The sequence below is a fragment of the Cryptomeria japonica genome, chromosome 3 (genome assembly GCF_030272615.1).
Source record: "Cryptomeria japonica chromosome 3, Sugi_1.0, whole genome shotgun sequence".
NCBI lineage: Eukaryota > Viridiplantae > Streptophyta > Pinopsida > Cupressales > Cupressaceae > Cryptomeria > Cryptomeria japonica.
Genome location: NC_081407.1, coordinates 606,427,447 through 606,492,446, shown reverse-complemented (window position 1 = coordinate 606,492,446; position 65,000 = coordinate 606,427,447). Strand labels below are relative to the sequence as shown.

Sequence of the window (65,000 nt, the reverse complement as noted above, 5' to 3'; positions counted from 1 at the left end):
ACCTTTGCAATCAAGTAACTATTGACTTTAGAGTTTAAACGAAACAAGTTACCTTTGGCTTGTTTGCCAGTTGCAATCAATTCACCTTTGCTTCCATAAATCTTGCACACTCCATTCTTGAATTCCAGTGGGTAACCTTTGTCATTGAGTTGAGCAACACTCAAAAGATTGTGTTTCAGTCCTTCAACCCAGTAGACATCCTCTGCACTATTTTTACTGTAGTCACACAAATCTGTCCAGCTTAATTAAATAAATATTCGCTATTTATTTGATTAAAAATCCACTGGCTATCAGTTAATTAAATTAATATTTAATTAATTCATCTCCAAACATTCTCCTATTAATTAAATAAATTATTCAATTTATTTTAATTAATTCATTAAATCAAATTCCAATCAATTAAATGAATAAAATCTATTTATTTAATTAAATCCCACTATTCCTCTTTTAAATAAATTAAATAAAAATATTTATTTAAATCATTATCCCCCCCCCAGTTGCATTTTCCTACAAATGCAACTTGCACACATTTATTGAAATAAATGAATTTTTATTTTAATAAAATCCTATTTTCCCTCACCCACCAAATCCACTTGCAAAATCTAATCCCTTTCTAGATTCTTCTAACCCCTTCCTAATTAGCCTAATCCATCCACTAATTATTGTCACATTCCTAAGCAAAATGGAGTCACTTCTCAAAGACTCCGAAGTCTTTGAAAAACATTTAATGCTTTGTGTGTTCAACAAATTAACCCCCAAAGTCTTCCAAGACCACTAATGGCTCTTACATGACCATTTATGGCTCTTACATAACCATTTATGGTTATTTCAAACTTGTCTCCCCAAACATTTATTGTTTTGACCATATTCATCCATTTCACATTTGCACAAGAGTTTATCCATTGGATAAAAGCTTTGTTCTTGGAATAAAGAGTTTATTCATTCAACCAACCTTGACTTTAACTCCCAAGGTCATGTCAAGCATTAAATGCTTATTCCCTCTCCTCTCAACCTATCTCACATTGACACTTGTCATCCTGGGATTGGGTTGAAAGCCCTCACATGGATCATGAACCATTCAATCCTAACCCTTGTTGAGATTACTCAATCTCAACCATCCATTGCTCCATTTTTCCTATAAATAGAGCCCATTTCTTCATAATCCAAATCTTGAAAACTTGTATGCATTTAACCTATAGGCATTTTTAAGAGAGCATTTTAGCATAATCAACTAATATCTTGTCATTTTGGATAAAATAAATCATTTTTAGTATCAATAGCATAGTATTAGCTTATTATTTTACATTTAGAGCACAATACTACAATCTCAATCCTCCATAAGCATCCATAGTGCAAAAAGCTACTGAGAGCTACACTATTTTGGAACTTGGAGAGGAGAGGAACAAGGGAGAAGGAGCTAAAAGCATGTTAGGAGGTATTTGGAGATGCCTCATCATATTTGCTTCTTTAGTTAAATATACTTTCATGTTTTTAGTGTCTCTCTTGATATGCCTGTTTAGATTTGTTTTTGATTGACTAACACTAACGATTTTCTTGTGTCTTTTGTGTTATTTATCTTAGACTAACCTTGTCCATTTTGTAGGGCATCATTTGGTGAACCCGACGTGAATCGAAACACCAAAAATATCATTTTTTTTTAGCAAACTAACATGTCTGAATGTTGAAAGTGTCACACAGGTTGCGCTTTGGTGCTATTGAACATGTTCTAGCGCTACCGATACTTATGTTTTTTAGCGCTATTGTTCTTAAAATAGTGCTATTGTCCAAATTTCAGTACTTTTGGAACTGTTTTGGCACGTTTGTCGTTGTTTTGGCGCTATCAACCATCTTTTAGCGCTTTTGCCTCTCTGTCTTTCCCATTCTTTGAGCGCTTTTATGTTAAATAGCACCTCTGTTCAAACACAGACTAATGCTATTGTAACAGAATGTCGTAAAAATCACCTTGTAACCAAAAAAGTGAAAATTTTAGGCTTGTGGAAGCCCCCCCCTTAGACATAGATTTTACTAACAATTCGTTGTTTGTGCAGGTTAAAAATCACCATTAAAAATCACAAATTTTCCTTTGGTGCCTTAAAACTTGAACAAACAAAATTTCATTGCTTTGTTGTTAGGATCACTTGTGTTTTTGTGCTTAAAATCAACAAACAAATTTGATTTCCTTGCATCAAACTAAACAATTTACAAATCCACACTTCAAATTTTGGTGCACATAAAAATACATAATCCACTTGTTTTGATTTTTGCAAGCGATTTTACTTCAAGCATAGACGTGTTTTTTATTAAGTTGACCAGGATTTCCAAATTCTAGATTACAAAACACATTGCCTTTGAAGTTAAAAAGAACACCATGGCTGTTGGAGCAACATCTCCAAGTAGTTAGATCACATTGCGATGATGGGTTAAAAAGAACAAGTGTTTTTTGTGCTTGGCACACTCGTGCAAAAGGTCAGTCGAGTGGTCCTACCTCTAACACACACTATCCTCTCCCTTGGCTTTCATGGTCCTAGGTGCAAGAGAAAAGTGTTAGTAACACTCAAAATTTTTATCTTTTTAAGAGAGGCCTGCCAAGAGACACATCACTCTTGGGAACGACCTCGCGTGGTAAATCCTTCGAGCCACTATAGAAATCAGGTGAGAGTGAAAGCTGTAGCCTTGGGTATAGCTGTTCCTACAGTGTAACTGGCCAAAAGGACAAATGGGCCCCACCACCAGTTACAAGGCTCTTAAGTGAGTCACTGCAGAATAAACTTATGTCCAAAAACATCAAACATGACTAAACACCTTTAAGTAGTAGCCCACCCGTTCTATTGATTGAGGATATTTGAGATATAATTTAGTGCAAGAGCATAGATGGTTTTGCTCCCAAGATACTCACCATACATATTTCCTTGAGTAGAAACATAGCTTTTTGAAAAGTCACTTGTGGCTTGATAAAAGTGGTGACTCCCCCATCATAGGGATCATCTATTTGTTATGCTCATGCAAGACTTAGTATATCACATCCTTACTTGCCACGGCGGGATTCATAAGGTATGTAGTACCAAAGTTGAAGAAATATCAAGATGTGGGCTAAATTTATCACATCTGGCCATTTGACCTTAGGGATAAAAAGTGTTTGAAGTGTGTTCGTTTTAGTCAAGACCAAGTACAAATTGAGCCGACTTCAGGCTTTGGAAATACACCTTAAAATACATCTAAAGGAAGGGTCATCTACAAGTCCAAGGATTGGGTTGATCTAGACCCATACTCATTTGTGCCTTTTAGGCAACATTCTTGTGTTTGTGTACTTGCTTTGTTTTCTTGTCAAAGAAAAATCAGAAAATCACTCCCAAAAACAAAAGTATTCATCCAACCAAACAATACCAAAAACAAAGTGCAAACAACAAAGTATCAAAAATTTTATGACCATTCTTCACATCTTGCAAAAGAAGAAGCGTCATCAGAATATCAACTTGAAAAGAAGACCATTAAGCTCAAAGGCTTTGATCAAAAGGAGGAAATTCTTCTATATAAGTAGACAAATCTTTGTCTCACATAGAGTGTTTTTGCGTCACATGCGTCTCTACCTTCAAGGCAAAACAAACAAATTTGATTCAGAATCATTGAATCGCAGAGCTTTTATGCAATATAGAGCTCTGAGTTATCACAAAAATCAAGGTGGTAAGATTAATCCCAACTTTTTCCCAAACGTCTGTATCACATACAACACAACTCGAGAAGTACCACCAACACTTGAAAGGGAAGAGGTAGAGTTTGTCCCATTTGTAACACAAAGTTTTTATTGAAGTTGAAAACATTTTTCATCCATCATCTTATTCATCCATCATCACTTCATCATCAATTCATCCAACTCTCAAAACATTAAGAGGTTCTTGTCCCCAAAGTTCTCTTTTAGATATTGCTTGAATCAAACACATCACATCACTTTTTAGATTGTTTCTACATCTAGGATAAGCTCATCCTAAGAAACACATCTACGCAAGTTAAAACTAGTTCATGAGTGAATCCTCTCATTACTAGGTAGTTCAATCTGTAACACATCTCAGATTGCTCTACACCTTATCACATCAAAACTTATCAAACAAGCAAGCAATTCAAAGAAGGAATTTTGGTTACATCTACCTTAAAAGTGCTAGAGATCTACATGCAACACAATTCACCAACCATCAATATCTCATTTCATCAAAAACTCATCATCATTTTCACACAACTTCAACAAAAGCTTATAAACAAAATGGCCCAAACCCGATCACAATCAAGGCAATGAGAAATAGAAATGGAAGAAGAAGAGGAAAATCTCAATGAATTTCAAGAAGCACTTGGAGGAAATGCGAATGATGAAAACCCAAGTACTCCTACTCCTGCAACAATAGAACGGGCTTTAGCATAACCCTCTCTTTAACAGACTGTTTGACGAAATAATCAGGAGCAATGCGGATGCTCACTTCTTAAAACTCGCTCAAGAAGGAGCAAAACTCCCCTTTGACTTTGATCTTGCCCAATTAAGACAAGCATCAGAAAGACAAAGTCGCCATGAAGAGGAAAGAGGTAGAGATCCCATCAGATATAACATTCCTCGAGGTAACCCACCACCTCCTCCTCCAAATGAAATAGAGGTGTTGCGGCAACAAGTCAAGAATCTCGCCCAACAGCTTCATAGTGGTGTTAAAACTAACCAATTCTCACTCAATGACATCTGTCCCTATCCTTTTGATAGGAATCTTTACATGCCACCATTTCCACATGGATTCGAAACACCCAAATTTGAAAAATATAGAGGAAGGGGGGATCCCCGTGATCATGTCAGAGAATTTCATTCCACTTGTCTTGAAGTGGCATATGAAGACACCTACCTAATGCACCTTTTTTCCCAAAGCTTGGGAGGAACAACCACATCATGGTTTTCCCGCTTACCAGGTGGCATTAGAACATTTGAGGAACTCATCCAGAAGTTCCTAGCTCATTACTCTCATAAAATTGAACACGACATCACCATGGCTAATCTGTGCAACACCAAACAAAAACCAGGTGAACTATTCTTAGTATTCCTGCAACGATGGTGTCAAATGTCTAGCAGATGTTCTCTTCAGTTACCTGAATGAGAGCTAGTGGAAATATTCATTTCCAACTTAAACAAAGAAATGGAATTTCACCTGGATGTCAAAGACACAGACTCTTTTAATGATGTGATCACCAAGGGTTTGAAATGTGAAAGGGTACTTATCAAGAAAGGACTCATCAAAATCTTTAATGAACCAAAAGATGGTCCTCGCCTACGCTTCAATAGTGATAAACCAAGCTTCTAGAATAAAAACAAGAATATCATCAATGATGGGGTTGTGGATGCCCGGACTATCCAAAATGCACAACCTGTGGTTCGGTTTGTAGGACAAAATCCTCCACCTCAGAACAACACAAATGTTCCTTCCAATCAAGGTCGCATCACATCTCATGATGAACCAAGACCTCGTCAGCAAAAACAAAAATGAACATACACTCCCTTAGGGGAACCCATTGAAACAATATTGTGACAACTCATCTCTCAAAATTTGGTCACTCTACCTAAACTATCAAACTATGAGCCTTAGGTCAAACCGGCATGGTGGCGAGATACTAAACACTGTGAATTCCACCAAGGAAGAGGACACAAGACAAGTAATTGTCACCGATTGAAAGATCTCATTCAAGATCTTATTGATCGAGGAGAAATTGAAATTGAAGGACATGACCCAAAAACAACCAATAATGATCATTTGATGTTCAAAAATCCACTTCCATCACAAGATCAAAGGGGTTCTTCCACTTCTAGGTGAGGCACTGATACCATTGATTATACACAGGCTGCGTATAATTACACTGTAAATCATCAGTATGATGCCAATGAACAAGTTGCAACAATAACCTTCAAAAATCCCAACTCAAATTGCAATGTTGTTACGCGTCGCGACAAAGTTACCATAAAGGCAGCTCCACAAGGCACCACCTCCATCCCAAAGTAGTACAATCTTGTGGAACAATTAGACAAAACCCCTGCACTTATATCCATTTTAGAGCTATTGCACCTATCGCCATCTCATAAAACTATCTTGGATCAAGCACTCCAAGAGGCGTTAGTCCCTGCAAACTTGAATATAGACCAATTTCAAGCCATGGTTGGAAGTCTAAAGTCATCACCTTGTCTCACTTTTTTTGAAAGTGACAACTCTTCCTTCCAGCAACCTCATAACGCTTCACTACATATTGAAGGCTTTATCAACCAGCATAGGATCAAGCGAGTCTTGATCGATAATGGAGCAGGCTTGAACATTTGTACACTACAGTTGGTCACCACATTAGGATACGTGGTAGAATCAGTGGATCCTCACAAGAAGATCACAATCAAAGCCTATGACGATGCAGAGCGTTCATCCAAAGGAGCTATGGTACTACCAATCCGAGTGGGCCCTATGGTAAAGCACATCATCTACCAGGTTCTGGACCTTCCTCTGCCATACAATCTATTATTAGGAAGACCTTGGATACATGCCATGCAAGCCGTTCCATCTACCTACCATCAATGTATCAAGTTCCCACATAATGGTGTAGAGATCACAATCCTAGGCAATGCAAATCCCTTTGCATTTTGCCATAATATCAGCCATCAACCAGAGATTACTGTTCCTAATAATAGAGAAGCCATTTCCTCCACATCATATATAAGTCCCACCTCTCTTGCCAGTTCGAACACCACTATACCAAAGCAAGAAAAGCTTAAGATGAAAGTAGTAGAGGAAGGTCCTGGAGAATACAACTTGAGTCAACTCTTTTGTGTGGAACAAATGCCCACTTCTCCTAGAACACACGGTAAACCACAATAGTTACTTCAGCAACCACTGATCACACCAACATGTGCTTTGACACCTTTCATCCTTGGAAAGAGTCAAGAGGAAGAAACCCAAGATGAGGACCTAGTGGAATGGATCTACAAAGATCCCATCACCACTGATATACCGCAAGTTAAACTTCCTACGGATCAGTATGGCAAAGGTCTCCTCATTATGCAACAAATGGGATATGATGATTAGTGTGCTTTGGGATATTACAAACAAGGATGAGATGAACCTCTGCTGCCATAATTAAAGCCCAAAGGTAATACAAGCCTAGGCTTTGAGAAAGAAATCTTTCCTAAACTCAGATTCAAAGGAAAACCCAGCAAACCATTATGTGAACCTATTGCAAAAAGGACACCTTTCATCATCAAAGCAGCATCAACCACCATCCCAACTGCCCCATCGAGGCTCACAACCCCAATGCAACCATCACCAATGCCATTCATTCCACCAAATGAACCCGTAATCCCATCAACAACACCCTTAGCAGCAACAACTGTATCAAAACCTGCAGCAGTATCTATGGCACTAACAGTTCTAGCAGAAGCCACTGAGTCAACACTACCAATCCTCCCTGTACTAGATTCCTTAATCCCCATCAACCTTCCTGCAACACCAATCACTACAAGGGTACATCAACCAATCACACCTGCAGTGTTTAACTCAAAAGACATCCCAGTATGGTATAGCAATCAGATGCTGGAAAGTGATTCAGAGACCGACTCACATGAATGGGAATTTGATTCGGTACAACTTAATACTTCAGATGAAGAAGACACATCACCACTTCTGCCACACAAAGACATCCCTGTTTATGGAGAAGCACAGATAAAGACCACTTGGGTTCCTGAACTGGAAACATCTTCCACAAACCCTATGTCTCATCCTATGCTTGATTCTGGCAGGGAGAGTACCATTACTGACCTTCACCATAATGTCTTAACCCTCACTGATACATCTAATGCACTTAACCTAATCGATGAAGTAATGCCCATTATTCACCCTGAGCTCATTGAATGGAACCAACCAAATCCTCCATGTCTTGACTTCTTCCAAAATGATGAGGCCATCATTGACTTTTTGGAATTAAGGGATAACCTACCAAGCGGGGATCACAAAGCTGGATTTGCCATTGAACTTAATAGCATAGCATACTTCGGGGCGGATGCCAAACCTTTCAGCTACAAAAATATAACAATGAAACGTGGATCTTCCAGTGAAAACCACACCGTGGAAATATTTGATCCGACAAAAGTAAAAAGAAAGAGCATATCCAATGGTGAAAACCTCTCTGAGGCACCTGAGGATGAAGGGTTTGACATTCTCCCTGCTAGTACACAACAGGAACGATTAATGATTCTCATCGAGGAAACCAAAGAATACAATGTGGGTACTCCTGACAATCCTCATCTCATACATCTGGCATCTCTTCTCACTCCAGAGGAACAACCTAAATTTATAGAGTTCTTCCAAAAGCGTCAGATCAACTTTTCATGGTCATATACAGACATGCCTAGGCTTGATCCTGATTTAGTCATGCACCACCTCACCGTCGCAGAAGGAGCCAAACCTGTCAAACAAAAGCTTCGTAAGATGCATCCTCAAATTGCAGTACTAGTCAAAACAGAACTCAAGAAACTCCTAGATGTTGGTTTCATTAGACCAATTGATTATGCAGAATGGATCTCCAACATTGTGCCTGTCGGCAAACCAAAAGGGGGCATCCACATTTGTATTGACTTCAGAGATCTAAATAAGGCCTATCCCAAGGATGAATTCTCCCTTCCAAATATTGACATCATAGTAGATCTGACAGCAGGACATGCCATGCTTTCACTCATGGATGGCTTTTCAGGATACAATCTGTTTATGGTGAAAATGGATAGCAATAAACAACAATATTGAAAGACTAAAATGGATTCAACCACCAAACCCTAGCCTAACAATGAACAAAGATCCACCATAACATATGAAGATAACCTAAGACAATGCAAATATAACTCAAAAAATCACAAAGATTATACCATCACATGTCCACTAGGGTTTTGATCTCCATTCTTCCTATCTCCATTGATCTTGTTTGATATGCTTGCTCTCAGATTTTTGTATGCACAAGAGCTCAACAAAGAACGGAATGTGGTTGCAAGTAGGATCGTAGTGTAGCCAAGTACTCCAAAATTAGTCATTAGGGTTTGTCAATGAAGAAAGCATCTCCTTAAATAGAAGACACAATAAGAAATGGAGGGTTAAGATTGAGAGGTGTAAAAAGAGAGGTCGGCTAGGATTAGAGGGTAGGTATAAGAAATACCAAAATAATGAAAGAGGTAGGTAGTGTAGGAAATAAGAGATGAATGACATGTGTCATGTGTAGAAAAGGTTAATGAATTAATTAAATAAATAAAGATTTATTTAATTAATAGAAGAAGTAGGACAATTAAATAAATAAAATATTTATTTAATTTAGGAAAGGGATAATTTAAATAAATAAATGTATTTATTTAAATGAGAAATAAGGCTAGAAGAGGATAAATGAATTAATTAAATAAATAAAGATTTATTTAATTAATAGAAGAATTAGGCTTAGATAATTAAATAAATAAAATATTTATTTAATTAGACATGACAATTTTGGGTGTCTACATTTTGCCCCTCTTTGAGACAATGCGGCTTGTCGCGTTGTTTCAAAGAAGATAAGATGAACTGATACAGAGTTGCCCCAGGATGGGAATGATATGCCCCCTCGAGAGATTGGATGAAAAAGTCTGGAAAGATTGCAGAAAATCTCTCGATAAGAAAGATGGGATAGAATGGACTGATTGGATAAAGTGACAAAGTCACGGGATGAGGAAGACTGACTCGGGAAATGAGGGCGAGGGCTAGGGTAGGCTATAAGATAGACCACGGGCAAAAGACATCCTCATTGTCATCTACACCTTCACGAGATCAAAGTGCAGAGCAAGAAAAGAGCAGTAGCAGTCAGCAGCGATGGCTTCCGTGCACAGATTCGACCGCGTTCGACGATTCCAGCGACCAGCCGATGCAGGAGAGCCGGTAAGTACCCGAAAACCTCCTCGTACTTTCACGCATTTCGAGTTTTGTCATAAATGCATGTTTTAGGAGCAATAAATGCGCTAGGAATAGGATAGTTTAAAAGTGCAAAAACGCGCAACCGCGTCTGTGTCAGCGCCAGGCGCGTCTGTGTCCAACAGGCGCGTCTGTGTCGGGTCCAGGCGCGTCTGTGCCTGGAACCGCGTTTGTGTTGATTGCGGACGCGTTTGTGAAATGTAGTAGCGTCTGTGATTTTTAGTAGCGTTTATGTCATGCAGGGACGTCTGTGTTCCCCGGTCGCGTTTGTGTCTGGCATAGGCACGTTTGTGTTTAGAAAGCGCGTCTGTGTTGCAGAGGCGCGTTTATGCAGTCTATAAGCGCGTTTATGAGTTAAAAGCGCGTGTGTGTTGAAAAAGTGCGTTTGTGTGTTTAAATGCATGGTTTTAGTCCTTTAGGTCAAATCGGCAGTTCTGTGATGAACATACGCTGTCGATTGGATAAGCTGCTGAGAGGATACACTCAAGCAGGTCCTCTAGGAAGATTAGGATAGATCAAGGCACTTTGTGATGAACAGGGAGCACCAGGATAGACAGCACTTTGTGATGAACAGGGAGTGCGAATGTGAGTGACACTTTGTGATGAACAGGGAATGTCACACACGTAGTACTTTGTGATGAACAGGGAGCACTACTAGGATAAATAGCAACACTTTGTGATGAACAGTGAGTGTCACTAGGGTAGATAGCCATATGCATTTGGGTAGCGAGTAGCATTTTGTGATAAACAGTGAATGCCACGATAACTGACAAGATTGATTTGCTTGACTGCAGGAGTATTTGCCGATGTTGGAGTCACGGGAGAGATTCCCGTCGACACAGAGACTGCGACCAGAGTTGTCGATCCAGGACATGATTTCCATTGAGGAGATGGGTCTCACATATATGCTCTATGTGCCCGAGTTTCGGGCAAACATGGGGTTGCTGACCGCGTTGGCCGAGAGATGGCACTCAGAGACATGCACGTTTCACCTGCCGATGGGTGAGATGACCGTGACACTGGAGGATGTATACAGGATATTACATGTTCCCATTGATGGAGAGTTGATCCCCTACGACCGTGACGGTGACAGGGAGGCCTTGAGACGGGTCTTTCAGGATCTTGAGTTGGAGATGCGAGCAGGCCATGTAGCCTGGGACACCATGACTGCCACAGGATTGGCATTGCCGGCAGTTGTTGGGGGAGTTATCAGTGGATACTTGTGTCCAGACAGGGCCACACGAGGATTGGCAGTGGGCTGGGGAGGGGCCTTGGAGACGCTGATGGCAGAGCACACTAGGTATGCATGGGGGCCATGTGTCCTAGCACATTTGTATTATGAGCTGCATCAGTTTGTATACCATGGATCAGTGGGTTTGGGCTGCGGTGTGACTCTCTTGCAGGTGTGGGCCTATGAGCATCTTCCCATCACACGGCCTATTCATTTCAGAGGCAGAGGACAGGGACAGAGTTTTGTGCACCTATATGCGATGATTACATCCCAGCCTCGGATTGGGAGATTGGAGCACTGGAGGAGAGTCATTGATGATATTGACGTGGTGATCTGGAGGCCGTACCTGGGGTGCGAGGAGTGGGGGGACGATGCACTGGAGCTGCCCTACACCTTCCGGAGCAGGTACCTGATTGGGCGGACGCCCTATATATTAGAGAGACAGCTGGTGGACAGGGTATGCAGGCAGTATGGCAGGATTCAGAGGATGCCGCGAGGCTCGGGCATGTATGCCCGTACAGTCAGAGATCAGGTGCAGTTTGGCCCACTGCTATCATATGATCAGGCAGTGATGCAGCTAGCGGAGATGATGCCGATGCCCTGGGACATGTGGCCAGAGGTAGATGATGCAGGGATGGACGCAGAGTACTCTGCGTACTGGGCAGAGCATCCATTTCCTAGGTTGACAGATCCGGCAGAGCCAGTGGATGGAGAGGGTGGAGGAGATGATGATGATGGAGGAGGGGATGGAGGAGATGATGATGAGGGAGGAGGGGATGCAGGCAGGGACGGAGAGTGGAGACTCCGAGGAGGATGAGGTGCTTAGGCTGCGGGAGATCTTCCAGGGCCAGGCAGATGAGATTGAGGATTTGGTTCGAGAGAGGAACCACCTCAGGATCAGGGTCCGAGATACAGAGCGGGAGAGGGATCAGGCCATCCAGAGATATACCGAGGCCGAGATAGCTCTGAGGGCAGGTAGGCGGGTAGCAGAGGATGCAGGGGCAGGCTACGCCTATGTTTTGCGAGCTGGAGAGGAGATCGCCTACTGGAGGGATCTATATTATGCAGCCGTGCCAGCAGAGCAGCGGGCTAGGAGCTTCCAGAGGTCGTCGCGCACAGCGACGGCTACGAGAGGGAGCCGCAGGAGACAGGCATCCAGCGGTGGGGTTATGGGGCCTCCACCACCACCAGAGGGATAGGGGGATCCTGGGGCGGGTCCATCTATAGCTCAGACTCCGTCGAGGCGAGGCGGCTCCGAGGGAGGGAGTTCCTCATAGCTATAGTGGGCTCCCATTGTATCAGTAGATGTATCATTGTTGTATTGTAGACACCTGCGGGTGATTCTTTTGTAGCCATATGATTCTTTTGACATCATTGTATTATGACACATTTGATTATATATATATGAGATGATTCATCTTTTGCGGCAGCTATATGCATGTGTACCTTATGTGATGAGATGTTCTTATGTGATGCATGTTTTATGATATGGATGCTTATATGATGCAATGCCATATATTTTTGTTCTTTTATGTTGTATATGTGATGCCTGATGCAAATGAAAATGTATGTGATGCAAATGAATATGATAATGCAAATGATTATTTACATAATGAAAATGTGAGATGTGCTAACATGTGTTGTATGCAGGATGTGATGCAATTATAATATCTATATGTATGAAATGCTTATATGTGGTGATGCAGGTGCAACTATATGAAATGCAAATGTTTTTGGTGTGTCATTATACTCAGTCATGTGATAGCGGACTACGCGGACTCGAGAAGGACAATGGAAGTCAATCAAGAAAGGGGGATGGAAGACAGAAGATATGAACGTGAAAGAGCTTCTTGTGCGTTATCATCATTGAGCTTTATTATGGCAGAATAGGTTATGACAATCGAGGCATATGTTCGGCCCAGAAAGTCATTGTACCTGTTTGCATGGAGATAAGACAGTCACAAACAAGGAATGCCCCAGTTCATACTAGACTCACAGTGTCCTCATATCCTTGGACAAGTCATAGCATTACTAAAAGACAATCCACAGACAGCAAATGCAAATAGGTGACGATACCCCATCCTCGCCTTTCTAGTCAAAGACATCCTGGAGATAGAATCTCTAGTCAAAGACATCCTGGAAAAGCTAAAAGACATGTCACCAAAAAGATAAAACCAAAAGAAAACCAAGACTCGACACCAACATCCACTGTAGTCCTCAAGTTTGTGTCTCTTGTCACTTGTTTAAGTCTTATTCGATTGTGGTCACAATGTTCACTTTCACAAAAAGGATAGATAGCACTGAACCATATGTTGTCTGAGTCTGTTGAAAGATTTGATTTTGTTGAAGCCCATTGTTGCTGCTGCGTCTCATCTGAAACTGACTGAATCCATGAAACTGATACTTTATTGCGGAGAAGATGGAACTTTATTGCGGATCTGTGATGCAAAATGTTGCTTTATTGCGAATTGTGCGCGGATAGACTGAAGAGAGCTAAAAGAAACTGTACTCCTCGAAACATGTGATGTTCTCAGTTCCACACCCATCACTAGACGTAGGAATTGGCCGTAGTCACAGATAGGAGCCGATTTATTATGGATGGAAAGGGAATGAAAAGGGAGGGTTATGGATGGCTAACCAATCTTAGGTAGATCAATAACAAGCCATGATGGGAATGGGTAAGTTTATTGTGAGTGAATTGGTCGTGAGTGTGTGCGAAGTGAAAGAATGAAAGGGAATCCTGAAGGAGGGAGGAGCAAAGTCCCTACGCATGGCGCTGGTGACCCAGTTTTCACCATGGTACTTGCCCAGGGCGCCACCGAAGTGGTTTTCACCGTTGGACGAAATTATTTCTCTTTACTTTTTTGGATTTTGCAATTTTTTTGTTGTCGCAAGGCGCCTGTTTGCCAGGTTTTCACCAAGTAACGGTTTTTTTGTTTTATAATTTTTTTTGTATTTTTGAATTAGGATGTTCCAAAGAGCTTATGTGTAGAACCTGCGAAGGTGCATGCTATTGATAGGATCCTCCAAAGATTCCCCTTCTGTAGTTGAGAGTTGATATGCCCCAGATCCATATACTGCTGTAATGATGTAAGGACCAAGCCAGTTGGGTTCAAATTTGCCCTTCTTTTCTCTATCTTGCTGATTCTTGGGGTTCTCTCTGAGGACTAAGTCACCTACCTCAAATGTGCGAGGCTTGACCTTGTGATTGTAACTGCGACTCATTCGTTGTTGGTAAGCCTTGAGATGATTAAAAGCAGTGTGTCGTCGTTCCTCCAGCAGTTCTAGTTCTTGTAGGCGAGAGACCCTGTAGTCTTCATCATTGATTATGTTTCTCAAGGAGACCCGTAAAGAAGGTAACTCGACCTCAATAGGCAAGATGGCTTCAGCACCGTAGACAAGTGAGTAAGGTGTAGCTCCTGTAGGTGTGCGGACACTGGTACGATAGGCCCAAAGTGCGGGATTGAGTTGGACATGCCAGTTACGGCCAGCGTCGTCGACTGTCTTTTTAAGTATTTTGAGAATTGTTTTGTTAGACGCCTCAGCTTGGCCATTACCTTGGGGGTAATATGGTGTGGAGAAACGATGAGAGATATGGAATCGCTCACAGAGTTCACGAACATCCTGGTTCTTGAAAGGACGCCCGTTGTCGGTAATAATGGAAGTAGGAATCCCGTATCGGCAAATGATGTAGTTCAGGATGAAAGTAGCGATTTGTTTCCCAGTAACTTGCGTGAGAGGCACGGCTTCAATCCACTTTGTGAAATACTCTGTGGCTGTGATAATGAATTTATGTCCATTGGAAGAAGGAGGGTGAATCTTGCCTATGAGATCGAGTCCCCACTGACAAAAGGGCCAAGGAGATGCAAGTGGCTGTAGTTCTTGTGCTGGTGCGTGTATGAGGTCTCCATGAATTTGACACTGCTTACACTTCTTGACAAACTGATATGCATCTTTTTCCATAGTAGGCCAGTAGTATCCAGTCCTGATGAGTTTCTTGGCCAAGGTAGGACCACTAGTATGCAGACCACATATCCCTTCGTGCACTTCTCGTAACGCAATCTGAGCTTCGTCACTCTCTAAACATCTAAGGAGGGTGCCATCTAGACCTCGTCGGTATAGGATATCAGCTAGGATAACGTATCGGGAGGATTGGCGGATGAAAGTGCGGCGTTGGTTGTTCGATAAATCGGGAGGTAAGATGTTGTCGCGAAGGTATGTGAATATGGAACCATATAACTGGGATTCAGGACCAACAACACATATCATTTCCATGAGAGTGATCTCATATGACGGAATCAGCAGGTTGTCAACCAGGAACTCATAACAGGTCTCATTTTGCGGTAGGTCAATGAGTGAAGCAATTGTAGCCATGGCATCAGCAGCACGATTCTGTTCTCTTGGTATCTGCTCAAACTCTATCTTTGCAAAGTGTTGTTTCAGATCATCTACCAGTTGTTTGTAAGGCATTAGCTTTTCATCTTTTGTTTGATAATCATCAGTTGCTTGACGGATGACAAGTTGAGAATCGCCAAAAACACGAAGTTCCTGGATCTTCCACTGAACTGCAATTCTTAACCCAGTTGTTAATGCCTCGTATTCCGCTATATTGTTGGTGCAAGGAAATGATAAGCGGTATGACTTTGGTATAGAATCGCCTTGGGGATTTATAAAGAGTATACCCGCTCCTGCCCCGTGCTGTGTGTATGAGCCGTCAAAATATAATTGCCATGGCTTTGCAGGTGATACTGTTAGAATGGACTCATCTGGAAATTCTGACTGTAGAGGAGCATCATCTATCATGGGAGCATTTGCCAGTTGATCTGCAATTGCTTGTCCTTTTATAGCTTTTCTGTCCACGTATTCAATGTCGAATTCACTCAAAATCATTACCCACTTGGCCAGTCGCCCAGTAAGTGTAGCTTTGTTGAGCAGATATTTTAGTGGATCAATTCTGGCAATCAACTTGGTCTTGTGAGTAAGCATATAATGTCGTAATTTTTGTGAAGCGAAGACCACAGCGAGACATGCACGCTCAATTGGTGTGTAGTTCAGCTCATATCCCACCAATGTGCGACTGATATAGTAGACTGCTTTTTCCTTGCCGTCAGGTATTTGCTGTGCTAGTAGTGCCCCCAGTGCTGTTGGAGTAGCTGATATGTAAAGTAGCAATGGTTGATTCGGAATTGGTGGCATCAAAACTGGCGGGTTCAAAAGATAGTCTTTAAGTGCCTGAAAATCCTGTTGACAGTTCTCATCCCATTTGAACTTAATGTTTTTGTGTAGCAGGTGCTGGAAAGGATTACACTTATCTGCAAGTTGTGCTATGAATCTTCGTATGGACTGGAGTCTCCCTTGTAAAGACCGAAGTTGACTGATATTCTTGGGTGGCGGCATGTCCAAGATAGCCTTGACTTTTGCTGGATCCGCTTCTATTCCTCTTTTAGACACAATGAATCCTAGGAGCTTCCCGGAGGTTACTCCAAAGACACATTTCTTTGGGTTTAATCTTACCTTGTATTTTTCCAGCCTATCAAAAGCAACTGAAAGTATGTCCAAGTGTGTATTTCTGTCTATTGATTTAACCAAAAGGTCGTCGACATAATCTTCCACCTTTACATGCATGAGATCATGGAAGATAGTAGTCATGGCTCGTTGATACGTGGCACCTGCATTTTTCAGCCCAAAGGGCATGACATTCCAGCAGAAGGTTCCCCATGGACAAGTGAATGATGTTTTATGTTGATCTTCAGGTGCAATCCTGATCTGATTATATCCAGAGAATCCGTCCATTAAAGATAACATCTCATGGCCTGCTGTGAGATCAACAATTAAATCAATGTTTGGTAATGGGAAATCGTCCTTCGGGCAAGCCTTGTTGATATCCCTGAAGTCTGTACATATTCGGATGCTGCGATCTGGTTTGCTAACAGGTACTAAGTTGGAAATCCATTCAGGATAATCAATTGGGCGTATGAATCCGACATCTAGTAATTTCTCCAGCTCTGCCTTGACTAGCAATGCCACCTGTGGATGCATTTTTCTCAATTTCTGTTTTACTGGTTTTGCCCCCGGTTTGACTGTTAAATGATGCATTACTAAGTCGGGGTCTAGTCCAGGCATATCAGCATAAGACCATGCGAAGTTGACTTGTCGTTCCTTAAAGAAGCTTATGAATTTTGCTCTCTCGGCCTCTGTCAATGATTGAGCTAAAAATATGTTGTGTGGAACCTCTGCTGTACCAATGTTTGTCTTTATAGTCTCCTCTACCAACATGGATGATTTTTCCTCATATGATGCTGGGAGAATGTCAAGCCTTCCATCTTCGGGCGCCTCAGAGAGGTTTTCACCCTCAGATACATCCTTTCTTTTTACTTTTTTAGAGTCAGAGAGCGCCACAGTGTGGTTTTCGCCATAAGACCCTTGTTTTGTCTTTATTTTCACATTTTTGCGACTAGAAGGCCCGACACCCTCACCAAAGTATGCCATGTTATTTAGCTCTATGGCGTATCCTGCTTTATGGTCTCCAAGAGGAAGATCATCGCGAATGCCAAGATAATCAACAATAGCTTCGTCATTTTGAAATGTATCAATCTGTGGTGGTCCATCCTGATCCCAGTCAATGAGTTGGGGGTGAACGAGGGGAAGGTCTTTAGTGTTTTTAGAGTCCGCAAGGCTAATAGTGAAGATGTGGTTATATTCAGGTATGTCAAGGTAGTCATCAAGGTCGTCAATGGCACTCTCCTCATCAGTGTCGATCGTGAGTGAGTCCAAATTATCATCACTAGTAGCACCCTCAGGGACAGGTGTCCTCATCCTATGTAATCCTGACCTAGGGCCCTGAAACGAAGCTTGTGCGGGATCCTTATGGGTCGGTTCTTGACCAACTCTGAATTTCTTGTAAAACTCCTCCTCCTCTGTAGGTTCATCTGGCTCTCTAAATGTCTCATTAAGTTCATAGTCGCTGGAGGATTTGTCTGAACCCCATTCCCACTCATTGGAGTCTGTGGAATAATTATCCTCCTGTTGAACTTCAGCCACTTTGACTCGCCATATCTGTTTTGTTCTCTTGTTTTGAATCTTGGGATTTAGAAAACCAAGCCCCTTAGAGCATTCCCTTCTTGTAGTTAGCTCAGGTTGTAGAGGCTCCATGACACCTTCTTTGCGTAGTCCGAGAGGACTTTTTCCATCATACCCGAATCTCTGCAGAATTTTGAAACCTTTACCATAGTTTTCACAGGGTATTATAATTTGATCATGTGTATCATCTTCAGCGTCCTTATATAGCATTTTATATAAACTTTCTTCCTCTAGTTCGCCCCATTTTTGAAAGACGGTAGGATCCCATTTGAGGAGCATGATGGAGATTTGCTTATTAGGATGTGGTCTCCCATATTCCTTGGGGGAGTTCATGACTTGTCGTAAGAACATTGTTTGATTCAGAGTGTATTCTCCCATGCCTTTGTCTTGAAACTTGGCTCTAAGTTCACCTTGTTTGGATGTCGAGGGCTTTAATGACTCAGGATCAGTATATGCTGAAGAAGGAGTAGCCTCACGATTGCTGGGAATGATAATCTCAGTATGTGATCTCAAGTTATTGCAATATATGAATGGATTTGGATCACCATTGACCGTTACCTCGACTCCATTATGAGGAAATTTTATGCACTGATGGTATGTTGATGGGACCGCTCTCATTTCATGAATCCATGGACGTCCTAGCAATATGTTATACGTGAGGTCTAGATCCAGGACTTGACAAATCACGTCCTTTGTGACTGGCCCTATTCTTAGTGGTAAGATGACTGTGCCCTTGGACGAACGCTCTTCATCATCATAAGCCTTAATAGTGATTTGGTTTGTAGCATTCACAGCTTTGTCAGAATATCCCAATTGTCTGATGGTGCTTAATGTACAAATATTAAGACCTGCTCCTCCATCTATCAGGACTCGTTTTATTCGGTGTTTATGTATGAAGGCTTCAATATGTAGAGGTGCATTGTGAGGCTGACTTATGGAGGTGTCATCGGCTTCTGTGAATGTGAGGGAGTGTGGAACTGATAGGTATCCCACCATGGCTTGAAACTGGTCCACGTTTAGATCAGTAGGGACAGCAGTATCTCTCAAGGTTTTGTCAAGGACAGCTTTATGTGCAGGAGATATACGTAAGAGCTCAAGAATAGAGATGAGTGCGGGTGTTTTCCCTAATTGCTCTACAAGATCGTACTCAGGCTTAGTTGATGGAAGATTGGTATTCTTAGAAGAGGTTCCTGGCAATGTGATCTTACCTCGACGGGTTGTAACATGACATTCAGAGGTAGCTTCGGATGAAGATCCCACACCTTTTAGGACAATTTTAGGTCGCTGAGGAGGATTCTCAGGATTTTTATTTTTGATAGTAATGGTAGAAATATGATTGTCCATTGAGATGTGATTAATAGTGGAATCATAATTGTAAGATGTTCTGGTGTAATTAGCTTGATCATCTGTGACTTTTCCTTTTCCCTTGTCATGTTTCGGGAATGGTTCCTTAAACACCTCATGCTCTTGGTTAGATGAATGTCCCTCAATCTCAATATCTCCTCTGTCAATGAGATCTTGTACAATGTTTTTCAATCGATGGCAATTACTTGTCTTGTGACCCTTGCTTTTATGAAATTCACAATATTCATCATCATTCCACCAATTCGGTTTTACCTTTGGTTCATATGGAGGAAAATCTGGGACCGTGATCACTTTGTTTGCTACAAGCTTTTTGAATACTGATTCAAGTGGTTCTCCCAATGGAGTGTACTTCCTTCGTGGTTTAGCAGCCGTTTGATTGTTCACTTGATTGTTGGTAGAATTTGATCCAGAAAAGATGAACTTTGGTCTCACTGTGTTAGCATCAACAACACCATCATTAACGGTGTTCTTGTTCTTGTTCCAAAACTTTGGTTTGTCCTTTCCCTTAAAGTCCTCTTTGTTTTCTTTGAATAGTTTGATAACTCCTTGTTCAATCAAGACCTTTTCTGTTGCTAGGCCCTTTTCAATGACATCCTTAAATGTAGACAAACAAGCTTTTCTGAGATCATAACCAATAGCCTTGTTAACATTTTGTGTGAACATTTCCACCATTTGTTTTTGCGGGATTTCACAAGAGCATCTGCTAGCTAAGTTTCTCCATCTTTGTAAAAATGACGCAAAAGATTCTCCTTCTTTTTGTTTCGTATTGCACAAGGTAGTAACTGAGACATCTGTTTCAATGTTGTAAGAGAAATGCTGAATGAATGCCTCTGCCAAGTCGCCCCATGACTTAATACCAGGAGGTAATTGAGAAAACCATTCCATCGCTTGATCTCCTAAGCTCTGTGGGAACAACCTCATTAAGTATGTTTCTTCTGTCGCTACCTCAATGCAAGCTGTGAAGAATTGTCTTATGTGTGCCTTGGGGTCTCCTCTCCCTCTATATTTGTCAAATTTCGGCGTTGCAAAGTGCGGAGGAAACGGAGGCATTGGAATGCTCTTATCAAAGGGATAAGGGCATATATCTCTCATAGTATATGTGGGTTTTGATGTGCCCATGTCTTCCACTTTCTTTTGTAGATCTCTAATTTGTTGCTCCAAATTATTTTTGGGAGGAGATGGATTTCTTGTAGCATATCCCATGTTTGAAACACCCATTTGAGGAGGAGCTTGTTGCATATATGGATGATACTGATCGTAGACATGTCCATATGGAGGTCTATATTGCTGCGACATGTATGGAGCACTTGGCATAATTTCTTGTTGAGGAACCCCATATCTGTTTTGTGTATATAAACCATATTCAATGGGCCTTTCATTTTCCATTGTGTTGCCCCCAATTTTGGCATGAGGTCTTCTTGTGTCAAAATTTTGAGGAAGTCCTTGATTATCCATTTGTCTTGGTTGACCCATATCTTGAGCATGTGTTTGAACATAAGGCCTCCATGATGGTCTTTGAGTGTAAGTATCATGCATTTGAGCTTGTGTATGTGGGATTGCTGGTTTCTGAAGCAAAACTGATGGTGACTCCGGCATCATATTATTTGGTCCTCCACTATTAGGTTGAGTTTGTTGTGAAGGTCTACTTTCCATAAGTTGAGATAAGTCAAAATCATGTGGTATCTTAGCTCCACTTTGTGCCATCATGTTTAGAAAGTATTGACGATCTCTCCTCATTATCTCTTCAACCAATCTATTGAATTGAGGGTCCATTATAGATTCTTGTATGTCTGCTGATAGTATTGAAGAATTGTCCACATTATCATTGTGTGTAGCGTTGTGTATAGCGTTTGCGCTTTCCATATTTGGATTGTGTCTATAAACATTCATGTCTGGTAATGTAGTGTGCTCAGGATTGTAGAAGACATCATTGTCATACTCATAAGAACTCATGTTTACGGGCCCTTGAGCTTCTTTAGCTTTTCTCCTAGATTTTTGAAGACGGGTTTCAACCATGAACTAGGTGTTAGACCAATATGTGAGAGACTTAGACGAAAATGACAAGAGTATGTAAGACCAAGAGTTGTATGGAGTGTAAATGAATCTGAAGTTTACTTGCAATGTCCAAAGTGTAAGACCAAATATGTATGTAGTAGAGTAGGTGTGACTTCCAAAGAGAGGATAGTTTCTCTTGATGAGGTAAGCTGACCTTGACTCTAAGTAAGACCAAATGAGACCCAAAGGTAAGAAACCTTGATGAGGGACCACTTAGCAAAGTGTTGTAGTATGTAGTGTGTTGACAAAGTATAGTGAGGACAAGCAAGTGACCTTTTGACTCAAGTTTAGACAAGTATGACTGTAAAATGAGGTATGAAGCAATGATGGACTGTGTAAGACCTTAGAACAGGCTGAATGCTAGATGAAACCTGAAGAGATAACCTAGGAAGCTCAAGTGTGCCGAAACTGATTTCTTTGTTTGCTCGACTGTTAAACTTTTTTAAATCCTGACACAGACGCCTCTGTATACTTCACAGACGCGGTTTGAAGACACAGACGCTATTCTGTTTGACACAAACGTGATTCTGAGATTTCCTGTTGATGTTTGCTAAGACTGTAACAGTTTTTGCAATTGTGGACACAGACGCGCCTGTATACTTCACAGACGCGATTTCCAGACACAGACGTGTCTCTGTTCGACACAGACGCTGGTAAAAACACAGACGCTATTCTGTACTTCACAGACGCGTTTATCAGACACAGACGCGGTTTTAACAGACACAGACGCGTTTCTGTAACCTTAGTGCAATCTTTCCTATCTGTGAATTTGTTTTGCTGTGACCAAATCTGATTTTTCGACTGTTTTTCGTGACAAGAGGACACAGTGTTGATGACCCAATGTTTGCAGACTGTTTAGACTCCAAAAAGTGTGTTGTTTGATGTAAAAAGTTTTTGCATACACTTGAAGACACAAAAGACACAATGTTTTGCTGTTTTGTCTTGATTGTTTGAATGTTTATCATAAGTCAAGCACAATTCTTATGGCTGGCCAGGACAATAATTGTTGATCCCACATGGGGTTTTACCCCCGAGGCTACGCTATTCAGAGCGGATACTTAGATGCTTGACCTCACTGGCTCCACCCTCGGCACTCACTTCTCGGGTCAGCCAAGCATCAGTCCCCATGAAAACTCCCCATGGCGAACTTTGTATCTCTACTAAGAACCGTATGTGTGTGGGCCGCTACCAGAGGTCCGACCTCCTGCCTCAACAACTAGAAGGATTTGGGCATCTAAAACAATGAGGTACTAGTAAGGGCATCCGCTCGTGTGGCCATACATGCGGCACTTTCAGCTCTGTAAATACAGAAGGCTCCCAGCCGGTAGGGGTTACGCCCTACAAATGATCAAATAAATTTGATCAAACGGGTTTATGGGGAGACATAGTGTCGGTATGAACTAATCAGCACACGTTATTCATAGTTTTCACCATGAATACATTTGATTATAGTGGCTTGGAAGAAGATGGCTTTTCTTTTGCTACCACTTGGGTCGTTCTCTTCTCACTAGTAGTCCTAATGACCACACGGGAAGACAGGCCCTCTAAAGAATAAACAAAAAGAGCCTATTGCTCAAGACACAAAAGACAATGGTTCAATTTTAGTGCACCAATTGAAGTGTTTGCTAAGCTATGAAGACAAGGCACACAAATAAAATTACAAAACCCTAGCTAAGGCCCTGCAACAAAATTGTTAGTAGTTTGGGTTGTTTCAAATGATAACCCCTTCCTGCAAGCACACAAGTTAGGTAAATTTTAAGAAAACCCAAAAAGACTTTGTGAAAAGGGGCCTTCAACAAAAACGTATTTGCCTCCAAAGCAAGCTGCACAAACCAGGTTAGCTAGATCTGCAAAGGTTAGCCAAAAATAAACCAGATCTGAAACCCTAAGTACAAAATCCGAAAAGCCGAATCGAAAAACTTGAAAAAAATAAAAAATAAATTTTTTTTTGCAAAACAGAATGCACAGACGCTGTTATACCAGACACAGACGCGTCTGTCCGACACAGACGCGGTTCTGTGATTCGCAGACATGATTTCAGAACATAGACGCCTTTTTATTCTGCAGACGCGATCAGATGGTTCACAGACGCGATTCGGGATCACAGACGCGACTTTCGGAAACCTGCAAAAATAGAAAATGACAGAAACACAGACGCGATAAAAGATATCACAGACGCCTCTGAAATACAAAAACGCGATCCGAACACTCGCAGACGCGGAAAAAACCTAAAATGTCGTCGAAATCGTCCGATCTGCAACTTCAAAAATGCAAAATCTGCAACAAAAATGTTAAATGCAAAGGGACAAGAGTCCCACCGGGCGTGCCAAAATGTTTATGGTGAAAATGGATAGCAATAAACAACAATATTGAAAGACTAAAATGGATTCAACCACCAAACCCTAGCCTAACAATGAACAAAGATCCACCATAACATATGAAGATAACCTAAGACAATGCAAATATAACTCAAAAAATCACAAAGATTATACCATCACATGTCCACTAGGGTTTTGATCTCCATTCTTCCTATCTCCATTGATCTTGTTTGATATGCTTGCTCTCAGATTTTTGTATGCACAAGAGCTCAACAAAGAACGGAATGTGGTTGCAAGTAGGATCGTAGTGTAGCCAAGTACTCCAAAATTAGTCATTAGGGTTTGTCAATGAAGAAAGCATCTCCTTAAATAGAAGACACAATAAGAAATGGAGGGTTAAGATTGAGAGGTGTAAAAAGAGAGGTCGGCTAGGATTAGAGGGTAGGTATAAGAAATACCAAAATAATGAAAGAGGTAGGTAGTGTAGGAAATAAGAGATGAATGACATGTGTCATGTGTAGAAAAGGTTAATGAATTAATTAAATAAATAAAGATTTATTTAATTAATAGAAGAAGTAGGACAATTAAATAAATAAAATATTTATTTAATTTAGGAAAGGGATAATTTAAATAAATAAATGTATTTATTTAAATGAGAAATAAGGCTAGAAGAGGATAAATGAATTAATTAAATAAATAAAGATTTATTTAATTAATAGAAGAATTAGGCTTAGATAATTAAATAAATAAAATATTTATTTAATTAGACATGACAATTTTGGGTGTCTACACAATCAAATAAAGATCGCACCATAAGATCAACATAAGATAGCCTTCACATGTCCATGGGGCATATATTGCTGGAATGTAATGGCTTTTGGTCTAAAGAATGCAAGAGCAACCTATCAAAGAGCAATGACCACCATCTTCCATGACATGATGCATACTATGATGGAAGATTATGTGGATGACTTACTAGCAAAATCACTTACCAGAGAAGGACATCTCCACATCTTAGGTAAAATCTTTGATAGACTGGAACAATACCATGTTCGACTCAACCCAAAGAAATTTGTCTTTGGAGTAACCTCCGGGAAGCTTCTAGGATACATTGTCTCAAGAAAACGTATTGAGGTCGACCCAGCAAAGGTTAAGGGAATCATGGACATGCCACCTCCAAAGAATATCAGTCAGCTAAGGACATTACAAGGGTAGCTTCAATCCATCTGAAGATTCATTGCACAGTTGGCCGATAAATGTCACCCATTCACACACCTGCTACACAAGAACATCCGCTTTCAGTGGGATCCCTGATGCCAACAAGCATTTCAGACACTTAAAGACTATCTCATGAATCCACCATTGTTGATGCCACCAGATCCAAGTAGACCGTTGTTACTCTATATCTCAGCAACAAGTACAACATTGGGTGTACTACTGGAACAACATAATACAGAAGGAAAAGAGTGTGCTGTTTACTACATCTCTCGCACACTGATGGGCTATGAACTCAATTACACACCTATTGAGTGAGCTTGCCTAGCAGTAATCCTGGCAGCCACTAAACTGAGGCACTATCTGTTAACACACAAAGTACAACTCATTGCAAAGATTGATCCACTCAAGTATTTACTTAGCAAAGTAGCATTGACAGGCTGCTTGGCCAAATGGGTGATGATTCTAAGTGAATTTGACATCGAGTATGTGGATCTTAAAGCTATCAAAGGTCAAGTTATTGCAGATCAGTTGGCCGATGCACCACTCATAGGCGATCATCCACTCATTTCCAATTTTCCAGATGAAGAGATATTCATGATCACAACAACACAACCATGGAAACTATACTTTGATGGTTCATGCACTAGGCATGGCTCGGGGGCAGGCATTCTGTTTATCACACCTCGAGGTGATAGCATCCCGAAGTCTTACAGGCTCACATTTCCATGCACCAACAACATAGCAGAGTATGAGGCCTTGATCATAGGACTCAGGCTAACCGTACAATGGAAATTACAAGAACTGCAAGTATATGGTGACTCACAACTAGTCATTCGACAAGCAACCGATGAGTATCAGACCAAGGATGATAAACTCATGCCATATAAGCAAATGGTGGACAATCTAAAAACATCATTTACTACTATCACTTTTGAGTAGATACCAAGAGATCAGAATCGAGCTGCTGATGCTATGGCTACCATCGCATCTCTCCTAGATCTTCCACAGAATTCAACATGCTACGAGTTCTTGGTAGAACAGCTTTGGATTCCCGCTTATGATATCCCCGAATCTGAAATAATATGTCACCTTGTCGGTTTTGAATCCCCATGGTACGGTGAGTTCTACACCTATCTCCACGATCACACCCTTCCTCCCAACCAATCTAATAACCAACGTAAAACCTTCATTCGCCAAACTGCTCGATATACCATTATTCCTAAAACCCTATACCGACACAGTCTTGATGGTACTCTCCTTCGATGTCTAGAACAAGGTGAGATAACAAAGGCTTTGGAAGAAGTCCATGAAGGAATTTGCGGGACTCACTCAAGTGGTCCGTCACTAGCCAAGAAACTCATGCGCAATGGATACTATTGGCCATCTATGGAAAAAGATTCCTACTACTTTGTCAGAAAATGCAAGAAATGTCAAGTTCATGGCGACCTGATACATGCACCAGCCCAGGAACTACAACCAATCACAACACCATGGGCTTTTTGTCAATGGGGCCTTGACCTTGTGGGTAAGATTCATCCATCTTCATCCAATGGCCATAAATTCATTATTACAGCCGAATATTTCACAAAGTGGATCGAAGCTGTTCCACTTACCCAAGTCATCGGCAAGCAGATCGCCTCATTCATCCTCAACTACATCATCTGCCGGTATGGTGTGCCCATGTCCATCATCACAGATAACGGTCTTCCTTTCAAAAATCAGGATGTCTGTGAACTTTGTGAGAAATTTCATATCCAACACCGCTTTTCCACTCCCTATTACCCACAAGGCAATGGTTAGGCCGAAGCATCCAATAAAAACATATTAAGGATCCTAAAGAAGACAGTCAATGATGTCGATCGTGATTGGCATGTTCAACTAAATCCAGCACTATGGGCATATCGAACAAGCATTCGGACCCCTACAGGCACAACTCCCTACTCATTGGTCTATGGTGCAGAAGCTATCTTACCTATTGAAGTCAAGATCCCATCACTACGGGTTTCCTTACGTAATCTCATCGATGATGAAACATACAGAGTATCCCGTCTTCAGGACTTGGAGCTACTTGATGAGAAGTGACAAGCTGCATACAACCATCTCAAAGCCTATCAACAACGCATGAGTAGAAGCTACAATCACCAAGTTAGACCTCGTACATTTGAGGTAGGTGATCTTGTTCTTCGAGAGAATCCTCGCAACCAACCAAACAGAGAACATCAGGGCAAGTTTGAATCAAACTGGCTGGGCCCATATATTGTCACTGCTGTATTTAGGTCTGGGGCATATCAGTTGGCTACATCAGAAGGAGAACCACTTACAGATCCAATCAACAACATGCACCTCAAATGGTTTTATACCTAAGCGGCATAGAGCATCAAGTTCCCCTGCATACCAGAAAATACCAAAAACATTCAGAAAAATGTCCTGAAGAAATACAAAAACATTCAAAAAGTAAAGAAAAATCATGCATCCAAATGGTGAGCAACCACTCCGGTGGCACCTTGGGTAAGTGCGATGGTGAAAACCTGGCAAATAGGTGCCACTCATAAAGACAATGGCTCCAATATCTTTTAGGCTCGTTGCAATCACATTCATACATACACATATCCATCCATCTAACCATGGCTTGTTATTTGATTTGCAATAAAGAGATAGTACTTCATGTGTCTTGCATCCCACTCTATCATAGTCATGTCTACACTTGGGGGTAATACCCTTAAAATCTAGATGATGGAAGTGGATTCTACATTACTAGTGATTCATTGGAAAAAACATTCAAAAATGTCTCACAAAATCTAAAAACATTCAAAAATGTCTCACAAAATCCAAAAACATTCAAAACTGTTCCACAAAATCTAAAAACATCGAAAAACCATTGAAAATCAAACAAAAACATGACAACACCTTGTACATATTCATCCGAGCAGATACAAAACAAACATTGACACAATACTCACATGATGACCACTTATCAATCGACCAAAACAATCGACTTCAACAATCAAATTGTCTTTCAAACAAGGATGCATCCTTCCTTACCAAAACAAAGACAAAGTGACATTTTCTTTGACAAGAAAATTATGTTAAGCTATCAAATACTTGGTTGATTTATGAGTACAATCATATGTTTGTCTGTATTGGGATCTTGCAACATTATTTGTATATCTTCGGCACATTAATTCCGATGAAGTTCTGGGGCATGTACTAATGGTGTCTATGTGGGAAGTTCACTAAGCTACGTGATCTTATGCCACATGCAGTCATAGATCACTATGGCTTGCTGACTACAGCGTATACCTCGACCATATGAACATGAACCATTACCAAGGATCCATATTCTTTATTCTTTATGTATATACTATTTGTTTGCAGGTACAATGCTCATTCTTTGGTTCCTCCTCATCCAAATTGGATAAAGGTTTTTATTTCTTAGTACGGTATGCACTTGTCTCAGGATATGATTAGCCTAAGATCAAGGAGGATGATCCAAGTCATGCATGAACGGAGATAATCCTTGTCTGTTCCGCAAGCAATACTCTGGTCGACTTGACCCTTATATCAAGTCGTTTGTATTAACTTGCTATATCAAATCCATGTAAGGAATACTCAGGTCATCTTGAATCATTATGTCAAGATGCTTGTATTCTCTTCCAACATTTTAAAGCTCAATGATGAAAATCAAGCACTATGGATCGTCATTTCATCTCATCTGTTTATATCTTGCATTTCATTGCATATCACCCATCCATTCATTCATTCATATATAGGCTTTATATGCAAAAGTGACCATAAAAGCTGGTCTTGGATACAATCATGACCGAGTACTCTGATACATCATCAATGCAACATGCCAAGTCTTAAGAACCTTGCATTCATCATAATCATATCATCATCGCATTTAGGTGCATCTTGCATTAAGTTCATTCATGTCATCTTTAACTTAATATTGCATCTAGTTCATGTTTTTGGCATTAGTTTTCATTAATCATTTGCATCATTGCATCAATCATAAATAATTAGATTAATTCGTGGGATCAAATTGTCTTTGATTGTTTTAAATCATTTACTATGCATTCATTTAGTGTCAAAATTATCCATCATCATTTCATTATCCTTTATCATTTATCATTGCATACATTCATTTATAATTAAAAAGTGCATTCATTCATCCAGTTATTAAAGTATCTTATTAGGCTCATTTTAGGATTCATTTCACATTACATTCATTATCCTTTTTTAAATTGCATTAAGGTACAATTATTAAAACCATAATTTATAGTATCATCACATTATCATTTTTACTTAAAACATATTTAAGCATTTAGAATCATCAACCCATTTGTTTCCAAACATTGGGTCATACCATCCTATATATCCATTATACATATGCATTTGTTTAAGCATTATCATATAAACATTTATACTTTACATTTTGTTTATCCATATTACATTCATCTAAAAACATCTAGATGCATATCCATACATAAAAATCAATCATTCAACCATTGCATTAACATCATCGTATAAATCATCTCATCATTATATCACAATAGGAAACAACAAAATCCTGTTCATAAATCATAAGCATACATCATCATCATGGCATTACATACATAAAGCATTACATCAAAAATCAAACAAATCATACATATATAAACCTGCATTCATATGTCAGTATCCAACATCATAAATCATCATAAAAACATGCATATACGAAACATCTCATAAAATGCATACATGTACACATATCCATCTAAGCAATAACTCATCATCCTACATAAATATCCATACATATCAACTACATATCATCAAAATATGGGATCTCCTCATATATATCATCTCATATATCAGAGTACAACGAAGTCTACAAAATCGGCTACCAAGAGCCATCCAAGATACAGTCCAAAAAATAAACAATGATACAATACATATATGCAAAAATGCTCTCTCAAATGCCACTCTGGCCAGATGCTGTACCACCACCACCATCGCCACCTGCTCTCCCCCTGGTGCTTGCACCACCTGATCCATCTCTCCGTGGAGGCCTCATCGAACCCCCACTCCCTCCTGCATCCCCTGATCTCTCCATCCGTAGAGGACCCATCACACCCCCACTACTCTACGCCCTCTGCGATTGCTCTGATCTGGCCTACTGCATCTGAGAATAGTTAAGAGCTCACTGACTAACTGGTACCACCTGCTCATATAAACCCCGCTAGTAGTCTATCTCTGCCTATGCTTGCCGCATCTCCCTCATCACCTCCCCTATAGGTCCCTGTGCTCCTACTCCCCTCCGGACTCTCTCCTGCAGCTCGGCCAATCTCTCCACTGCACTCTCTCTCCTGCAGCACCACCGCCAGCTCTACCTCCCGTGCAAATAGCTGCACATCCCTAGCTGCCACCTCCGCCTCCAAATCCTCTATATGGGTCTACAAGCGTACTATCATGTGATCCCGTAGATCTCCAGTGGCTCCCTCCCCAATGTCCATCGCCGCCTCACCTGTACCACCCTCTCCAGTAGTCCCCTCCCCTCTGTCCATAAGGATCTCTCTCTCCATCTCCCTCCCACTCAGCTGAACTCCCCTCAGTATCAATGGTCCCTGTGATATCTGTAGAGGCAGTCCACCTCTCCCTCTCCGCTGACTCCGCATCCCCGACCCACCACCTTCTCCACCACCTCCTCCTCCCCCACCACCTCCTCCTCCTCCTCCTCCACCTGCCTTAGGTCCTCGACCTCCTCCTCTCCTCCATCTCCATCCCCTCTCATCCTCAAAATCTGGGATTGGCTTTGTTGGATCCGATATCCATAGGATCGGGTGCATTGCCTGGTACTATGTGTACTCATCTGTAACACCTGCATCCATGACCCTCAGTCGTATGTCCCACGGTCTCGCTTGCAGTGTCCAAAACTCTGCTAGTGCTTGATCATATGGTAGCACTAGACCCCATGCATACCTCTCCCGAATAATTTGAGCATACTCTCCTGATCTGCTGGGCAGTCCCTGCTGCCGTCCAAACTGTCTTAGCACTCTCCCAGGCACCTGTCTCTCCACATGCTATGAGGTCCTCCCAATGAGGAATCGCGTCATAAAAACATACGGTAGTGCCTCTGCATCATCATCCCATGGCTTACACTCCAAGTATGGCCGCTATATCACTGCATCCACATCGTCCAATGCCCACCGCCACCACTCTAACTTCCCCAGGTGGGGCTGACTCATCATGCTGCTATACATGAACATATACGGCTGGTCTACTGCATGGAATCTCGGACTCACCGGTCGAGTCACTGGTAGGTGCTCCCAGGCCCAAATATGCAGCAACGTCATGCCCACTACTAACGAACCCCTCTCCCGATAAACCACCTCATGGAGCTCCTGGTACATGTGTGCCAGCACGCACAACCCCCACGCAAATCGGGTCCCCTTGGTAACCATCATCTCGATCACCTGTCCCCACCCCACGACCAACCCATGTGATCGCCTATTTGGATAGAGCAGTCCTCCCACGATACTTGATAAGACTACTGGAAGAGGCTCATATAAAGCTGTTATCTCCTCCTAGGCAATCGAGCCATCATCAATGAAAACATCCTCATCAAAAATCCTCTGCACTGCAAGAGTCCCCCATGATCTGTCATATGTGATCAGCTCCCCTCGAATCGGAATCCGTAGGATGTGCCACACATCCTCCAGGGTCATTGTCATCTCCCCCTGAGCCAGATGGAAGGTGCATGTCTCGTTGTGCCATCGGTCTGCTAACGCTATGATCAAACCATGATTCATATGAATCACGGGTATGTGCATCACCTCATATAGTCCAGTCGCGACAATGCAATCAATCTCCACCTTGGTCAATCGATCCCGCAACCCCTGTGTCACAGGATGACACTCGCGTAACTGTAACATGCCTAGCTCTTCCTGCACATGGACATTCATCAATCACCATCAGTTGTTTTGTTTTCAAACTTTCTTAAGTTTAAACCTAGACTATCATCAGATACTTTGATCAAGTATCTTCTGGTCTCAACAGGTAAGCAATCATGGCTACCTAGACTTCAAAAGGCATTTATCCTAACAAATGACCTAAGTCTCATCAGGTTGCTATGGTTCAAAATAACTCCCACTTCATCTCGCCATCCACCCATCATTGACATCAAGAGATTCTCTTCATCCAAACTGGGGCATATCTTTATCCTAAAGCAAAAGCGCTATTTTATCAGCAAAAGCGCTAGTTTCCAACAAAAGCACTACAACCCTAACAAAAGCGCTCAATCAGCTATCCTATAGCGCTCAAACTATAAATGCACTAGAAAAACTACATATTAGCGCTAATCAAGCTCAATAGCGCTCAAACAAGCCCTTAATAGTACTTATTAATCAATAGTGCCTAAACTTGCATACAATAGCGCTAAAGAAAATCAAAAGTGCTCAAACAAAGGGGCAATAGCGCCATTGCAGCACAATAGCGCTAGTTCATGGAGCAAAAGTGCCAAAACCGTAGTTCCAGCGCTCTTGCTCTGACCCGACTTGGACTCAGCTAAAAACGTATCAAAAAATGCCTAAAAATTAAAAATTCAAATTTGTGTACCATTGGTCCGTAGTCGTCTGGATGCTGGAATCGTCAGACTTGCTTGAATCTGTGCTCTGCAATCGATATCGGCATCCTAACTATTTCTCGCTCCTCCAAATGTCCCTATCAGAGCTCTGGTTTCACACTGGTCACGATCACAAAATGATCCTATTTTCATCCCTTTCACCCCATTTATACCCTTCGCCGTCACCGTAACTTCCCCCCGCTCACCGCCGTGGTTCCCGTGAACTTCCCAAGCCCCTCATTTCTCCATTTTTCCCCCGTTTTCTTCTATTTTTCACCCGTATGGCTAACTTCTTCTCTTCTACCACCCTGCCAATTTTCATTCTTTTTCGAGAGATCCCAATTTTTCAAAAAATTTTGACCCATCTCTCGAGGGGGCATACCACCCATTAAATTTACATTTTATGGGGCATTTTCTCACACCAGTTTTTCTTTCTTTGAAACGACGCGATAAACCGCACCATCTCAAAGAGGGGCAAATGTAGTCACACAAATCTGTCCAGCTTAATTAAATAAATATTCGCTATTTATTTGATTAAAAATCCACTAGCTATCAGTTAATTAAATTAATATTTAATTAATTCATCTCCAAACATTCTCCTATTAATTAAATAAATTATTCAATTTATTTTAATTAATTCATTAAATCAAATTCCAATCAATTAAATGAATAAAATCTATTTATTTAATCAAATCCCCCTATTCCTCTTTTAAATAAATTAAATAAAAACATTTATTTAAATCATTATCCCCCCCCACTTGCATTTTCCTACAAATGCAACTTGCACACATTTATTGAAATAAATGAATTTTTATTTTAATAAAATCCTATTTTTCCTTACCCACCAAATCCACTTGCAAAATCTAATCCCTTTCTAGATTCTTCTAACCCCTTCCTAATTAGCCTATTCCATCCCCTAATTATTGTCACATTCCTAAGCAAAATGGAGTCACTTCTCAAAGACTCCAAAGTCTTTGAAAAACATTTAATGCTTTGTGTGTTCAACAAATTAACCCCCAAAGTCTTCCAAGACCACTAATGGCTCTTACATGACCATTTATGGCTCTTACATAACCATTTATGGTTATTTCAAACTTGTCTCCCCAAACATTTATTGTTTTGACCATATTCATCCATTTCACATTTGCACAAGAGTTTATCCATTGGATAAAAGTTTTATTCTTGGAATAAAGAGTTTATTCATTCAACCAACCTTGACTTTAACTCCCAAGATCATGTCAAGCATTAAATGCTTATTCTCTCTCCTCTCAACCTATCTCACATTGACACTTGTCATCCTGGGATTGGGTTGAAAGCCCTCACATGGATCATGAACCATTCAATCCTAACCCTTGTTGAGATTACTCAATCTCAACCATCCATTGCTCCATTTTTCCTATAAATAGAGCCCATTTCTTCATAATCCAGATCCTGAAAACTTGTATGCATTTAACCTATAGGCATTTTTAAGAGAGCATTTTAGCATAATCAACTAATATCTTGTCATTTTGGATAAAATAAATCATTTTTAGTATCAATAGCATAGTATTAGCTTTTTATTTTACATTTAGAGTACAATACTACAATCTCAATCCTCCATAAGCATCCATAGTGCAAAAAGCTGTTGAGAGCTACACTATTTTGGAACTTGAAGAGGAGAGGAACAAGAGAGAAGGAGCTAAAAGCATGTTATGAGGTATTTGGAGATGCCTCATCATATTTGCTTCTTTAGTTAAATATACTTTCATGTTTTTAGTGTCTCTTGATATGCTTGTTTAGATTAGTTTTTGATTGACTAACACTAACGATTTTCTTGTGTCTTTTGTGTTATTTATCTTAGACTAACCTTGTCCATTTTGCAGGGCACCATTTACCATTCAGGGAGATGGACCCCTTTCCTTTCACCATGCAAGAAGAATCATTTCCAAATCTAACTACACCGCCATCAAATTCCCTCAAAGTAAGAAACTTACTCTGGTCATCGGTCATGCGGTGTGAACAACCACTATCTATAATCCGGTCATCTGAACTATCCATGTGAGAGACCAATGCCTTTTGATCTGATATCTCTTCTTTAATAGAAACAAAGACAATATCCTCATTTGCTTCTTCCTCAGATTCATCATCTATAATTCCTCCATCCACTGCAATGAGACAATCTTTTTTTCCTTTGCCTTTATACTTCCTATACTTCTCACGTTTTTGCTCATTATCTCCATTAGGTCAGTTAGCAACAATATGTCTAACCTGGTTACATGCAAAACACTTCAGTGGTAGTTTACCTCTGTACTTACCAGTACCTTTGGGTAACCGTTTGGCCAACAATGCTTCAAGCTCAATTAGACTATCTTCATCATCTACCTTTTTGTTGGATATAGACTCATGATTGTAGCTCACTTCTCTGCTTTTCCTTACCGGTGGGGTTGAGACTGAGGCTCTAAATGCAGTTTCTAATCTCTGAATAATTCCATCAAAACCATTTAATTCAAATACAATTAATTTACCAATGATAGAGTCAAGAGTTACCTTTGTTTTATCAATAGACTTGAGTTCTTGAATGAATGCAACTTAGATAGCGTAGACTGGTAGAAGAGTTCTTAACACCTTGCTAACCACTGTGGCATCCTCCACTATACCTCCAACACTTTTGGTTTCTTTGACTATCTCCTTGATTCTCTGACCATACTATTGAATGTTTTCTCCTTCAACCATCCGCATATCATCAAATTTTCCTCTAAGACTCTCTTCTTTGACAATCTTAGCATGCTCATAACGCTATAGATATCTTCCAATTTCTTCCATACTTCATATGCAGTCTCCAATCCATGAACATCAACATATTCTGAATCAAACAATGAACTGATGATGGCATCCAATACTTGATTGTTCTCTCGTTGCTCCTTCTTTTGATCATCTGTCAAAATCCCACCAGGCAAGTTATATTTAGTAACAAAATGTTTCCTATATTAACTTCCTAAGCTCTTGATATAGATCTTCATTCTATCACTCCAGGTTCTGTAGTTTTCTCTATTGAACTTCAGACCTTCTTTCTTCATCATGTTCTCCTAGATCTTTTCTTCAAGCTATTAGGCTTAAACACAAGAGGACCTGAAATGATCTCATACCAATTGATAATATGATGAAGCTATAAGGATCCGATCAACTACTGAGAGGGGGGGTGAATCAGTAGATAGAAAATAACTTAAACTTTCACCAAACAAACTTTAAACTCATAAACAACTTGGTAAACTAACTGGTTTAGTCACTGTATCAAAAACTGCAACTACACTGTCAAACTTTACCGGTTGACCAAAAACATCAATGATACAATGCAATAGATCTGAAACTCAAATACCATTTAACCAAAACAATAAAACACTTCACAAATATTAGTTATAGCTCATTTCAGATCATTTTCAATCATCTAAACATATCTAAGTAGATTTACTAGTAGTTTATATCAACCATATCAAAAACATCTACAAAATCATTCACCACTTGACACAATGATTTTTAACGTGGAAACCCAAATGGGAACAACCACGGTGGGGATGAATACCCACAAGTATTCTGAACTCTTTCGAAGTTCGCCCTATCAGGAGCCAAGCCTTGTTAGAAGCTTATACAATAATGTCTTGTTAATAATAGATCTGGTTAAGGACCACCTGGTTATGCGATTGACTACAATACCCTATTAAAGGTAATACCCTGTTAAAGGTAACCTCGATGGAGGATTTAAAATCCAAGTTAATGGATCACCTTGTTAGAGGATTTCAACAAGAAGCTTGCTAAAGATTACCCAGTTAGGGGATTTAACTGTTGTAATGGTTAGAGAACAACATGTTCTTTGCTGATCTGGTAATAGCACTTCCTTGTTTAATAAGATCATTTTTTGCTCCTATCTGCCTTCACAACATTTTGTAGACACATCTTCTAGTTCGACAACAATCACAACCAAATTTGCCAACACTTTATTGAAACAAATCATCGACCTTATAAGCAAATACAATAGGTCGGTAACACAACACAAAACATACAAATTTCATAGAGATTACAAACATATCGGTTCAATCTTGACCGTTAGATTACATAGAAATCTACTACACATTGTTATAGACAACTTCATCTGCTCTTGGATCACTGCACATTGGATTCTATAGGTCATTGTTTAATTCTTTAAGTTCCCTATTATCTCTTTTTTCACTTAAGCTAACATTAGGTGCATAATAATTAATTCTCTTATTAATTATTATGTGCAAGCCTAGGTTTTCCCTCTAAGGTTTCTTGACCTATTAGAGGTTAATTTTATTTTCCTTGTATTATTATCACATCACACATTTTTATGAATATTGAGCTCTCATCTTTTGAGCATATTTTTTTATGTTTTGCTTTTAGTTATTTTGCTTTCTTGTTTCTCCTTGTAATAGATTATTCAGCTTGCAGAAGATCTTTAAGCTCTTATGGTGTTTTTTTTCTCAACTCTCACATGGTATCAGAGCTTCAGATCTGTAGCTATCTGTTCTTGTTTTGAGAATTTTTGCATTGGAAGCAGATCTGGGGTTTTTAAGAAGTTTTTTTGTACTTAGTGATAGGCCTTTTTTCTAAACACTTTGAGCCTAAACGGACCTCACCATTGTGCTCAGAAGGCCCAAAAACCCCTATAGTCATATAAAACTTGCCTAGTTTTGACTCCTGAGCATCTAGGCGTAATCTTTCTTCAGTACCAGGGCGTACGACCTTGGCACATAGTTCGAGAAAATTTTTCAAAAAAAAAAAAAATTGCCTTTTTACGGCATGCAGGACAATTTTTTTATTTAAAAAACAAAAATAAAAAATAAAAAAAAGGCGAAAAGAAAACAAAAGTTTTAAATTTTTTTTTTGGCGTTGGAGTTTTCACAGGGGTACTATACCCCTGATAGTCCAGCCGTCATATGGCAGACCGGACTTGGCAGTCTCGATCCCTGCCAGTTCCACCCTCTGGCCCCAGCCCCGCCTTGCTGACCCCCGCCGCCCCTCTGGCTGCTGCCCCGCCGTCGGCTGCTGCCCCTTTTGCCGCTAGTGCTTGTTGTGCTCTCTGCTGTCGCCGTTCCTCCCACCATGGCCACTTCCTCTCCTCCTCCCGCTACTAGCGCCATCTGCCACTCCGTCGCTCCTCCTAGGAGCGCCGCCCGAGCGCCACCCCTACTAGGCCTTTGTCGCTACACTTCCACCCTCTTGCCTTTTTAGGGGGGTTTCATTTTTTGGCTATATTTTGAGCATACGGAGTCATTTTTTTGAAAACGAATAGGTGTCAAAAATTTGGTTCTGAGCCGGACCTCATGGTGTTGGACTTTTTTTCCAACTCTACTGTTTGACTATACTTTTTTCCAGTCAAAGTTGAGACTCTTTTTTGCACTTCCGGGGCCGTAGAATGGGCAAACAAACTCTGTTTTTCGAAAACGAATAGGCGTTGGAAAGTTCTCAGCATGCTCTATTCAAATATGTGATATTGTTTCTCATGATTTTAATTAGGTACATGAGATTTTAGTTCAAAGTTGTTTTTGCTTATGCATTACTTCCTTCTCATCAGTATGTACTAGGGTTTGGGTTTATCTCTTGTGGGGGGGGTATTTTTTTCTCGCTTTCTATCATTTATATCAAAAATCAAGAACACCAAAACTCTCAAAACAAACAAACCCTTCTACATCTTCTGTCTATTCTGAAAGATCACATAATAAAAAAACCAACAAGTAGGTGCAGGTGCAAAGTTTTCATGGTAGATCCTTCAGTTGAGTTGTTGACTTCACACAACTATCACACCTGGAAGCCCCACATCACGAGGCTCCTCTGGGCATGAGGGTTGTGGTCTTGTTTGGATGAGGTTTAGCTTCTCTTGCAGCGTCCTTATGAGCTTCTTCAACACAGAAACAAGATGGATGAGGCCATGGGTTTGCTCTTTTTATATGTCTCCGACAGTCTTCTGCTTCATCTTGATGAGTTTCTCACTCCTCAGGCTATGTGGTTGAAGTTTGAGTCTCTCTTCAGGAGGGTGAATGAGATTCAGACATTACAGATTGAGGTAGAGTTGGTTTCCTTATCACTTGATTCCTTTCCCACCATTGAGGATTTTTTGAAAAAGTTCAAGACTGCCAGATCTGTTCTTCAGGGATGTGGCAAGATCAAGAAAGACACAGAGTGCATTCACTTGATTCTTTCAAAGCTTCGGAGACATTTTTTAGTTTTTTGCCTCTACTTTCTACTCCACCATGGATGACTTGGGTGCTCATTTCACCATGCCTACCTTTGATATTTTTTGTGAGCGCCTGTCTTGTGAGAAGTCTCATCTTTCTCAGCTGGATATGCTCTCAGGATCCAAGAACAAAGCATTGGTTGCTCAGTCCTCTAAGGAGAAGCAAAAGCAGAAACTGAAGCCAAAAAAGAATTCCTGCTAGCAGCGAGCATTCCTCCAAGCCTCCTCCTAAGTCTGATTCTAAAACACCATTTCCTCCGAAACATGGGAAATATTCACAGTTTGGTAAGTCTTCCTCCAAGACTAAGAAGAAATCAAGGGACACTTGTAGTTTTTGTGGCAAGGAAGGACATCCAGTTTTCAGGTGTTGGAAACGCTTAGAGGCTTTAGAGGACGTCATGCAGCAGCATCACATCTCCTCACCTTAGGCATCTTCTCATTCCACAGGAAAAGGTCATGCTCTCACTGCTTGAGATTCAACCTATGGGTCCACATGGATACTTGATTCTGGTGTTTCTCACCATATGACTCACACTCAGCAGTTGGTTACTTCTCAAGTTCCTCTTGTGGTACTTCACAGATTGCAGTGGGTGACTCAGTTCAACTTTCATTCTTGGGTTCAGGTTCTGTCTCTTTGGATGGGGTACTTTGTAGGATGTTCTGGTTGTCCCTGACATCTCACCAAACCTCTTGTCCATTTATCAGAGTTGCCATTCTGGCTCTAGTAAGACAATTGATTTCTCACCACATGATGTGGTTATTCAGGACCTCTATGACTCTGATTTGGTTGTAGCTGCTGGGAGTGTTGATACTGTATCTCGTCTGTACAAATTTGATAGATTTGAGCCCTCTGCGGGTGTAGGTTCATCTCTTATGGCACATGTAGATTCAGTGAGTAAGCTTTGGCATGAGCGCTTGGGCCATGTCAATTACATATATCTTCAGTAAATGAGTACACGGACACTTGTTCTTGGGTTCCCACAGATTTCTTGCACTAATGGTGTTTCTCATGGTTGTGTGCTTGGCAAACATCACAGAGATCCCTTTTCGAAGGGAAGAGCCTCTCATGCTTTGGCACCCTTGGAGTTGATTCACAGTGATCTGATGTCATTTCCCACTCCTTTTTCTGGGGCCAAGTATGTACTCACTTTTATTGATGACTTCTCTATACGCACATGGGTGTACTTTCTTAAATACAAGTCTGATGTATTTGATTCATTTCAAATCTTCAAGACATTTGTAGAGAAGTAGTCTGGTTGTTCTATTCGATAGATACGTATAGATAATGGGGGGGAGTATGTGAATTAGGATTTTAGATATTTTTGCATTGAGCATGGTTTGCAACATCAGTTTGCTGTTCCCTACACCCCTCAGCAGAATGGTGTCTCTGAGCACAAGAACAAAACTTTACGGGAGATGGCGAATTGTATGATTCAATCCAGGTCCATGGATTCATCTTTTTGGGTTGAGGCAATCAATTGTGCCAACTATATTCAGAATTGGATGCCTCACAAAGTGATTCGATATATGACTCCCGAGGAGGCTTGGTCTCATGACAAGCCTGATGTTTCTTTTTTTCGAGTGTTTGGCAGTGAGGCATGGACTTTTATTCCTGACGCTCAGAGGAAAGCCATGGAGTGGAAGAGCCGACCCCTCATTTTTGTTGGCTTCTATGAGGATGTTAAGGCCTACAGGTTGTTTGATCCTGATTCTAGAGAGGTCCTATTTCGACAAGATGTTCAGTTTGATGAGCGCCTTCCCAGAGTGGATACCCCGACTTCAGTGTGTACTCCTCTACCTACTCCTTCCACTGCATCTCTTCAGGAGTATTTTGAGGATGATTTTGATGATGGTGCTAATGATCCACCATCGCCACCTCCACCTACTCCACCTCAAATGTCCAAGTGGGCTCACTTTACTGTTGAGGTGACAGGTTGTCTAGCCGGTGATCCTTCAGATACTCATCGCACCTGTTCTCACACTGTGGGTTCTAGTCTTTTGAGTCATGCCATTTCAGATGATCCTCAAAAGTTTTCAGAGGCTACATGACACCTTGAGTAGGATTGTGCTATGGAGGAGGAGTATTCTTCTTTGATGAGGAATTATGCTTGGGATCTATGTTCTCTTCCTAAGGGCAGAAAGATGATTAGGTGTCGCTGGTTGTATCACACTAAGTATGCTGCTGATGGTTCCATTGATAAGTACAAAGCATGTCTTGTTGCGAAGGGTTTCTCATAGGTTGGGGGTATTGATTACTTTGAGACCTTTTCCCCTATTGCCAAGATGAACTCTATTCGCTTTGTACTATCTCTTGTAGCTTCTCCGGGATGGCCTGTTTTTCAAATGGATGTGAAGAGTGCCTTCTTGCATGTGGAGCTATAGGAGGAAATCTACATGAAGCATCCTTAGGGATTTGTGCAAGAGAGTTCTTTGGTTTGCAGACTTAGGCGTTCATTGTATGTCTCAAATAGGCTCCTCGGGCTTGGTATGAGAAGATGGATTCTTTCTTGCTCTCCACTGGTTTCACTCGTAGTCATTCAGATCACACAATATATATTCAGCTTCTTGAGGATGAGATCCTGATTCTTGTGCTCTATGTTGATGATCTCCTCATCACAGGTAGCTCATCCTCTATGATTCATCATATTCAGTGAGCCTTGATGGACCAGTTTGAGATGACAGACCTTGGTCTTCAGATGATTCAGTCTTCTGATGGGATCTACATTTACTAGCAGAAGTATGCTCTTGACATGCTTTGACACTTTGGTATGCTTGATTGCAAGCTTTCTCCCACTCCTTTTTAGTTAGGGGTTGTTTTGATTCCTACTTGTCCCACTCCTTCAGTAGATTCTACACTTTATAGATAGTTGGTTGGCAATTTGTTGTACCTGACTCACACCCATCCTGATCTTTCCTTTGCGGTTGGCCTTGTCTCTCGATTCTCCCATGATCCTCATGAGATTCATTGGCAAGCTTCCAAATGTATCTTGCGGTACATTTAGGGCTCTAGTTCTCATGGCATTCACTACACATCGGGGGAACCTCACATTGTTGGCTACACTGACTCAGATTGGGCTGGTGATGTCACTGATCAGAAGTCTACTTCTGGCTTTGTTTTTTGTCTTGCCTCTGGTCCTATCACATGGTCTTGCAAGAAGTAGACTGCTCATGCATTATCATCTATAGAGGTTGAGTACCGAGCTGCTGTGTTCGCCAGTCAGGAGATCTTATGGCTTCGACAGTTGATGATTGAGTTTGGTTTTCCTCTTGATAGTCCCACTGTTCTTTGGTGTGAAAATCATAATGCTATTCATATTTCTTGCAACCTGGTAGAGCATCAGCGAATGAAGCACATTGAGCTTCACATGCATTTCATCCGCCAGTTGATTCAGGATGGTTGTCTCATTCTGGAGTACATTTCCACTACCGAGCAGGTTACAGACATCTTCACGAAACCTTTTGCATCACCGCGCTATCTTCAGTTGCGCTCTATGGTTGGGGTGAAGGAAGTTGTCCTTGGGGGGTCTTTATGAGGCCTTCCTTCCTTCCTTCTTCTTTCAGCATGTTCTTTTATCTCTTTTTGGAGAGGATTTTTTTCCCACTGAGTTTTCTCCTTTTTCTCCATTTCATAGAAATTTCATTGTATTTGGGGACCTAATCAGACCTTGTTGCCGGGACCTATCTTTCCTGCTTTCAGTAGCTGTTCTAGGTTTTAGCTTCTCCCTAAGTCTAGCTTAAGGGGGAGTGTTAGAGTAATCAAGTCTTTACTTGATTAATTAAACAATATTTGTTTAATTCTTTAAGTTCCCTATTATCTCTTTTTACACTTAAGCTAACATTAGGTGCATAATTAATTATTATGTGCAAGCCTAGGTTTTACCTTTAGGGTTTCTTGACCTATTAGAGGTTAATTTTCTTTTCCTTGTATTTTATCACATTACACATTTTTGTGAATATTGAGCTCTCATCTTTTGAGCATATTTTTTTGTGTTTTGCTTTTAGTTATTTTGCTTCCTTGTTTCTCCTTGTAACAGATTATTCAGCTTGTAGAAGATCTTTAGGCTTCTGTGGTGTTTTGTTTCTCAACTCTCATAGTCATCATGCGTTTGTCACTTCATGCTATGCAATTGATCATTCCCAAGATAAACGGTTATCTCTATGCACCAAATCCACTTCGAAACTCATCATGTGCATCATGCTTACGTGACATCTTCATATCCGATCACCATTCAGTGATAGATCATCACAACTGATTCTCCAAGCTCCATCGGTTAGGGTTCTGTTTATTAATTGGTTAGGGTTACCAGTTGATCTCTCTGCTTCAATAATAATAACTGTTGCCTTCATTGCTTTACTACCGGTTGCATTATTGCATCATTACCGGTTGCAATACATCTTCATTACCGGTTACTATTGACATCAATGACAACACTATACTTCATCAATGCAATCTTCATGCAATGCCAACATGTTATTCTAAAAAAATATATACTTGTTGATTAATATATGAACAACATTAAATAAAAATATAGCAATATATTTCTCTTCTTAATTGAATAAATATGCACACCAAGAAATTGTAAAGAGGTACTAACCCAAACAAATAAAACTAATCAAATTTAATTCTAAGTAACAATAGATAAAAATTTGTAACATCTCCACTAAATTCCGGTGTTGTGTTCTTTTTGTGTCGTTTCCATTTAAATTCTGATGTTGTATTCTTTTGTGTTCATTTTAAATATTTTGTTTGAAGTTTGTTGTAATAGAATTTAACCTCAACTGATTCATGTTCATTGTATCCAACATTTGCTTTTGCATTTAATTCATGAAATTGATTTCACTTCTTTGAAGCCAAAATCCCGTTTCAAGTAAATGGTCTCTACTAGGCTGCATACAAATGCACAAGAATAAACACGAAACAATTGAAATAAATGTAACTTCTTATGACATATATGACTCAATTTAGCCATATAGAATTATTGTCACACATCTCATCTCATCAGAAACAAGCACATGATCGACTTAAATACACCATAAACCAAACTTATTCTAGAATGAACAACAGATAAATCAAAAGAATGATTTAACTAAAAAACCATCTGACACTTCTATTGCAAAAAACCAACCCTAGTATGGACCATTCAAACAAATAAAAGCTAAATCCTCAAAAGGGAATGGATGAATGCAAAATTGCAGAGATTAAGTAAATTCTATTGCCATCCCATTTTTTGCAATTTTTCAAATGTTCATATACTATTGCGTTTCAGGCCTTCCAAGACACTTCATGCTTTAGATCGTATCTGCAATAAATAGCTGAACCAAGAGTACAATTAACACCAACCTCTTTCTCTAATACAAAAGTCTACTATATGAACCAAGAGTACAATTAACACCAACCTCTTTCTCTAATACAAAAGTCTACTATATGCAATAAGTATAGGGTTTGAGCAGACTCAAACGCAAAACCTTTCAGTCTACTATATGCAATAAGTATAGGGTTTGAGCAGACTCGAACCCAAAACCTTCCATGCTGGAGGCTCACAGCTAACCACTACATTGAGAGGTCATCCACAAAACTAAGTTTTTATTAGTTTCATATTAAATTTGATTTGTTTTTATTACCACCCTATACAGCAAATAACATGACATGTTATTATTTAAAATATTTAATTACTTTATATTAGATTAGATTTGATTTGTAAAAGAATATTTTTGATTAAAATCTTACCATATGTAGATCTCTACAAGCATTAAAAAACACAAAACATAGGAATATTCTTTGTGGAATATGCTTTTATAACGATCTCTCTATCAATAAGTAAGGCATGTTGAGAATTCCAACTGGTTTTTTCCTTTTCAGCTGAAGCTATCTATTACGAAATATCTGCTTCACCACACTCCAAATTTAGAACGGCAGACATTTTCCTTATTTGGTGTAATCTGTGACTTACATATGCTGCAGCACTCCACATCTCAGAGCCGACGGGAAATATTGTACATCACCATTTATCTGTCTGTTGACGCACAAAATTGTAGTACAATGGGCAATTTTAAGTCTTTTGTAATGTGTTGTGTATTGATTTCAGCTCTTCCTGCTGCACTGTGTTGGGGAAAAGAAGGCCATGAAGCCGTATGCAAGATTGCTCAGGTGGGATTTTTTCTTTTTAAATAGTACAATTTGCTCAGAATTTAATATAAATGAGTTTGAAATAGAATGTATGGTACATCTTTGAATTTGTTTTTTTCATTAATTTTAATTTTATTATTATAGTTGATATATTGTTTGTGTAGATGTTTTAAAGAGAAAATAAAATGAAGAAGAAATTGTTGATATATAATATGTTTTTAATTTGTACTTGATATATGATATGTTTTTCTTTTCTTGTTTTAAGGGTGCTGTTGCTTGGGAAAAACAATCCGTTTTATTCTCGTGGCTTGGGAAAAACAAATGTTGCTTGGATTCTAAGCTAAGGAAGCTAAGGGCAGGTCCCCATGCGGCTGCTCCATTTTGGTGGCCCATGAATGTCAAATTTTGTTAAATAAGCAGTCATCTTAAATTGCATTATTATTTAAAGAAATTAAAATTTTAATGCTAGTTTGTCACATAAATTTTGGAGAAAAAATTAGAAGCAAATAAAAAAGAGGGAATTTTTTTTGGAGAGCCACATGTCAATCTTCCCAACAAGCAGTTGTTGCTTATTTCCCCTTTTTTTCAAAGCAGCTGCTGCTCCATTTAAATAGGAAAAGGTTTCAGTTTATCCATCCTTTCCTCTTAATTAAAAATTTGCATGGGAACACTCTTTGCTTAATTTTAAGCAGGCTGTTTCCAAATTTGTGGCTTTCCTCTTGTTTGTTTCCAATTCCACCCCTCTTTTAATTTGTTTTATACTTTTAGAAGTTTTATATTTTGTAATTCCTTCATTTGTAAATTAATGAAATAGTTTTACTCTTATTCCACCCCTCTTTTCCTTAAATGAAATAATTTTACTGTCATTCTTGCTCCAAATTTTATCTCTATTCTGCAAGTTTTCTTTTTCTAGTTATATCTTTATTTATATAAAATTTTACATTAAATTTCAAATAAAAGACGAATGATATGACCACCATTTCAATACATAATCTATTTGAAAGATTTGATATTTTGTTCTTGATGTCGATTTTTTTATTAAAGGGAAGATGAATATTGTGATGTTGAAGAAATTTTTACTCATGTGTTTGAATTTAAATTGTATTCATTCATCAATATTGAACTCACAAGAAACAATAGTTTATCATTAAAATGCAGTTCAAATAATGGGTTATTAATAATATGGATTGTTCTAGACAATTTTATATAAGATGACACATAAATTGATTTTTCTTAATGAGAGTATATTTTATATAGGCAAAATGTAGATTCATTCTATGAACTTAGAATGTGTGTCCATAGTCTCATTCAAGAGATACTTGAAACATTTTAACCTTCTTATAATTAACTAGAAAATTGAAATCATTCTTAAAATTACTAGAAAGTAACTTGTTTATAGTACAAACTGTTTATTTTGTATATTTAAGATTGGATTAATTTGTATAACTTATTGAGTATTTAGATACAAGTTTTGTAGGTCATATCTGAGTGTATAGAATAAAAAAGTTTATTATTTTTGTTGGAATTAAAATTAATATAGTCATAACATAATTGTAACATTATTTCAAATTCAAAAGATTTAAATTATTTTATATTAATTTTAGAAATATAAATTTAAAAAATATATTTTATTTTAAAGATTTGAGATATTTAATCAACATTTTATTAAAAAAATAATAATAACAATAATATCAATAGGACTCTTTTATAGTTTTAATGAATCAAGTGTGGGTTCTTGTTTTGAGGCTATTGGTAACTCTAATTGTCACTTTTTGAAGGTTGATAGTTCCACTTCCTTCATGGGCGGTTCTCGTGGTTGGGGGTAAACCATGGACTTAGTCATTGGATTATTGGACTAAGGAGATTTCTCCTCTTGCTCCCCCTTGTGTTGGTGTTCCAAATGATGGTATTACATGAATTATTGTTCTTCCCTCTTTTCCCAAACTCTTTCTCAATTGTGGGTGATTTTTCTACCCACCCTTGACATGGGTTACTACTTACTATGTTGTAAGTAGTCTATTTTTACCTTTGTTGTCAAAGGTTTGTTCTACCAGTTGTAAGTGGCCTATTTTATTCACTTATAACATATTTAATTTACATTATATTTAAAAAAAAAAATTATATTTATTTACTTAACAATTGTTTAATAATTATATTTTATAAAATTGCTTCTCTCTAGCTATGATTTATCTATTTCCCATTTTTAAAAGCTGAAAAATTATGTTCATTCTCTCATAGTATGTATATGCAGGACCTTCTAAGTAAATCAGCAGCAGATGCAGTGCAGCAACTGCTTCCAGGTGATCTTTCTTCCCTCTGTTCATGGGCTGATGAGGTTAAGTTCAAATACCCCTGGAGCCGTCCACTGCATTTCATTAATACACCGGATTCCAGGTGTAATTATGACTATTCTAGTAAGTGATTTTTTTTTACAAGTATAAATGTTATTGAGATATATAAATGTTATTTAGATATATGATCATGTATATTTTTCAATCAATATTTTGAATCATATTCAGTAATTTGGCATTAAAAAAGGAGATGGTACATTTTTTGGCATTAAAAGAGGAGATAGTACATTCTTATTTAATAATTAAATGTGATCTGAAATGTCACAGATTATAGCAAACTCATTTCAACTAATAAACTATCATGTTATTTATTTTCATCATAAAACATAGAAGAGTATGTTTTGTTTCTCCACTCAAGATCCTAAGGAGATATAGGTCATTTTGATTATGACGATCATTCTTATATACGTTCGAATTTTTAACAGCTTCCGAGTTTAACTGCATAAACATCATACAACCCTATTTATCTTAATAAAAAATATTTCAGATCATATTCTTATGATCCTTTATTAGGATGAAGTGAACTGGAAATATAATCCAAAAACATTGATTACAAAATGTTTATGAAATTAAATTCATAAATGTTTAAAAAATTAATGTCTTTAATTGAATGATCCCGTTTGTTATGGTACAGGGGACTGTCATAGTGAGGAGGGGGAAAAAGATGTGTGTGTGGCAGGAGCCATCAATAATTACACTTCTCAGCTTACAACATATGACACGTCTGATGTGAAATGTAATGTTTCTTCTTTACTTAGACTTAGTTGCTCTTCTGATTTCTAAACTCAGTCAAGCTTCTTAATTGTGTATTTCATTTGTAGATTCTGATCAAATAGACATCTTTTTTGGGAAACATCTAATTGTGAAAAATTCCTGGACTTTGCAGATAATTTGACAGAAGCATTGCTTTTTCTGTCTCATTTCATGGGAGACATCCATCAGGTCTTATTCTGATTATCCATGCCTCTTGTAGTTTGGTGATATGTAAGTTGAAAATTGTTAAGGAGTGCAAGATCATTGCTCAAGAATTTCAGTGGTATCCTATGAATCTTTTTACATCTAGGAAATTGCTTATGGATGTTGAAAGAAAAACTGCAACTATTAATTTTGCAGCCTTTGCATGTTGGATACACTGGAGATAAAGGAGGAAACACAATAAGTGTACACTGGTATAGGCGAAAGACTAATTTGCATCATGTAAGTATACAAACTAGTTGCAGTATCTGTGTGATTATGGTCAGAATTAAAAGGAAACATATTAGTGACCGTTGCATGCTTTTAACTTATATATAGAATCCCCATAAGAATTGAGTTCTTATGAATGGAAGACCATGCAGAAAAATCGCCATTAAGAAATTTCCATGAGACTCACAATGTACTGTAATAGTCTGACCTTGCCAAATTCCAGATTTTCTCATGCAAAATATATTTGGATTGACTTATTGCAGTAACAAAGTTGTTATCATAAAGAAAAAGATAGGAAAAAGATAGGTATTCAGCATTGGCATTTTTTAATTAACTTATACTTTTGGCTTATGTTATTGGTTTTTGATAAATAAAAATAGAACCAAGTTTTATATTAATTATACATAATGACAGTATTAACCTAACTTATGCCATTGTTAACAGGTATGGGATTCTTCATTAATTGAAACAGCAATCAAAGACTATTATGACTCTGACCTTGCTCTTATGATACAAGGAATTCAGACAAACATAAGTGTATGTGAATCTCCTAGCCTTTCCTCTCTTTTTGTCTCATTTTCCCTCAATTGGCCTGCTTATTCTAATATTTCCTTGCTATGAAAATAGTTTAAGAATCTATATCTATGAAAACTGAATTTAGCAAAACCATTTTATGTTCCGTTTGAGAGCTTCTTATTTTTAATTTATATTGAACATTTTTTGTCCCTTTTGCTGAAAAAAAAAATTCAATTATATTGGCAATTTTAGGTATTTGAGAATTTGTATTTTGCTTTCAGAAAACGGTTAATAGAAGAATGAGTATTGAATTCACATATCTAATTTTTGTCGAGGTTTTTTATAAATCAATTAAGACTCAAACCTAAGATCTTTCATTTATTGTTGGAATGCTCTACCATTGAGCTGCTGGCTGTTTTAGAGCCAGTCCATCTTTAGTTTGGGTGTGGTTTATTTTCAACATTCCCTTTAAAACACTCTATAGAATGTTTGGGGCTCTTAGCTTGACCTAGCTTTGATATCATGTTGAATTTTTTTATAAAACAGTTAAAACTCAAATCTAAAACCTTTCATTTGCTGTTGGAGTACTCTACCACTGAACTATTCATTTTTTTAAAGACTGATCCATCTTTGATCTAAATAAACTTATTTCCAATAATTTTGTTTTACCCAAATAAACAGAAACATACATTAATATCATCTTTTATAGATGCTTTCAAACATATCCAACACCTCTCTCCTTTGGTCAAATAGGGAAACACCATTACAGAGGGAAGAGGGAATATGAAGGCTTATAATCTTCCCATAATGATTTAAGCGATGTGCTATTTGACTTGGCCAGTAATGAATTCTTTTGTTTTCCCTTCACTACATATTCCCCCTTGAGATCTTAAGGAAGATATCTAAACACTACATTGTATCATCCTCTATCTTTAGATTGAGTTGTAGGATTAAGTTCAAAGCATTTGAAAAAAACACATAAAACAATTGTCCTTCAAAGGTATCTTTGTGCATCATCTTTATGAAATAAAAGGTGGTAGTTGTTATCGTTGGATTTCTAAATTTGTATTTGCTCTGAATTTTGGATGGAGGTCCTGTCACCTGCTTGGCATTGAGGTGGTGAATAGAGAAAGATATGATCACAATCTCATTTTAATGAGTTGTATTTATTCTCATAAATTACTACACCATGGTTTACAACATAGCAAATGGCATTCATACATCGGATTTATTTTAATTTATCATCTAATTAACCATTGTAGAAATTTCAAAACATCAGAATGTTTTGACCGGTAAATTATTTGTTTCATTCCTTTTTTTCATAAAGACACATTTTCTTCAAAGAAATTTTATATATGCATGCATAATAAAGAGATTTTGATGGGCTCCATATTATTATGTATACTGCAAATAATCTTTTCCTGTTGTTTTGACAACAGGATACATGGTCAAAAGATGTGCCTAAATGGGAAAAATGCAGCACAAATAAACTTGCTTGCCCAAATCCGTAAGAATAAAAAAATCATTCATTCTTGGGTACATTCATTTCATTTCATCAGAATAGGAATGAATCTTTACTAGCTGTTCTCTCTGTCCTTCCTGTATTTAATATTTACACAGTTGATTTGATTGTGAGATTAGGTATGCATCTGAAAGCATTGGTTTAGCTTGCGAGTGGGCATACAGCAATGTTACTGAAGGCAGCACTTTAGGAGGTAATCCCTGCATCTACTCTACATTTTATGACTTGGAATAATTGCAGTGTTTGAAAGTGAAAATTGTTGAATTGCAGATGACTATTTCCTCTCTCGACTTCCTATTGTTGAGGAGCAACTTGCAAAAGGAGGTGTGAGGCTGGCTGCAACACTTAATCGCATTTTCCCTTAAAACAACTAACAATCATATGACAAGTTAAAACAATATTAAGATGAGTTTGTTCATACAGATTTCTACTGCTCTACATACTTGAATAACATATTTGCTATAGTTTCAAAATATGTCATGCTTTGGTTTCCATAAATTATGTATGTAATCTGTTATACTGTGGAATTATTTTTGGAATTGTTTCATATGTTGGAGCAGTTATTTAATAAAGAAGATAGCGTTGTTTGATATTGTCTTCTTTGCTGGCTACTGACCTTTCTTGCTCTATAATGTTCTGTATTAAATAAAATTTTATTCTTTTTTTAGTTAAAAAAATTATGCAATTGTATATTTTTACATTAAGAGTTGTGATTTAAGTATATGAATTGTAAATCTTTAAAATTAATAAAAGATGTTTAGATTTTATGTTTGTTGTTAAAATATAAAAATATCGAAATGATAAAATGTATATTAATATTTATAAATAAAATTAATATACAAGTATCTTAATATTTATCAAATTTTTTTAAAGTAAAAATAAAATAAAATAATTTAAAAACAATAGAAGATTGTTTTTCAAACTGAGATTAATATTATATAAAATTAAAACAAAGTAAATAATATAATAAAATAATTTAAATAATTTTAAATGCATCTTAATAGTTTTTATTGTTATATAATATTTATATCTTTCCATCTCAATATATCTTTAAATTCACTTATGTAACAATTTTTGAAGTGTATTTACATTAATATTTGTATGACAATTTTTAGAGTGCATTTATATTCATTTTTGTATCTCTTAATTTTATTTCATCTTAAATTCACTTGTATTATATATATATTTTTTTTGAGTGTGTGGTGAAAATAATTTAAACAATCTAATTTAATCTTGGTGACATTCGTGAACATTTCTTATTAGATTTTAGTTTAAAAAGGCAAATAATCTATTCATAATGTGCGGAACGAAAATATATACTACTAATGATTTCATAAAAGAAAAACATTGTGCAAATGCTTATATATGATGCAAACCAATTCCTTAGAATTAGGATGCCATAACAACTAAGAACTCATAATCAAGATGCAAGACAAACTATATTCCTTAGAATTAGGATGCCATAACAACTAAGAACTCATAATCAAGATGCAAGACAAACTATATTTGCACGTCAAATTATATTTGCTAAAGTAATCTTTTGAGGAATAGCTATATGTGATTGCTATATAAAGAGATTTAGAATTCAATTATGAGAGTGGTTTTGTGAGAAAATGAGGATATTAAATTGAAGAGAAAAGGAGATGGAGGTAGTAAGATTAATATTAAATAGAAGATATTGACAATTATTGGTAACAATTATATAATGTGCTTTTTTTCTTTGTTCTTCAAATTGTTGTGAAATGTTTGAAGAGTATTGAGTCTTTTTTATGATGACATGAATATACTAGTTATATAAATTTATTTATGCAATCAAAATGTGAATGTTTTTGTCACTACTTGTTTTCTTGCAATGAAGGAGATTATTGAATGTTTCTATGTATAACTAAGGTGCTGAGACACTACATTAGTTTGGTTTCTAAGCACCGAAAAGAGTCCTAACCAAGTATTCTCAAAAGGTCATAGGGTGTCTGATAAAGAGGTTAAGAACAATGTTTTTGATAAAGATAACTAGGTTTTACAGGGACCTGAAACCCAAAGTTTTACATACCAAGGATAGCAACCAAAAAGACATTAATCATAAGCGAAATAGGGGATAAACCCCACAAAGACCCAACACCAAAAAAAATAAATGAAAAGTCTCCCAAAAAGACAGGAAAAGGCCCTCAACTGAGTGAGTGCACCAATTCAGTATTCTTCTGAATAATCTTCTTGTTGATTTTCTCCAGATCCTCCATGATGAATCTAGAGGTACCCTAGTCCTCCCTTTGACTCATGGTCCTAGTATAGGCACCCAAACTAGTCTTCCCTCCAGCAACACTCTGACCACCCTCTGAAGCATTCTTTTTCTGTTTTTCTCCTAAGGGAGGATTGCTGGCTATGGGTATGGTTCTATAGTCAATCATCATGGCATTAATTTTCACCAAACCTTGAACACTATTACTCATCGCCTCCCTGCTAATTTCCACCAAATTATTCAGATTGTCTTTGATATCATTCACATACTCTTCCAGCTTATCAATTCTGCGTTTGTGGAAGATCTTCATAGTTTCAACATCCTGAGATATCTTCTGAATCATGCTCATAATCTTCTCAGTTTTACTAGGCCTAGGGGACTCCATGAAAGTTTCAATAATTCCCTTAATCCCATCTTTCAAGGTTCCAATTTCCTTATCCACCCACTTTTAGCAGTTCTCCTGGCCCCCAGTGACCTCCAAAATCAGGTCTTCCAGCGCCTTCTCCCCCTTTTTATCACCTTCATTCTCCTTATTCACCGTCCTCGGTTTCTAGTTATCCACATTGGTGGGGATGTCCAACCTAATCTCGTGGTCCTTGTCTTTGGACCCACTTGAATTGGTCAATTTTGTTTTCTTCTTGATGGGGGTCTCTAGGTCTTGCATTTTCCTACTATTGGATTTAAATTTGCTTTCCGCCCACCTTGGAGGATTGTTTTTTTAGCTACTATTAGTTCCCAAGGTCACCATAGCCTCCTCTTCCTTCTTTGGTCTATACTCAGGGTCCTCTGAATCCTTGATATCACGCCAATCCATGGTAGTGCCACTGTCATCCTCTTCCATCTCCGTGTCAGAAATAAATTGCACCTCAGGATTAGAGGAGGAAATATGAGTTTTATCCATGTGGGAGGGTTTCACTTCATGAGCTTTGGCATACTCCATGATTAGCATGATAAGCCCCTCATGAAGGATCGGATTATCCGGGTTCTTAGCATGTTTTTCTAAACTATTCTCAAAGGACGAAACCAGGTAGAAGGGGATGAAAATAATTTTACCATGCCTAAAATGGTTTAAGATTGTAAAATGATACGAGAAAATACTAGCATATCTATATTGTAAAATTCATAGATTTCAAGGATTCATTTATATTGTATATTTATCGTTGTTGTACTAAAGAATTTGTCTTCTCCTTTGGAGCTTTGGAAAAGACAAACACATAACAAGTAAAGGAGAGACAAGCAACAACATGACTATTCTGAAGAAGGAGACTAAGCAATAGGTGAGTGGAGGTGTTGGTTTGGAAATTGATTCAGATAAGGAGAATGAAGAGAAAAAATTGAGAATCTTCTAGATGACAAGATGCAAGAATAGAGAATTGACCCAGAGATTGTTTCAAGTGAGTAGGTTGATGATAGACATAATGCAGATAAAACTGCAATGAAGGTTCTAGATGATAAGAAGGAGATGACAAAGGAGAAGAAAAATGAAGAGAAGACAGAGAAAATAGTAGAAGAAAAGGAGAAGATATATGTAGCATCCTAAAATTGTACTCCCTTACAATTTTGTCCTCATTTGGGCCCTCACCTTGGTGTTTGTGCCCTGATGCCTAATTCGAGACTTGATTTTTCTCATACCATGCATATTTGTCTTACTTTTCACCCCTATACTTAATTTTCCCATTTTATCTAGTGCCTAATTGGTTAGGATCGGGGCACTAGTGCCTTGGTCCCCTTAGGACTAGAGCATCCAGCGCCCTGGTCCTCCCAATTAGGACCCATTTTTGGGCCCTTAATGGTCACAATATTTGGATGAGAATCCTAACCTCGTGTTGGCCCATGTCAAAAAATTAAGTTATTTTTAGATGGGTAAGTATAAAAGGAGGTCTACCCCTCTTATTTGATCATCTGACAATCATATTGATCAGTCAATTCAAGCAATCAAGTTCAAGTGAGCAAGAAATCAGTCTTCTTTCAAGCATTGGAGCAGAGATAAGGTCAAGATTCAAGAATTGTAGATGTCATTCATGTTTCACATTATTGAAGACCTCATGAAAACCTAATTCCATGTGGAGACAAACAAAACTTCACAAGGAGGTATAGCATTTGTGTTCCAATCATTATTTAGCATCTCCCTCAAAATGTGGACATTTCTATTACCACATTTCAATCATATTTCATTTCTATTTCATGGTTAATTCTAAAACTAGGGTTTGACCCAAGGCAAATCCCTATTCCTAACCTATTTCCCTTCTCTAGTGTGCGTAGGAACATGTACAAAGTTGCAATCTTTTGAATTAGCTTTATTTATAGTGACAAATCAATCCCCCATTGGAGTGCGAAAAGTGCGGAGGACCAGAGCAACTATCAGTATGGTCTTGACAAATTAGGAGCTCCTTTTGGGTATAGGTCCAAATACTCTTACAATCCGACGATTATAACTTAGTGTTCATATGTTTTTACATCAATTTCAACACATTTACCCTAATTTCAGCATTTTCGCAATTCAACTTAAAAGAGGATAGTCTAATCAAATCCAGTAAATCCAATAGAATTCTTAGCCCTTACCCTTACTGATTTGTGGCTAGATCCATTGGGTTTACCTCCCTCTTTTACTGTGATGCTCTCTAAGTAAAAATTAGTGGTCTTTCATCTTTCTATGGTGGAAACCCTAATATTTTCACCATCACATTTTGGTGAACCCGACACATTACACCTATAATTCTGATTTATGTTCTCAAATCTGAGTGTTTATGCATTTCAAATTAAAATTTATATTTTCAAGTTTAATTTTCTTTGAATTTTAAAAATTTAGAGGTTAAATTCATAAGAATGCTAGTTTTTAATTCTAAAATTGAGCTTGTGGGTTGTCTAATCTGGATTTATTATTTCATATTTTATTATTCATTTAATTTAAAGTTCAAATTTTCCCTCCTAGATCTCATTTTCAAATTGAATTACATGAATTTAGTGGTTGAATTTACAAAAACCCTAATTTATAATTCTAAAATTTATTCACGAGGATTTCATAATTTTTCAAATTAATTTTCAAATCCGATCTTTATGAATGTTATGCTATGATCTAGGTGCATTTGTCTTTCAAATTCACAAATCAAATTATTTAGTCAATTGGTTAATTAATCATTTTCACAAAACTTTGTATTGTTTAATCATAATTTTCAAATTCAAATTCGAATTTCCTTCCTTTTTGCATGAGTTTTACTACCATTAGTCCTACCTATAATATTCTTGTGAGAAGAAGTTGTAGAATTAAGACTTACCAAGGTTTAATTACTAATGGTATGAAGCCTAATTTGGATAACTTGTTTCATGAGAATGTGGGTGGTTCTTCTATTGCAACAAATGATGTCATTTATCCCCATTCTTTACATAATTCTCATGATGAGGGTGAATCACTAAGTAGGATTTCCTTTGACCAATTGAATAAGATTGACAATGAATTTGAAAATCTTCAATAATGGATGAGTCAACAATACCTGGAAAGTGAGGCTATCCCATTGATTGAAGGATTAAAACAAATGATTCGAAGTGATAAAGTTGGTGTTGATTTGTTGCATGGCCTTTCTCATATTATTGATACTAATATTATGCCTCTAAAAAGTTGTGTTGAAGTCCTTGGTTACGCTCAACCTCCTAGTCAAGTTAATCATTCTATTACTATGACTACCTCTATTATTAGTGTGCCTACTTTCACATCCAACATTATAGCTACTTCCACACAAAATTTTATTCCTACACATGTTAGTCAAGGGGGAAACATTTCTAATCAAAACTCTTTCATACCTCCTTCCACGAGTCTTCCATTTTCCATTTGTAAACCAATCATCTCCCATACCTACCTATCATAGTGTCCCTGTTGGCAACAACAATGAGGGAAAATCGGGGGTGGGGGGGGGGGAGGGGGGGATGAATCAGTTTTCTACCGGATCTACGAACTCATCCATAAATATAGATCTGATAAATTGTAGCAACAACAAAGATAAGAAGATAAACAACACAACACACAACACCAAGATTTTGACGTGAAAAACCTGGCTAACAAAAAAAATACGGCAGGAACCTACCCACAATAAGATGATACTCTGCAATAGTATGTGAAAATATTACAATGGGGAATGCACGAACATTCAGGCACACTACCTAGAGCTCACTACTCAAAATTCAATAACCCGGAAGGCTTCAACCCTCATAGAAGGTTCACTACTTTACAAGGAAGTCTTGCTGAATTACAATATGATCAGACTACAATCTGAAAGGAATGAACTAAAAGAATAGAATCTCCAAATGCTTGATGACAGTTTTGGTTAAGCACATATATCTACCCTGCAACATCAATCTCTGCTCAATCACAATGTCAAAGGATGAATCACTTGTTCGCACATACACCACTCTCTGATAATGCAGACACAACCATGATACCTAAATTACATGATAATATCACCTATTTATAGGAATCATCAACCTTGACAACAAGGTCGGCTAAACCCTCAACTCACAATTACAAAATTACATCACATGATACAAAGATTGAGGGTGAATCACTAAGTAGGATTTCCATTAACCAATTGAAGAAGATTGGCAATGAATTTGAAAATCTTCAATAATGGATGAGTCAACAATACCTGGAAAGTGAGGCTATCCCATTGATTGAAGGATTAAAACAAATGATTAGAAGTGATAAAGTTGGTATTGATTTGTTGCATGGCCTTTCTCAAATTGTTGATACTAATATTATGTTTCTAAAAAGTTGTGTTGAAGTCCTTGGTTATGCTCAACCTCCTAGTCAAGTTAAACATTCTATTACTATGACTACCTCTATAATTAGTGTGCCTACTTTCACATCCAACATCATAGCTAATTCCACACAAAATGTTATTCCTACACATGTTATTCAAGGGGGAAACATTGCTAATCAAAACTCTTTCATACCTCCTTCCATGAGTCTTCCATTTGTAAACCAATCATCTCCCATACCTACCTATCAACAATGAGGGAAAACCGAGAGGGGGGGGGGGGGGTGAATCCATTTTCTACTGGATCTACAAACTCAACCATAAATATAGATCTGATAAACTATATCAACAACAAAGATAAGCAGATAAACAACACAACACACAACACCAAGATTTTGACTTGAAAAATTCGGTTAAGGGAAAAACTATGATGTGAACCTACCCACAATAAGATGATACTCTACAGTAGTATGTGAAAATATTACAATGGGGAATGCACCAACATTCAGGCACACTACCTAGAGCTCACTACTCAAAATTCAACAACCCGAAAGGCTTCAACCCTCAGAGAAGGTTCACTACCTTACAAGGAAGTCTCACCGACTTACAAAATGATCAGACTACAATCCAGAAGGAATGAACTGAAAGAGTAACATCTCCAAATGCCTGATGACAGTTCCAGTTAAGCACATATGTCTACCCTGCAACATCAATCTCTACTCAATCACAATGTCAAAGGATAATTCACTTGTTCGCACATACACCACTCTTTGATAATGCAGACACAACCATGATACCTAAATTACATGGTAATATCACCTATTTATACGAATCATCAACCTTGACAACAAGGTCGGCTAAACCCTCAACTCACAATTACAAAATTACATCACACGATACAAAGATTGACCATCAGACCAATATAATGATATACATGACATAACATGGTCCTAAACCAAATATCCAAATGCTCAACTCCACCAGAAATCACGCCAAGATCAACTGCAACACGCTACACCACCAAGAAAACTGCATAACATGAAGAACATCACCGGTTCAACAAAATCACCAAGAACTCGCACAACGATCAATGTAGATCATAAAAAAAATAGGACATACTTAGGAAACACCAACCAACACGTTAGAATCATCAGTAACAGCTGTACCAACACCATTTATCAAATCTTCATCGATCAACATCTAAACTCAAGAACACTCAAACAACAACAACTATCACAAAGAAAAGATAACTTGCAGAGTACCAAATCATGAACCATATGAAATGAAGATATACAAGACCATCCCAAACAATCTCCCAAAATCTCAACTCAAGATCTGATCACATTGAAATATACCAGAGGATATACTGAACTCTGCAAAGCATTGATCAGATAAACAAACTGCAAAACTAGATCATCTGATATGATCAATTAAGCTTTCCAGATCATTGAAACTAATACAAAAGAATATAATGATACTAGATATATTCCATACACCAAACCATGATCACAATAAACCAATCTACAATTACCAGAGCAATAAATCATAGGAATATGTTGACATTAATGACAACAACATATCCTAGCAGCAACAATGTCCAACAATCTCCCCCTTTGGCATTGATGGAACAATTTGAATGTGAAAAATAATCAATGCAAAGAAAGAAAACATCTCCAATAGACTCCCCCTAAGATCAAACATCTCAATTTTAGAAATCAAACATACCTCTTATGCAGCTAGCCTTCTCCTAGTCACCGTACCTTTATTTTTATCTCCAATAATCTGATTTTCTGAATGATTCAATCTTACATACCTCAGAGTCTTCTGATTGTTCTAATTTTCAGGTTCCAACACCTCTCCATTAGCAACATCAACCAGATTAACTATCTCTACCAGATCAGTCTACTTCAACTCTTCAGTCTGAATAGGCGTTATAACAATATGTTGACCATCATCACATCCGCATATTCTGATCTCTTTTCCAAAGTTCTCATCAACCTTCACATTTTCACTTTCTACTATCTTCCTCAGTCTCTTATTCTAGCACCGGTAGGATTTTCTCTTTGTTGAGTATCCCAAGAAAATTCACTCATCACTCCTTGCATCAAACTTTCTTATATCCTCACCTCTCTTGATATAACAATTGCTACCAAATATTCTAAAATATCTCATTGTAGGAACATGACCAAACCATAGCTCATAAGGAGTCTTATCGGTATCACCTTTTATATGAACTCGGTTGAATGTGTAAACAACAGTGCTAACAAATTCTCTCCAGTAGATCTTTGGAACATTCCCTTTAATAAGCATAGTCCTTGCAACATCCAAAATAGTCATGTTCTTCCTTTTAACAACTCCATTGTGTTGTGGGGTTCTAGGAGTAGATAATTGTCTTCGAATCCCATGCTTCTCATAGAATGAATCAAACTCACCAGAACAAAATTCTCCTCCTCTGTCAGATCTCAGACATTTCACCTTCAATCTTGTCTCAGTCTCAGCCTTTGCTTTGAATATCTTGAATTTTTCTAATGCTTTAAATTTATCCTTAAAAAAGACAACCCACATCATCCTAGAATAATCATAAATTAGTAGCATAAAATATTTGTCAGCTTGCACACTTCTAACATTTGTAGGTCCACATAGGTTAGTATGCACAAGATCTAGCAATCCATCAGATGTATACTGTTTGCTCTTGAAATAAATTCTTGTTTGCTTACCCATTTGATATTCTTTACATACCGGATTAGCAGGATTAACAATCTTAGGCAAATCTCTAACAACTTGTGAAGAAATGATCTTAATCATTGAATCAAAATTAACATGACACATTCTCCTATGCCACAACCAACTTTGATCAACCTGAGCAATCAAACAAATTTTCTCACCAACATTCAAATGAAAGATATTACCTTCAGTCTTAGTTCCAGATGCAATCTCTATACCAGAGGCATTTAGGATCTTGCATTTTCCATTCTTGAATTGAAAAATCATAACCTTTGTCAACCATTTGTCCAACACTCAAAAGATTGTACTTCAAATCTTCAACATACAAGACATCATCAATATTATGCTTACCATCAAAGGAAATAGAACCTCTACCACAAATCACACATGCTTTGTCATCTCCAAATCTTACTATTCCACCATCATACCTTTCCATGTTCACAAATTTGCTTTTATCATCGGTCATATGATGTGAAAAACCGTTGTCAATCACCCATTCATCTTTCTATTCAACTTTAGCAGCTAAAGCTTTCTCCTCAATAGTGCAGCTTGTAGAATCAACAGGAACCGGTACATATTCTTTGATAGCAATAAACACAATTTCATCTCCTTCTGATTCTTCATCTATAACACCTTCATCAGTAGCATAGTAACAATTCTTCTGATGCTTATACTTCTGATTAGACTTGTAAGGCTTATCATACTTCTCATGCTTCTCATTTCTATCATTTCTATCATGCTTATCAAATTTGTCATGCATATCATATTTAGATATTCTCTCCAAGCATCTAGAAGAAAAATGTCCTACCTTATTGCAATAGAAACATTTCAAAGACAATTTTCCATCATACTTACTGGCTCCTCTAGGCAATCTCTAGGCAATCTCTAGGCAATCTCTAGGCAATCAATGCTTCAAGCTCATCCAATTCTCTTTCTTGCTCTTCCATATCTCTTCTCTCTCTTTCATATCTAGATATTCTGCATTCTTCAAGATCATATTTCTTCTTTCTGGATACATATGCTCTAAATTTTGTCTCAATCTTTCCTTGTGATTCACCAAATTCGCTCAGCTCAAATGTAACAATCTTACTAACCAATATATCTCTTGTCACAGTAGTCACACTCTAGATCTCATCAATAGAAGATACCTTATGTTTGTAAGCAGGAGGAAATGATATCAACACCTTAGCACCAATTTCATCTTATTCAAGGGTTGCACGAGCACATCTGATACCTAGGACAAGTTCATTCACTTTAGCCATGGAGGAATTTATGTTCTCATCTTCTCTCATTCTCAACATCTCATAATTGCCTTTCAAACTCTACAACTTAGCAACTTTTACTTATTTATCTCCTTCATATAGGGTTTCAAGATTCTCCCAAATCTCAAGTCTAGTTTGAAGTCCCATTACAATTGTCATCTTTGAATTAGTCAGGGCACTCAGCAATGCTTCCTTTTCTCTAATGTTGTTTTCAGCTTCATTGATCTCATTAGCAGTAACTGGTCCATTTGGAGGAACAAAATATCACTTAATTTCACATAATTCCATCTAATTATAATTTCTTATAATTCCATCACATAATTAATTATTCTTCCAATTCCCCAAATTATAATTTCAAATAATTCCATCTAATTTCATTTCTTTCATTTCATATTCCCCAAATTAGAATTTCACTTCATTTCATCTAATTTCAAACCATCAAATCCACATTTCCCCAAATCTGAATTTCAGTTAATTTCATGTGTATTTTAGCATTCGAATGACCAAATTTAAATTGAAAATGAAATCAAATTCAAATTGAAAATGAAAATAAAATTCAAATTGAAAATGAAAATGAAATTCAATTTCAAATTCCTACAAGACATGCTAAAATTAGAACTAATTGATCAAATCAGTTGTCTAATTAGTTAACTGAGTTAAATCATCAATCATCCTTTTTAACTCTCAATCATCTTTTTTTGACTAATCCATCTATGGGTAAGTGCACAAAGATGGTGGTAAAAAAGGGGGTATAAGTGGACACTTTTTTTTTGAAATCAGGTGAACCTGAACTTGGAGGCAAAATTTGAAAGTCATCCACTCAAGATATGAAGATAATCAAAGAAAAAATATTGTATTACTTTGAATCTAGTTTCCAAACTACTAAATTTTTTCAAAATTGGATAGATTAAGGGGGTCAAATCCTTTGCGCACGAAAAACAGACCCTAATTTTTTCTGAAAAATATAACATAGTGTCTAACCTGTGCATCAAAAAAGTCATAGTTAGATTTAGTATTTTGACAAATCCTTTAGCAGAAAGATAGTTAAGAGTGAGCAATAGAAGATGTGTATTTTTTTGTAATTTTTTGTTAAGTATTTTTTTTTTTATGATTTTTCCAATCGAGCACATCCTGAAAATTAGGCGTCTATTCATGCATGAAGCATAAGTTACACTAAACAAATTGAAAATACAATTTTTTTTTTAAAATTGTAAAGAATCAAGTGCACTACAATAATATATAAAGTTTTTTAAATTTGGATAAGTATATCAAAAGTTATTAAAAAAATGGTGCACATATGTCTGTGAGAACTATGGAGACAATGGTAAAAGAAATTCAATAATAATATGTTATTGTTGTTCAAATTGAAATAAAAATTATATGGTTAGAAAGCTCAGAAGATGGGTGAAAAATATGGTGGCAATTTTAGAAATACCCACTTGATGAAGTGTAAACCTAATGATGACAAAGTCGATAAACCAAGTTGATAAAATAAATCACGTCAAAAATGAGAGAAATGAGGGAAATCAAACTTCCAATCCATAGCTTTGTCATCCAGGCCTATTTCCAAGCCTAAACAGTCAAAAGCGCGTACGGGGTACTTATGGTTTAAAAAGTGTGTACGGGGTACTTATGGTGTAAGAAGCACATACACACTCTTTTTACTATAAACAACACGTACGCGCTCTTTTTACTATAAACAACGTGTACACGCTATTGTATAATATGATATATATATATATATGTATATAATAATATATAATATATTAAGTATATATATACACATATAAGTGTATTGTCTCCCCCTCTCAAATGCATACAAGGTGTCTCTCTCTCTCTCTCTCTCTCTCTCTCTCTCTCTCTCTCTCTCCCCTTCTCCCTTCCTCCATACCCCATCCCTCTCTCTCTCTCCCTCCCTCTCTCCCCTTCTCCCTTCCTCCATACCCCATCCCTCCCTCTCTCCCCTTCTCCCTTCCTCCATACCCCATCCCTCCCTCTCTCCCCTTCTCCCTTCCTCCATACCCCATCCTCCCTCTCTCCCCTTATCCCTTCCTCCATACCCCATCCCTCTCTCTCTCTCTCTCCCTCTCTTCCCTTCTCCCTTCCTCCATACCCCATCCCTCTTTCTCTTCTTCTTTCCCTCCCTCCCTCCATACCCCACTGCAACTATGTCTGCACTTTTATAGAAGTAAGTGAATTTATTTCTTGTCTACAACTTCCTCTTTTATTTTTATAATGTATGCTCTCCTAAGAAAATTGACTGATGGATTTGTGTGTGTATATTGAATAGAGGAATGGGGTTTGAAATTGAACCACGAGTGCATTACCATGACAAACAAGGAAATCTGCAACAATATTCTTCTTGAATGTGTTTTTAATGAGCAGAGAAGATGTGGAAAATAGTGTCAACAAAGCAACATGATGAGTCAGAGTACCTCCAATATGTTTTTCAGAAGGAAACAACCGGTAGGAAGAGAAAGAGGGAGAGTAACATAGATGATGTCCTAGAGAATGATAGTGGTAGGTATCCAAGAGTTCCCATGTTGTTACACAACGCCTGTCACCTACAGAAATTAAAGTTTGTTGTATGCATGGAAGTGGTAGTATATGATGATCATCACTTGTCAAACGGCTTGGAACGATACATACCCATGAAAGAAATCAAGTGTGTAATTCCTATAGTCACAATCAAGATCAGTCCTATAACCTTGCAAATTTAATAGCATCATATGTTTTCGAACTTAGGCAGTACTCTTAGGGTTAGGTCAAGCTCTTACACTTTCTTTTTAGCAAAGCCTCATTGTTTGTTCACTTGGAGTCTCTCTTATGCTAACAATGGTCTAACTTAGCTGTATCAAAACTAAACTACTGATGTTCTATTCATAACTTTAAATTTTAATATATCATTTTATTAGCCCACTGTATGACCCCTTAGGTGTCATTAGAGGTCGTATTGTTTCCTAAGAGGTCATATGGTGTCCTATGACCCCTTAGGACACCATATGACCCCTTAAGACACCATATGACCCTACCAACACCATATGGTGTCCTAAGGGGTCATAGGATGCCATATGACCCCTTGAGACACCAATGACCCATAACAACACCATATGGTGTTCTAAAGGGTCATATGGTGTTCTATGACCCCTTAGGACACTATTTGGTGTCGTTATAGGTCCTATGGTGTGCTAAGGGATAATATAGTGTCATATGACCCCTTAGGACACCCTATGACCCCTTAGATGTTGTTAGGGGTCAT

The 65,000-nt window shown here is 38.2% G+C and overlaps 1 protein-coding gene across 1 annotated transcript; it reads left to right on the top strand.

The window, feature by feature from the left end:
• The first annotated feature begins 38,752 nt into the window (after window positions 1-38,752).
• Window positions 38,753-51,136, top strand: LOC131070366 (endonuclease 2-like). The gene is made up of 10 exons (XM_059217560.1): window positions 38,753-38,899; window positions 44,931-45,218; window positions 47,449-47,611; window positions 48,183-48,284; window positions 48,435-48,490; window positions 48,662-48,745; window positions 49,178-49,270; window positions 50,689-50,756; window positions 50,891-50,964; window positions 51,042-51,136. The coding sequence occupies exons 1-10, from the start codon at window positions 38,753-38,755 to the stop codon at window positions 51,134-51,136; spliced, it is 1,170 nt and encodes a 389-aa protein (XP_059073543.1).
• The last annotated feature ends 13,864 nt before the right edge of the window (window positions 51,137-65,000 follow it).

Coding starts and splice junctions, on each gene's coding strand:
- LOC131070366 (XM_059217560.1), top strand. CDS start 38,753: ATGGATGAGGCCATGGGTTTGCTCTTTTTATATGTCTCCGACAGTCTT. Junction 50,757..50,890: donor AAACTTGCTTGCCCAAATCC/GTAAGAATAAAA, acceptor TTGTGAGATTAG/GTATGCATCTGAAAGCATTG. Junction 50,965..51,041: donor TGAAGGCAGCACTTTAGGAG/GTAATCCCTGCA, acceptor GTTGAATTGCAG/ATGACTATTTCCTCTCTCGA.